The sequence below is a fragment of the Misgurnus anguillicaudatus genome, chromosome 21 (assembly GCF_027580225.2).
Source record: "Misgurnus anguillicaudatus chromosome 21, ASM2758022v2, whole genome shotgun sequence".
Classification (NCBI taxonomy): domain Eukaryota; kingdom Metazoa; phylum Chordata; class Actinopteri; order Cypriniformes; family Cobitidae; genus Misgurnus; species Misgurnus anguillicaudatus.
The window spans coordinates 10,979,280-11,051,368 of record NC_073357.2 but is presented as its reverse complement, the minus strand read 5'-3'; the positions used below and the strand labels follow the sequence as shown (position 1 = coordinate 11,051,368).

The window sequence follows — 72,089 nt, the reverse complement described above, 5'->3', positions numbered from 1 at the left end:
GATAAAGCACAGATGCTTGGAAAATGCAACTAAAATACTCAAGTAGTGTCCACCTCTGCCGAGCAGTGAAAAATGTGGTATTTGCATCCATTTGCCACAGTAGATGCCTCTACTTTTTGGTAGGTAATTTGCTGTATTTGTTGTATTTTGTCCAGCATCATGTCTTTTCAAAAGAAAATAACAAATGCATGCATGACCAAAAGTTGCATGTTTTATGTCAGTCTAGTTTTATTAATTCCTAGTCCTATCACATATTTACTGGTTGAGAAACACTGCCCTAGGCTATATATCCCTGGACTTTACTTTAAGTAGCTCACCTACTTTTAAGTTTGTTCTGAGGTTGCTACACATAATGTGTGTATTCTCTGTTCTGTGTCTTCTGAAGAGATATCAAAGCGAGTTATTACAAAAATACACATTTGTGCTTATTCCCTCACCCAATAAGAATCGATAAGGAATCGGATCGATACGCAACATCGATAATGGATTCAGAATCATTAAATTCTTATCAATTCCCATCCCTAGTGGGCTCATTTTACTCAGGCATCCAATCAGTCTCTTAGGATTCTTATTGAGGTATTAAGCCACGCCCCTAGCAACCACATATGAGCACCCTAGCAACATAATAAACAAAGGCTTTTATCTCTGGATCTGAACATCATAGAGACATGGGGGTTGGGTCTTTGGGTCATGTTAGCTTCATGCTAAGTCATACTAGCTTCATGCTAGTTTCATGCTAGCTTTATTTTAATTTCATAATAAATCTTGCTAACTTCATGTTAGCATCATGCTAGCTTCATGCTAATTCATGTTAGCATCATGCTAGCTTCATGCTAATTTGTATTAGCATCATGTTAACATCATGTTAGCTTCATGCTAATTCGTATTAGCATCATGCTAATTCATATTAGCATCATGCTAATTCGTGTTAGCATCATGCTAACTTCATGCTAATTCATGTTAGCATCATGTTAGCATGCTAATTCGTATTAGCATCATGCTAGCTTCATGCTAATTCATGTTAACATCATCCTAGCTTCATGTTAATTCATGTTAACATCATGCTAGCTTCATGCCAATTCATGTTAGCATCATGCTAGCTTCATGCTAATTCATGTTAACATCATGTTAACTTTATGTTAATTCATGTTAGCTTCATGATAACTTCATGCTAGCTTCTTGTTAATCATGCTAACATCATGTTAGCTTTATGCTAATCATGTTAACATCATGTTAGCTTCATGCTAATCATGCTAGCAACATGCTAACTTCATGCTAATATCATGCTAATCATGTTAACATCATGCTAGCTTTATGCTAATATCATGCTATCTTCTTGCTAATCATGCTAACATCATGTTAAATTTATGCTAATCATGTTAACATCATGCTAGCTTCATGCTAATCATGCTAGCATCATGCTAACTTCATTCTAATTTATGTTAGCATCATGCTAGCATCATGCCAATTCATGTTAACTTCATGCTAATTCATGTTAACTTCATGATAACTTCATGCTAGCTTCTTGTTAATCATGCTAACATCATGTTAGCTTTATGCTAATCATGTTAACATCATACTAGCTTCATGCTCATCATGCTAACTTCATTCTAATTTATGTTAGCATCATGCCAATTCATGTTAGCATCATGCTAGCTTCATGCTAATTCATGTTAACATCATGTTAACTTCATGCTAATTCATGTTAACTTCATGATAACTTCATGCTAACTTCTTGTTAATCATGCTAACATCATGTTAGCTTTATGCTAATCATGCTAGCATCATGCTAACTTCATTCTAATTTATGTTAGCATCATGCTAACTTCATGTTACATCTTGTTAGCTTCATGTTAAATCATGACTATGATAGGGCGGAACCAAAAGTGGCGGAGAAAGGTTCTGCCTGAAGATGGTTTCCGCCCGGGCCCGATTTTTAAAAACACCTTTTTACTTCCTAGTCTCCCTAGCAATGTAGATTAGGGGTAAACGAGCAACAGGTGCGGCAAATTAATGTGGCAGCTCCGATTGAAAGAGGAAATGAGGACGGGCAACATAAATAGAGCTGTAGCAACACACAAAGAAGAGTTGTTTTCGGGCACAAGCTCCTTTATGCCTAGGGCAGACCAAACCACACGCTCTGTCCTTGGAGGAGCCGGAGGGCGCCGTTGATCCGCGGACCGCTTATAGCGAAAGGAAAGAGTGCGGCAGCCAAAAGAGGCGAAAAGGACGGAGCTGTGGGAGTTAAAGAAGCACTACACCGGAAAGTGCTTCTCTGTTTTGCCTGTTGTGGTGCTTTGTTGTGCTGTGTTCGGCTGCGCTGTAGGCTGGTGTGTGACGAAACCATTCCCTTGGGGAAAAGAAGTGGAAGACTGCAAATTGTTCCAGCTAGGAGAAATTCATATTGAAGGTGACTGGGTGAAAAGGAGATTAATGCACTCCGCAACTGGGTTAAGGAGAATAAACAGTATGGATTCACTGATGTGCTGACATGTGAGTAACGTTGGAGTATCATACAAACATTGAGAAGGAGGAATTGTTTGAAGTGTGTTGTGAGTGTTATTATACAGCTTCGGCCTCACTGGTGAAAGAAGTGTGGGTGAGCTGATTGAGGCGTAGTGGGAACGGACAGGAGATCCATCGATAAACCCTAAACACCTTTTCCTTTGTGCTGTAAACCATGCCCGACGAGCCACACGAGAGACCTGGGACTGAGCAGGCCATGTCCTTAGTTCACGAAGTGTGTGTGAGATGCTGTGGGTGAGTCTTGACCTTTATTTTGTGTATGTACACTAAGGCTTGCAGTGCAGTGCTGTGCTTTTAGAGATAGAGGCTGCCCTTAGCCCAGAGACCCCGTGTGTGAAAGCGAGGGGAAACAACTATCAGGATCTTCAGTGTGACCACGTTAACCATCGCTGATCCTGAGAGAGGGCGGTGGTGAAGCACATTGTGCACCAGAGTGAGTAACCTACGAGTATTTACTGTTTGAGCCGAAGGCCATTGTTGTCTGCAGCTATTCATATTACCCACCTGTGTGCGGAGCCTCTTCAGAAAGTTCGCCCCTGCTCAGCATCCCTGGAACCAGATAGGAGAGGGAGAGCTAGGGAAGCGTTCGGCCCCGTATGCCCTGTCTGTTGTGGCCCTGTAAGTCCACCGCCCCCGGGAGAAGCGTTGGGTGGGGTATGATATCAACATATGTCAACGTAGTGTAACTTACCTCTGCTTTCAGCATGCCTGTGAAGAGAACGAAAAGCCCCAGTCTGTGTATCACTTGTGCCTATGAAGTGTAACTTACCTCTGCTTTCAGCATGACTATGAAGATAAACGTAAAGCCCCAGTCTGTATAGCATTTGTGCCTATGAAGTGTAACTTATCTCTGCATTCAGCACGCCTATGAAGAGAACGAAAAGCCCCAGTCTGTGTATCACTTGTGCCTATGAAGTGTAACTTATCTCTGCATTCAGCACGCCTGTGAAGAGAACGAAAAGCCCCAGTCTGTGTATCACTTGTGCCTATGAAGTGTAACTTACCTCTGCTTTCAGCATGACTATGAAGATAAACGTAAAGCCCCAGTCTGTATAGCATTTGTGCCTATGAAGTGTAACTTATCTCTGCATTCAGCACGCCTATGAAGAGAACGAAAAGCCCCAGTCTGTGTATCACTTGTGCCTATGAAGTGTAACTTATCTCTGCATTCAGCACGCCTATGAAGAGAACGAAAAGCCCCAGTCTGTGTATCACTTGTGCCTATGAAGTGTAACTTATCTCTGCATTCAGCACGCCTATGAAGAGAACGAAAAGCCCCAGTCTGTGTATCACTTGTGCCTATGAAGTGTAACTTACCTCTGCTTTCAGCACGCCTGTGAAGAGAAACGAAAAGCCCCAGTCCGTATATCATTTGTGCCTATGAAGTGTAACTTACCTCTGCTTTCAGCACGCCTGTGAAGAGAACGAAAAGCCCCAGTCTGTGTATCACTTGTATCTATGAAGTGTAACTTACCTCTGCTTTCAGCACGCCTGTGAAGAGAACGAAAAGCCCCAGTCTGTGTATCACTTGTGCCTATGAAGTGTAACTTACCTTTGTTGTTAGCACGCCTGTGAAGAGAAACGAAAGCCCCAGTCTGTGTATCGCTTATGCTTACGAAGTGTAACTTACCTTTACTGTCAGCACGCCTGCGAAGAGAAACGAAAACCCCCAGTCTGTGTATCACTTGTGCCTATGAAGTATAACTTATCGCTGCTTTCGGTACGCCTGTGAGGAGGAACGAAAAGCCCCAGTGTACGAAGAACTTACCCTTGTGGTGCCACTTACCTCTATCTTGCAGTACAACTCCGAAAAAGGACGAGAGGTCCTGGAACGCAGATCCTCGACCCCTGCTCCAACACGTTCCTGAAGAGAACCCTAAGGGCGAGAAGAGAAAACACCACTTCAGACATGACCTCCACGAACACAAGTGGCAAGTAGCCGGAAAACACTGAACCAAATACTCATTGCATTTCCTTTGTTCTGCCTCCAGGAGAAGCGGAGGGCGCCACGGATAGCAGAGAGCCCCTAGACGGGAGTCCCACCCTCTGCTCCACGTAGAGCTCAGTCCTGGGAGCAAGAAGAGAAAGAGTTGTTTTAATTTGCCTCTTCCCCTTTCCCCTCACTTTTAAATATTTAAATAAAGATTTATTTTAAACATAGTATACTCTGTTTGTCTGGTCATTGGGGTGGCTTTGGGAACCTCCTCGAGGTGGAAACTAGGAAGGGGCGTGACCCTTTAGCTATCTCAGGTCCGGTCCGACCTGTGTGACACTAGCTTCATGTTAAATCATGCTAACTTCAGGTAAAATCATGCTAGCTTCATGCTAAATCATGCTAGCTTATGTTTGTTTCATGCTAAATCATGCTAGCTGTTTTAAACTTTCAGGCCAGGCTTTCTCAAGCCAACTTGAAGTTTGTCTTCAAACTACTTTATCTAGTTTACTTTCGTATCCTTCATGGCAACTTTGAGTAATGCTGCACTGCGGGATTTGCTGTAAAATGATTCCATATTGTTTACATGCAAGGCAATTCCATACATTGCACTTTACATGTGACACCATTTTTATGAGCGCCGCGTTACACGGAGACGCGAGCTTGCGCACGTGGATGCCATATGCGATGTGTTTTTTAACTTTATACGCGCTTACAGAAACGTGTTTAAAACAGAATTTAGACGATAAGGGAATGGGCATCTGAAAACAGCTTTTTATATAACTAATCACTGCAGATTTTTATCTGAGATGTTCTGAATTTAGTTTATGTACATGATAGTTTAAATTAATGTACTATCAGTGATATTTACCCATCAGTTATATATGTAAGGGTATTTCTGTGGACAATTTATGCTAACAGCTGTTCTTAACTCTCTTAAAGGTCTGCATCCCTCTTATCAGTACAAAACTATGAAGTGGAAAAACACTTTTTGGACATAAAATGATATGATAATGTCGTGGAATTTTAGCCGCATCAAATAATACTCACTAAGAGTCAAAGTCAAGGATCTCACAGACACACTGTCGACAGAATTTTCTTTGTCTGAATTTTATATATTCTGCAGAATAGGCTCTCACCCCCATGGTGCTAGAAGTTTAAAAACCTAAGAGCCCCGATTACAAGTTTGAACACACCTTTATAGTAAGATGCTGAAACATGTGTAGTCATCAGTTTCTACGTCATTTAGAAGATAACCTTCAGTTTGTCAGTGATTAAGAACATAAACAGTTAAACACAAATCTAGTGAAATCATAAAACGTATGTCTTGTTCTCAGTACATGATGTTTAAGTCCTTGGACATTGCACTTTGCTCAAAAGACAGAAAGAGCATAATTCTGTACGTTAGCAGAAAAACATGATCTCCATATGAATCACAATTTATGAGCTTATGATTGTTATTAAAAAATGAAAAATAGTATGAATAATATGAAAATAAAAGCATAATAAAAGTCCTCCACTACACTCCTCCCTTTTTATGATTTATTCATAACTTCATTTACTGTCATCGTTACGTAGCTCTAGTTATTACCCTTAACCATAGTGTACATAGAGTTCTGTGCAGTTGTAAAAGCAAAAATGCACACACACATAGTATGATTATGAACCTCATTTTTGAAAGAAGAAAAATAGTTCGTTTTCTTGAAGAAATTGAGCACAGTTATAGTTGGGGTCGTGAGCCCTTGATGATTCCTGGATTGAGCACAGTTAGAGTTGGGGTCGTGAGCCCTGAGCACAGTTAGAGTTGGGGTCGTGAGCCCTGAGCACAGTTAGAGTTGGGGTCGTGAGCCCTTGTTGATTAATTTCCTTTGTAGGTTCGGGTTTGGTAGGACCACACGGTGCAGTCGTGCCAAGCTATCCTGCTTTCTTGTTTTGAATGAAATTATCTTAGTGTCTAAATTAATGTGGGGTCTCAAAGCTGGTGTTGTAATTACAGTTATTAAGCTGCAAGCGTCGTGTCGATTACCCACATTAAAGATGTCGTGTGCGTGTGTCCAAACCAAACCCAGAATACTGGAGTCGTCCTCCAATACCTTGTGAGCTGTTGCAGTTCTCTCGTGTCGTTCTTCGTATAACTTGCAGGATACAGGGGTCTGTGGCTCCCTCCAATGCGGAAAAGTGGTCCGTAGCAGTCGACTAGCCGTCCTCCCTTTGGTTTACACCTTTTAGTCCAGGACCAACCCTCTGGCAATGGGCAACGTGCACCCAGGTGGCACGCTCCGCGACCTTCACGGCGGTGTGAGTCGTCAGCAGAACCTGAAATGGATTTCCTCCTCAGGTTTTTCACCAACCCGAAATCTCCTGGTTTGATGTTGTGCAAAGGTCCCTCTGCGGGTCGTGGTAGTGCTGCTTTAACCTGTTTTGAGATATTTTGAAGGATAGAAGACATAGAAATACAATACTGCAACATGTCATTTTCATTTCGAAGGGTATCACCTGCCGCCCTGTGTGGTTCCCACCCCATATGTGGGGGTCTTCCAAAAAGTATTTCAAAAGGGTACAATTTAGTTCGGTCTCTGACCCTCATTCTCATGTACATGAGTACCAGTGGTAAGCATTGAACCCAATTCAATTTTGTTTCTTCACACATTTTGCTTAGTTTTGCCTTGATGGTGCCATTCTCTTTTTCCACTGCACCTCCACTTTGTGGGTGGTAGGCGCAGTGATTAGTCAAATTGATTTGCAAAAATTTACCCACATCTTTCACCACCTGAGCAGTGAAGTGTGCTCCATTATCACTGGAAATTTTGTTTGGGATTCCCCATCTGGGAATAATGTCTTTCAACAACATTTTTGTCACCCCAGCACTGTCTGCATGTTTGGTGGGCGTGGCTTCAGTCCACTTCGAAAAACATGTCTGTCATCACCAAACAATAACGTTTACCTTCTGCTGGTGTCAATTCAATGTAATCCATCATTACATGTGTGAATGGTCCCTCAGGAATAAGATGCCCCACAGGTGCGGTTTTTACCCCTCTTGCAACATTATTATCCAGACATATATGACAGTTTTCACAATGTCTCTGTGCTACAGGAGAAAAACCCTTTGTGAACCAATTTTGTCCCATGGCTGTCAGCATTCCTCCTTTGGACACATGGTCTAAGCCATGTGTCAACCTAGCAAAATGGGAATAAAAGTGTTTAGGTAAGCAAGTTTTTGGTTTGGACCCATCCAAATCCCTTCAGGAGTTTTGGTAGCTCCACACGATTTCCATAGAGCTATTTCTGTTGGGAGAGAAATGTTTGCATGCTTATTAGTGACTCCTGAGCTGTTTCAGCTTCCTTTTCCTGGGAAATCTGTGTAAGAGAAAAATCAACGTTAGTAGAAATGAGAGATGCTTGCTTTGCCGCTGCGTCCGCGCGTGCATTGCCTCTCGAGACCACGTCCTGTTCCTTGGTGTGTGCTTTGCATTTACACACAGCTATTTGGAAAAGGAGTAAAATTTCCTCTAAAAGAGAAACAAGCAGTCAATGTAAATGGTTATAGATTGATTAGTAGCAATTTTATAAGCTTGTGTTAGTGCATGCAATTCAGCCACCTGTGCAGATTTGTGAGGTGGTAAGCATCCGGATTCTACAACTTCAAAGTCAGACACAACTGCCCACCCCACCCTGTTTATACCTCTATCATCTCTGGAAGAGGACCCATCCACATAGTATGTGAGGGTGCAATTAGGTATGGGTGTGTCAGCCAGGTCAGGCCTTGGTGTACATACTTCCCGTGGGGCAGACAAACAACAATATGGTGTACCTTCATCAGGTGTAGGTAACAATGTCGCCGGGTTCAGAACTGTACATCTTTCAACTGTGACATTAGACATTTGTAACAATGCACAGGAATAACGCAGCCACCTTGCTGCAGACAAGTGAGATGTGCGCTGTTCAAGCAGTATATGAGACACATAGTGAGGAAACCAACAGACGCGGCTGTGCGTATCCCACAAACTCACTGCTGGCTTTACAGCTTTCTCTGCAGCTGCCACTGCCCTGAGACATCCCGGTAGGCCCCTGGCCACCGGATCAAGACGACCTGAAAAATATGCAACTGGTCTCAACTTGTCACCATGTTCCTGCAACAAAACAGATGTCATACAGCCATTTCTTTCATCCACAGTTTGAATAAAAGGCTTTTTTTTTTTCTTCTGGCAATCCTAAAGTGGGTGCCTGCTGTAATGTCTGTTTCAGTTCCATAAATGCCCTTTCAGCCTCCTCTGTCCATTGTACCTTTTCTGATGGTGCTAAAGGTTTTTCATAAATCATGTCATGCAATGGTTGTTGCATCTCAGAATAATTAGCAATAAAAGTCCTGCAATAAGATGTCATACCGAAAAATGACATTTACTTGTTTCTTTGTAATGGGTTTTGGTATGTTAGCTATCGCCTCTATTCTCTTTGGAGAGAGAGACTTACCCATTGGTGTAATTTCGTGTCCTAGAAAGGTTACTTTCTGGACAGAGCACTGTACCTTCTTGGGGTTGACCTTGTGGCCCTCCTCAGCTAGATGAGTGAGCAACCGTATGGTGTTGTCTGTGCACGACTGCTGAGTCGGTGCCGCCACCAAGAGGTCATCCACGTACTGCAATAAAGCAACATCATCATCCAACACAAGTGTCTGTAATGAACAATGCAAGGCGGAGTTATAAATCGTGGGGCTCTCGCTATACCCCTCAAATGTAAAAGCAAACGAGAACTGGCTATCAGGATGGACAGGAAACACTGAAAGATGCATTTGAAATATCCACTACAGAAAACCACTGGCCGTCAGCTGGTATCTGTGAGAGAATTGTGTAAGGGTTCGGCACGTTTGGTGCCCTTACCTGCACCGCAGCATTTACTGCTTGGAGGTCTTGAACAAACCTCCACTCTGTGGGCTGACCTGCATCTCTGACCTTTTGTACAGGAAAAATGGGTGTTCTCACAGGTGAGTTTGGGCAGGGAACAATTATCCCTTTCTCCAATAAGGCCTCAAATACTGGCCTTATTCCCTCAAGCGCCTCCCTTTTCAGAGGGTATTGAGGTTTGCATGGTCTGTAATCACTCTTTGGGGTGATAACTACTGGTTCACACCCTTTAATCAAACCCACATCATATTTATCTTTAGCCCACAGGTAGTCAGGTACTTTGTCAAGAACCTCTTGCGGTAAATCAATGCTAGCACACGTCATGTGTGCTGGCAAAATGTTTTGTAAATTTGAATCTGCAGAAACAGCTTTCTGTATTTATAACTCTCTCTCTCTCTCAGCAATGAAAAAAAGAAACACAACTTCTCCTGTGTGCTGTTATCTGCTCTGAGAACTGCACATTTTCTGACAACATTTCCCAATCAACAGCCTCGCTACAGGCCTTTGCAAATTCACCTGCTTTTTCCCATGGCTGACTGGTATTTTTTGCAATGGAAACATGGGGTACAGAATTTTCGGCATCAAAAATTTGTTCTTGTTTTTCTGTCAATTTAACGAGTGCCACACACCATGAGTCATTCCAGCATATATGGGTTAAAGTCAAACCTTCTGTTTTTACAGAGAACCATTTCTATGAGCTGTGCAATGCATGTTATCAGCTGGAATGACCTCGCTGGCTTGTGGCAATCTTATCTTCCCTTCAGCATGCAACTCTTCACTCTGAAAAGGCCCATTCATACACATTTAACATAGACACACACATAGACAACATTCTGGGATCCCAACAAGAAATACTCAGGCCTTGGTTGTTACATAAGATGCTAGCATTCATTTTACACATCAAATCCCTCCCCATGAGGTTTACCGGACACGCGTCAGATAAGAGGAACATATGCATAAACTCGTTACCGTCATGCATACAACAGAGTGGAGCAGTAAATTCTTCCCTCACTATATGCCCCGTAGCACTCATAGATGAGTTAAACTGCCCACTCAAGGTGACAAATGGGAATTCATCTTTGCGTATGACAGAGTCAGTTGCATCCAGAGTCTACCATAAACAACAATACCTGTCCCTCAACCATTATTTCTTATCAATATCAAGCAAAGCAAGTTCTTCATTGCACAGAGCGTGTCTTTCCCTATCATACACATCAGAAAAATCAGAATCAGCAAGCAGATAATATGGCATTTGAACCGCAGAAAATACAAGATTGGACTTACCCGCCTCTGTACGATGCTCCCCTTCCCCCTCCTGGCTTCAGTCGCCCCTTTCTTTACACAGTGGCAGGTTTCCCGCGCCCCCTTGGGATTCCGGTGTCCCTTGAGTTTTCAGGAAATGGAAACATTGGTTTTTCAAATGTCCTTTCTGTCCGCAATACCAGCAAACATTTTCTTTCAGATCTCCTCTCCTCTTCTCTCATTCTCTCTGCTGCCCGTTCTCTCGGGAGCGTTGTCCTTGCGAAGAGAAATTGCGTTGTTATGTTGTGGCTGTGCCCATTCTCCTATCTTGGCAAAAGCTGAAGATAGCTGTTTCTCTGGTGAACGGCTTCTCTGCTGTTTCCTTAGGCCTTGCCTCCCGTTCCGTCTTTATCTGAACATCATCTTTGTCCTCTTCAAAAGTGCTGTCAAGGATGTGGATGATCTCTGATTCTGGTCCACGTGGCAGTTCTTGCATCGGCGGTGGCGCAGAAGGTGGTGCTTGTCGTGCTGGCTGTTGTATCTGTGCGGCTTGTTGAGCTGGTCGTTGTATCTGTGCGATTTGTTGAGCAGGTGGTGGTGGAGGGCGACGTTGTGGAGGGGGTTGGAGGTCATCGTCCAGAAGCGGTACCCTTGTGAATTGGAAATGTACCCCAGGTGGGGTACGTGCAGGTGCATAGGGAGGAGGAAAGAAAAAAAACAGAAAGTTAGGTTCATCATGTAATGAATCTGATGTAGGAAAACATTTGCTTAATGTTTAGCTCTGACTTAGTCTGAGTCAGTTCGTCCTTGGTCTTTATCTTACTCTGTGCTCTCATTTCTCTGCCATCCGCAATGATTTTTCCCTTAATAAAGTGAGTGCTTTCTCACTTAGTTTTCCTTTAGGAGGAAAATCATACCTTTTCTCCCAGATTTTACGCTTTCCAACGCCCCCGTGCCCTTTGATTTGATCACTCGAGCATACACGCCATTTTCCAGATCCATTGACTTTGTACTCCCTTTCGAATTACCCTGACCCATGGTCACGAACGAAATAACGCTTACCGTATTATCTATTCAGATGCCACCACAACGGTTCTTTTCCAGATTCCGTCAGCTTTGACTTCAGAAATGGTTGAGACTCTCCCTTCCCTTAGGCCTGGGGTACGGAGCCCGAGACCTCTCGTCTCAGGGGTGATCAGTCAGTCTCTCCCAAACCTTCTGAAGTCTTCAGCTGTGGAATCCGCATCCTCGTCGCCATTATTGTCGTGGAATTTTAGCCGCATCAAATAATACTCACTAGGAGTCAAAGTCAAGGATCTCACAGACACACTGTCGACAGAATTTTCTTTGTCTGAATTTTATATATTCTGCAGAATAGGCTCTCACCCCCATGGTGCTAGAAGTTTAAAAACCTAAGAGCCCCGATTACAAGGTTGAACACACATTTATAGTAAGATGCTGAAACATGTGTAGTCATCAGTGTCTACGTCATTTAGAAGATAAGCTTCAATTTGTCAGTGATTAAGAACATAAACAGTTAAACACAAATCTAGTGAAATCATAAAACGTATGTCTTGTTCTCAGTACATGATGTTTAAGTCCTTGGACATTGCACTTTGCTCAAAAGACAGAAAGAGCATAATTCTGTACGTTAGCAGAAAACATGATCTCCATATGAATCACAATTTATGAGCTTATGATTGTAATTAAAAAATGAAAAATAGGATGAATAATATGAAAATAAAAGCATAATAAAAGTCCTCAACTACAATAACATAAGCCACAAGTTTACAGCTCTGTTGTTTATCAGTTTCTTATACAATTAAGTTTTTGAATAGAGTTTGTTTCCAAATAAACAGAAAATGACCTACTGACCTTTATTTTTATTTTTATTATATTGTTAACTTCTTAATAAACCTCAAACAAACATCTATACATTTGTCCTCACATTCTTTACTGTATTTCCCTCCTGCCTCATTATGCGAGCTTTTGTTTGCTAGCTGTCAATCAATTCTTCCCAGATACGGCCCCTCTAAACAAAAATTGTCTTACAATTTCTAAATCAATATATTGTTTTATGTGAATAAGTAGGCAGGATGATTTTTACATCATTTTAAGGAAAAAACTCTAGACTACTAGATTATGTTTAAAAAAGTCTTGTTAAAAAATACAAACATGTACATACATGTAGCTCATATATTATTTTAGCCCAGTTTGTGCTGAACACAGTTGTATGAGACACGTACAAGACCAAATGTAACAGCATGTCAGAACCTCTAACAGTGTCCCAAAATGGTCAGACCCCAGAGGGTTAAAAAAGTAATTAGTTATAATTACTAGATACTTCATACAAATAGTAACTGAGTTACATCATTAAAAACTAACTAATTACCAAGGAAAGTAACTATAGACCTTTTTCGAGTAGACGTCATAGTTACGTCACTGCAAGCTGCGTGCGCAATGTGGTGGCAGAAAAACAGTGGAAATGAATTATACACAAGTGAAACAAGCAAGATAACTCACTAGGAAATGGCTTCTTGTGCTTTTGAGTGTCAGAATAGGAATGCCAAAAAAGATGGCCTTCATTTTTATAGAATACTGTTGTCGATGATACCATTTGAATATAAACTTAGGTGTTTATGGTTGCAGTAAGCCCTTAAATGGACAGACTAGAGCAGGGGTCCCCAACCTTTTTTTCACCACGGACCGGTTTCAGCTTTAAAAAAATTTCGCGGACCGGGGGAGGATGGGGGGTCGCTGAGTTGCTGTTCAAACGTGCTGAAAATCCTCCTTTTCGAAATGTACGTTTTAAACGGAAATAAAGATAACAACCATGCATTAGGAAAATTAATAATTGCTTTACTTAGGCTATAGTATATTTTCTATAGACGTGTAAAACCATATTTTGGCGGATTGTTTTTTACTTTCATTGTTTTTACTAGTTTGCCTGCCCATTTAGTCTTAATAATTAATGGAACCTAAACGAACTTGGCTTGCTGTTCTCGAAGGCAGCTCGAATCTTGGTCGGGCTCGAGACCCAATTCCAAGTAACAGAAGGGAAGAAAAATGCAGTGAAGGAGGAGAGAAGCCAGAAGAATTTCGGCTGGGCGCAGAGGCACGAAGACTCACGTTTACCATGATTAATGATGATTGACAAGTTTAGGTTCCTTTCAAACCTACGTTTAAAGTGCTGTTAAAATATTATTAGCCTAATAGTTTATTTTGATCATGGTGCTACGATCGATGGATAATTCTGAAGTTGTTTTAAAGAAGAATAAAATTATTACTTTTCAGTCATTTGCGCTGTCACACAGTTGAACGTCTCCGCATATGTACATCATTGCGACGTACATTTGCAAATGATTCATAAAGTCATACCTCCGCAATTCTTTGATCGATTGTGTTTTAGAAGTACTGTATGCTCAAACTCTAATGACAGCAATGTGATCGCTGATGCGCTGGTAGAGAGAGAGAGAGGCGGAGAAAAAGAGAGAGAGCGCGGCTCTGTACAAAAGTGAAAATGATCGATGTTATTTGTAGTCGGCTCTTAAAGTACAAAATACCCGATTAAGCTATTACGTGGCTATTATACACATTTTTTTCGGGACGTTCTTGCGACCCGGTGGCAACTTGTCCACGACCCAGTACTGGGTCGCGACCCGGTGGTTGGGGACCTCTGGACTAGAGTGATTAAATCATCAGGAAATATATTAATAATTAGAATAGAGGGAACAGACTTCGACAGAATACCGGACAGCTTCTCTACTTATTTTCTGTGCGTTTCTTATAGCATTTTCATCACATTACATTTATAATTTATTGAGAAAAATTAAAGGATTAAAGATTTGAATAGGTTATACTGAATGTAAACATGTACAGTCTTGTTCAAAATAATAGCAGTACAATGTGACTAACCAGAATAATCAAGGTTTTTAGTATATTTTTTATTGCTACGTGGCAAACAAGTTACCGGTGGGTTCAGTAGATTCTCAGAAAACAAATGAGACCCAGCATTCATGATATGCACGCTCTTAAGGCTGTGCAATTGGGCAATTAGTTGAAGGGGGTGTGTTAAAAAAAATAGCAGTGTGGCAGTCAATCACTGAGGTCATCAATTTTGTGAAGAAACAGGTGTGAATCAGGTGGCCCCTATTTAAGGATGAAGCCAACACTTGTTGAACATGCATTTGAAAGCTGAGGGAAATGGGTCGTTCAAGACATTGTTCAGAAGAACAGCGTACTTTGATTAAAAAGTTGATTGGAGAGGGGAAAACCTATAAAGAGGTGCAAAAAATGATAGGCTGTTCAGCTAAAATTATCTCCAATGCCTTAAAATGGAGAGCAAAACCAGAGAGACGTGGAAAAAAACGAAAGACAGCCATCAAAATGGACAGAAGAATAACCAGAATGGCAAAGGCTCAGCCAATGATCACCTCCAGGATGATCAAAGACAGTCTGAAGTTACCTGTAAGTACTGTGACAGTTAGAAGACGTCTGTGTGAAGCTAATCTATTTTCAAGAAGATTATTTGTGCAGAAGAGGTTACAATTTGCCAAAGAACACATCAACTGGCCTAAAGAGAAATGGAGGGACATTTTGTGGACTGATGAGAGTAAAATTGTTCTTTTTGGGTCCAAGGGCCACAGGCAGTTTGTGAGACGACCCCCAAACTCTGAATTCAAGCCACAGTACACAGTGAAGACAGTGAAGCATGGAGGTGCAAGCATCATGATATGGGCATGTTTCTCCTACTATGGTGTTGGGCCTATTTATCGCATACCAGGGATCATGGATCAGTTTGCATATGTTAAAATACTTGAAGAGGTCATGTTGCCATATGCTGAAGAGGAGATGCCCTTGAAATGGTTGTTTCAACAAGACAATGACCCAAAACACACTAGTAAACGGGCAAAGTCTTGGTTCCAAACCAACAAAATTAATGTTATGAAGTGGCCAGCCCAATCTCCAGACCTTAATCCAATTGAGAACTTGTGGGGTGATATCAAAAATGCTGTTTCTGAAGCAAAACCAAGAAATGTGAATGAATTGTGGAATGTTGTTAAAGAATCATGGAGTGGAATAACAGCTGAGAGGTGCCACAAGTTGGTTGACTCCATGCCACACAGATGTCAAGCAGTTTTAAAAAACTGTGGTCATACAACTAAATATTAGTTTAGTGATTCACAGGATTGCTAAATCCCAGAAAAAAAAATGTTTGTACAAAATAGTTTTGAGTTTGTACAGTCAAAGGTAGACACTGCTGTTTTTTTTAACACACCCCTTTCAACTAATACCCCAATTGCACAGCCTTAAGAGCGTGCATATCATGAATGCTGGGTCTTGTTTGTTTTCTGAGAATCTACTGAACCTACTGGTAACTTGTTTGCCACGAAGCAATAAAAAATATACTAAAAACCTTGATTATTCTGGTTAGTCACATTGTACTGCTATTATTTTGAACAAGACTGTATGTAAACATAATAGTTTTATAATCGTTTTAGAACAAACACATAGGCTATAAATAGAAGGAAGAAATATTAGAAAACAGGAAATGATTAAACATTTAATAAATGGTATTATATAGAATACATGATCGTATTGCTTTTATATGTACTTTAGCGATTCATACTGTAAAAATAATTTATTTACCAATAAAGAACAATACATTACATACATACACATATATCAGTAGCCAAGTCATTTAAACTTTTGATTTATCTAAAATATCAATGTAATGTCATGAAAACGCTATAAAAAACATTACACTAAATGGAAACATAGGGGAAAAAGACTTTGACAGAACACCGGACCCATAACAATTACAGTAACGCTTAAACACTTCACAGCGCTACTGCAGAGCTTTCACTTTCTGCCACCAGTTGGGCTCCACCCACAAAAAAAGTCATCTCTGTTTGCAAACACGAAAATGGTCTATTGCGTTACTTAAAAAAGTTCAATATTTCAAATAACTTGGATGCCCCCAATATGGACACTAAAGAGAAACCACTAATTATGTGGCAGCAGGTGACAATGTAAGGTGCTTCATTAGATCAGAATTACTTGCCACAGATGTGGAAAACTCTTTTTTCATAGGCATAAGTTGCACATTACATTAACATTTTTGCCTTTCACCTCAACGATGGAAAAGTAGTGCTTTTTATACTTTGTTTATTACCTTTGAGTTTGTTTTACTTGCCATCGCTCTGTCGTTGCGAGTTTGTGCGCCTCCGATGGACTGCAGCGCAAGAACCGGGCTGCCTGTAAGTGCCTTGGATGGGGCAATGCATGCTTTCACATCAGTCTCCAAAAAGTCTCCAACCACGCCAAAAAAGGTTGCTAGATTTGTCCTAGCGACAGTGTCATCAATTTGGCAACATTGCCGGGAGTGACTGTGCCTGCTTATGTATAAACTCTGCCTCTGGTTGGCTTATGATGGAAATTAAGCCAATCATCATCAGCTATGTGGTTGTCCCACCCCCTCCACACACACACACGCAGAGAAAACATTGCCTGTCAGACTGAGAGAGAGCCCTGAGAGTCCAAACCATTTATGTTGTGCATTTTCTTTATAATATAGTAAAATGTTAATTTTCTAATATTTTTAAATACTGTTTAATTTCTTATTTGTGCTTTGTCAAAAAAAAGTGTTATATGCATTTAGGGCCTGTTTACACGAGAATGCTCAAGGATGAAAACGTAAAAATATTATATCGGATGTGCCTTTCGTTTACACGGCGACAGCGTTTTGGGGTCTTAAAAACACAAAAAAGTTAAACCACCCTTCAGATTGGAAATCTTAAAAACGATCTACTGTTGTGTTCTCATCTAAAGAGTAAAAACGCAAAAGTCTGCTCACGGTGGCTCTCGTCGCATACGCGTTTACATCACAGGCATGCGCCAGTTCAGGAAAATAACAAAAAACATGTCAGATTATTTCCATACGTCGGACCTTCAAGTTGCCATAGCAGCTCTGCTAAATATACAAGTCTTTCCAGCAGTTGTACGAATTATTCACAGCAAGTATTACTAATCAGAGAAGGCGCATTAATTGCGCATTAACTGTTGATGCGCAAATTCGTCTGAGGCAAACCAGACGGCTTTGGACGAGACCTGGGAGAACCAGGAAGAAGGTTGCACGCAGGCTCCCGGACTTTGTGTTGTTGTGTGTCAGTGCTTCACATTGCCACCTAGCCGCCTGGAGTGCATACTACATCGCATATCACACACTTTTGTGTCACCATATGCACGCAAATTCCTCCTTAAAATGCTCGTATAAACGCGGAATAAAAATTGATAACGCAACACCACTTTTGCGGTTTCTTTTCAGATCATTTCATGTAAACGTAGCCTCAGTTGCTTAAACACATTTATTGAAACTATGCCTCATATTCTCAAAACAGTAAACACAATTGCATAACATCTCACCCAATACTCAAAACATCATATTTTTTTGTCAAAATGAAGCTCTACACTCAAAACCATTCACTCTTACTGAAAAACCAACCTTTTCCTTTAAAAAACACACACAAGCTTTCAAAAACACACACACTACAACATAGTATTACACGCTGGTGCAATAAATTCAAAACAATATATCCAAAACTGGTAAGTTGCTTGTGGTTCTTCCGCTCAAAAATCTTTTCACATTACCAAAAAAGACACAATCAATGTATGCATTAGCACATTTTTATTCATTCATGTGCTACACAGCACAACTGTAAAACATTTTTAAAAAAATTATTCCGGCTCAACATCCCGTCTTTGTTCCGGGTCAGGTCAGAGAATCTCGTCCACATCACAGTCTATATTGGTCCTAGCCAAACAGTGAGGGTAAAATCCTCTTGCCTGATCCACCCCTGGTATTTATCTACTGATATGACGGTCTGTATGGAAGGCAATTTAATGCATTCCTTTATTCCAGTAGCATAGTCCAACAGTGTATGCACACTAAAGTTGCTGTACAGAGCAGTATAACTGTAAGTACATCTATCTGTTTTCCTCCCTGAAGGCTCTGAAGATGGAGGCAATAGTGAAGCGACTCAAATTAGGCTTTACGCGTTGCTCAGCCTCCCTCATGGACAAGGACATGGTCAACTAGAGTGGCTCGAATTTCATCTGAGACTGCTTGTCACCTTGCTCTTTGTCTCCCTCCTCCTCTTTCACCACGTCCTCCTCCTCTTCTTCCTCCTTCTTCATTGTGACCTCTCCATTCTCTTTCACCACGTCCTCCTCCTCTTCCTACTCTTTCACCAAGTCCTCTTCCCTCCTCCTGCACCACGTCCTCTTTCTTTCCCTCCTCCTCTTTCTCTCTCTCCCTCCTCCTCCCCCATGCCCTCTCCCTCCTCCTTCACCATGTCCTCCTCCTCTTCCTACTCCTTCCCCACATCCTCCTCCTCTTCCTATTTCTTCACCAAGTCCTCTCCCTCCTTCTTCACCATGTCCTCTTCCTCCTCCTTCACCACATCCTCTATCTTTCCCTCCTCCTCTGCCTCTTCCTCCTCCTTCACCTCAACCTATTCCTTAATTTCTCTGTATATCCATTGTTCCAAAGCCCAGCGAACTGATTCAGGCCCTTTCATCTATCTATTGAAGGATCTGACTGATGTGTGTTCTATTTTGTCTCTTAGTGTTTCCACCTTGGTAAATGTTTGCTAATTGAGCCTAAGCTGTGCTGACTTGAGTGAACAGTTTTGAATGTTAGTGCTTTCTATATGACCAGATGGTATATGCACTGAGAAATGTAGGGATTTGTGTGTAGAGTTTTGAAGTAAAAGTTCACCAAATCTGACTCATGTTTTAAAGCAGGGGATTAGTGTTTATTGTTCAGCAAAATGATTGTGCTTCTTGAAAAATGACATTATGGTTTTGAAATTTTAGTTCAAACGCCTGGTTGTAGTGTTTTAACAATCGAGAAAAACTGTAATATTAGTACATTTAAGAAGTTTTTACAAACATACCTTACAAAAAACACAACAGGTGTGCATCTCAAGACAAAACAATGTCAATAATATTTGTTATAATTAAAGAGAGAGGGTGTTTTTAAATTATTTTAGTTTGGGACTAGGATAAGCCCTGGCCTGGAAACCGCCCCTAAGGGGCCTCTATTACTTTGACTATTGTGTTGATTGTTACTAGTTTGTGCATGCTCTTGCAGTGCTTGATAATGGCTGAATCCGAAACCACATACTGCCATACTATATAGTAGGCAAAAAGCAGTAGGCGAACGAATAGTATGTCCGAAACCTCAGTATGCGTAAAAGGGTAGGAGAGAATTTGCGGGATTTTGGACTATTTCTCGCGAGATTCAGAGGCACGTGTACTTAAGTATCGTCCGAAACCGCATACTCACTGAAAATGTAGTAGGGGAAACATCACGTGAACAGAGTAGTACGTCCGAATCCTCAGTATCCATAAAATCAGTAGGCGAGAAATCCCCGGATGCCCTACTGAGTCCGCCCAGATTCTGAAGCGTGCATCGGATGGACACTTCTATCCCAGCTTACCCATGATGCCATGGGAAAGCAATTCAATCGACCGGAGACCAGCCAATCGGGTGATATCGATACGGCACACGGGGCTGTTGCTCCCTGACTTCACGCACAAAGTATTATCACAGCTGTGTTGAGATGACAGTAAATATGTGATGCTTTGTTAGAAAAAATACATTTTATTAAAGCTTTGTTTGATATGGGATTCACTTCTATACGTTTTCATTTATTGTGATGGTTTTATTAATTCATTTTTTATTCATGTTTCCTGTGGTTTTAAGTAAATACAATAAAAATTTATATAATCACATTGCCTGTATTGTCTAGTTTGTATTCAAGCACAGCTGTCATCTGACAATAGATATTAAATTACAATCTGCTTGTTTTATTTATTTTTGTCCACTACAAAATTATGTTATATATCTGTAACACTGACAGAGACCGTAGTAGAGTTGTGAAGTTACTGATTCAATCAGGTGTTAGTGCACCTGTCCCTCAAACACACGCATACGTTTTCATGTATTTTATTAGGTTTGTTCGGGTTTATGCACTGCTGTAAGAACCAACAGGTGGATGACATCAAAGTGCCGTGAGAGCGATTCCAGAAATCATACGGAGAAGTCTGATTTCGTGTTGCTCTCGCGGTATTGTGATGTCAATCACCTGTCGGTTCTTGTGGTTCCGCATGAACTCGAACAAGTCTACTACGTCATATGTCACATGATAACGTCAACATGGCGGATGCTGTCCATACTTAACGCGAATGTAGGTACTGTCTTGGCGCACGTTAAGTAGGTACCCAGTGAAATTCAGTACCTACACAGTAAGTATGCGATTTCGGATTCAGCCAATGCTTCTCCGACCAGGAACCCGCTCTCGAGGCTGCCCGACAAGGAACACACTCTTGAGGCTATCTGACCAGGAACATGCTCTCGAGGGTCTCCTACCAGGAACACAACCTCAAGGCTCTCCAGCCAGGAACACATGCTCTCTAGGCTCTCTGGAGACTCTCCCACCAGGAACACACTATCAAGGCTCTCCAATAAGGAACACACTCTTGAGACTACCCAACCAGGAACACACTCTTGAGGCTCTCTGACCACGAACACGCTCTTGAGGCTCTCTGACCATGGACACTATTTCGAGGCTCCCCGACCTTTAACACGCTCTCAAGGCTGTCCGACCAGGAACACACTCTCGAGACTCTCCCACTAGACACACACTCTCGAGACTCTCCGACCAGGAACACACTTTTAACATTTTCTGACCAGGAACACACTTTTGACACTCTCAGACCAGGAACACACTCTCGAGGCTCTCTGACCAGGAACATGCTCTCTATGCTCTCTGGAGACTCTCCAACCAGGAACACAATATCGAGGCTCCCCAACCACAAACACACACTTGAGGCTCTCCGACAAGGAACACGCTCAGGGCTCCCTGACCAGAAACACACTCTCAAGGTTCTCCGACCATGGACACACACTCTTGTGGCTCTCAGAGAACACACTCTCGAGGCTCTCCAACCAGGAACATGCTCTCTAGGCCCTCTAGAGCAGGGGTTGGCAAGTAACTTTGGCCGCGGGCCAATATTTTTTTTAGCCAGTAGATGGCGAGCCAACTGCTGTTGGCACACTTACGTGTCTTATTTTAAATTAGCCTAGTATAAGGTATCTGATCTTTTGTCAAGAAACATTGTCTTTATTTCCTATTTAAAAGACGAAAGACGGCATTAAAAATGGCTAAAAACATGGTTATGGGTCTGTGTATCATTCGTTCAATCGTTTTTTTCAAATTAAAAACAAAACTGAAAAAATTAACCAATTGTTCAAACTAATTGCTGAAAATCCTCCTTTGCCAAATTTATAACGTTTTAAACGGAGGCAAAGATCAAAGAACTATGCGTTAGGAAAATGTATAATGGCTTTATTTATTTATTTTTTTTTATTCACATTTGAATACATATTACACACACAATACAATCACACAAAAAAAAAACAGCGAAGACATCAAACCGACACACACACACACACACACACACACAAAAAAAAAGGGAAATGTATTCTGCCAAAATCTATGGGTTACCCATTACTCCATTTAAATGTATCATTTTATAGTCTCTATATAATTTAATACTAATGCCCATATAGAATGAAACTCTTGCAGTCTTGAATGCAGTTTACTTGTCATTTCTTCAATGGGCAAGAAATCTATTATCTGTTCCAACCATTGATCCAATCTAGGTCCTAACTGAGAAATCCATACAGTAAGTATACATTTTTTTGCAAAATAAGAAAACATTGTAAACACCTCTTTTCTTATGAAAGGACACTTATTTTCCAAATCATAATTCAGTAAATATAACATAGGGCATAGCTCAAAAATACAGTTATACATATCTTGAATTACTTTATGGATCTTCTTCCAAAAAGAGAAAACATTTTTACAATACCAGAACAAATGCATAAATGTTCCTAATTCAGTTCCACATTTTTTACACATAGGTGAATATGTGCCATTAAATTTATTAAGCTTCACTGGGGTTATATAATATTTATACAAAAATTTATAGTTAGTTTCTTTAACTTTAATTTTGACACTCAAGGGTAAGGTCAAATCATTACACAAAATTAACCACTCTTCTTCACTAAATTTCCTTTTAAACTCTAATTCCCAGTTTATTTTTAAAGAAGAAAAAGAATTCTGGGAACTATTTGACAGGATTTTATACAAATAAGATATCTTCCCCTTAACCGAAGTAGCAGAAGTAATAAATTGTTCCAATTCAGTAGGATATAATCTAAATTGTCCCTTTTTAAATAAAGATGTAATAATGTGACGAAACTTGCAAATATTTAAAAAACTCTGTTCTAGGGATTTTATATTCAACACAAATAGCAGTAAAAGGTTTAACAGACTCGGAATCATCATCAAACATGTGTGCAAAAATGTTTAACCCTTGAAGTGACCAATTTCGAAAATCAGTTTGAGAGAGTGCTAAAAAATCTGAATTAAAAGCAATAGGAGAGTTTTTACATATATGACCTTTTGTGTTCAAATACCTATTACAATCCTGCCAAACCTTCAATGTGGTTTGTAAGGGGGGGGGCCTTTACACTCATCAGAAACTTCAAGTTATTAACATAAAGTGTTGTTATAATCTCCAAAGGATAACATAATTGTGATTCCAAAGATACCCACAGGGAACTATTTTCCAATTTCCAGCTTACAATATTTCTAATTTGGCAAGCCCAATAATACCATTGAAAAGTTGGAAGTCCTAAGCCCCCTTTTTGACATGGTTTTGTTAAAGTAGATAACTTAATTCGCGGGGTCTTATTGTTCCATATAATCTTTGTTAAACATTGATTAATTAATTTAAAAAAAGAAGAAGAAATATGACATGGTAACATATTAAAGGCATAAATAAACTTAGGAAGTATACTCATTTTAATAACACTAATTTTCCCAGTAAGAGATAGTGGAAGAACAGACCCGGTCTGCAGTTTCTTTTTACAAGTCTCCAGTAAAGGAATATAATTATCTTTAAATAATTTATCCAAAACGGGTGTCACTTGTATTCCAAGATATTTAAAACCATTTACAGACCAAGAAATAGGGCATTCTTTCCTAACATTTTCTTCATTTTGAATATTAAGAGGGCAAGCAACAGATTTTTGTAAATTCACCTTATACCCTGAGATCTTAGAGAACTTTAAAATATCCGCCAAAACGTGACTCAATGTTAACAAAGGATCAGTGACAAACAGTAAAGTATCGTCTGCATACAGTGAAATTTTGTGTTGTTGTATACCAGTGGTCAATCCCTTTATCATAACATTATTTCGAATCAACTCAGCAAACGATTCTAAAGCAATAACAAATAATAATGGAGAAAGAGGACAGCCTTGTCTGGTGCCTCTTCCTAAATACAGTAGAGAAGATTCCACCTTATTAGTACAAACAGTTGCATTTGGCTTATCATATATTGCTTTAATCCATTGAATAAATTTATGACCTAATTTAAATTTATCTAATACTAAAAACAAAAAATCCCACTCTAACCGATCAAACGCCTTTTCGGCATCAAGAGATATTAATAGAGAGGGTGTTTTTTCCTGATTCAAATAATGAATAATATTAAACAGTCGTCTAGTATTGTCAGATGAATGACGGCCTTTAATAAACCCAGTTTGGTCCAACTTAATTAATTTAGGGAGAATTTCTTCTAATCTCTTCGCTAACAGTTTTGTGATAATTTTATAATCACAGTTTAGTAAACTTATAGGCCTATATGAGGCACAACTCAGAGGATCTTTACCTTCTTTCAAAATAACAGAGATTCTAGCTGTTTTCATAGATGCAGGAATAATGTTATAATTAGCGAAATCATTAATCATTAACATAAATACCACTTTAAGTTGTGGCCAAATTTTTTTATAAAACTCTCCCGAGAACCCATCTGGGCCTGGTGATTTATTTGCCGGCAGTGAATTAATTATAGACAGCACCTCTTCCTCTGTAAAGTTTTTATTAATGAGTTGTTGATCTGAGACTGTTGCCTGAGGTAAATCCAAGCGATCTAAAAAAGCTATTGCATCAGGAATTGAAATATTTTCTGATTTATATAAACTATTATAGAATTCAAAAAAATGTTTATTAATTTCTAATGAATCATATGTTACATCATTTTCAGTTTTTATGGCCATAATGGATCTCGTAGCCTGTTCCTTTTTCAAATAATATGACAACAGTTTACCTGGTTTGTTACCCCATTCATGTATTTTCTGTTTCAAATACATACTTTTTTGTTTAATATAGTTTAAATGGTCTAGATTAAAATTTGCCCTAGCTATAAGTAATTTATGCCAATTTTCTTCTGATTGATCTTGCTCATGTAGCGCTTCTCTGGATAACAATTCTTCCTTTAGACCTCTAGTAATTAATTGTCTTTCTCTATTTTTATAAGAGGAATAAGATATAATATGTCCTCTCAGAGTAGCTTTTTCCGCATCCCAGAGTACGGATGGGGCTATCTCAGATGATAAATTAAAGGTGTTAAATTCTTCTATCCACTCTCTCATTTTCTTACAAAATATTTCATCTTCTAATAACGAGTTGTTAAATTTCCACATTTTAGATTTATGAACTTCGTTTAAGATAATTTCTAAAGAAACCATTGCATGGTCTGATAATAGAAATTTCATGTATTTCACAAGATGAAACAAACTTCATATATTTTTTTGGAAGAAAGAAATAATCTAAACGAGAATAAGATTTATGCCTATTAGAAAAATAAGTATAATCCTTTTTTTTAGGGTTCAATTCTCTCCATACGTCTATTAACCCTGTTTCCACTCCCAAAGCATGTAATATTTTTGCAGATTTAAGGTTAAAACCTACAGAGTGGGAAGAAGATCTATCTAATTTGGATAAAGTTAAATTATAGTCACCTCCCATCAAACCAAATGCTGTACATTGCGTATTCAGGAGAGAAACCATATCAGAAATGAATATTGGCGTATCTATATTAGGTGCATATATATTAAGTAAAGTAATCTGTTTCCCCCCAATTTTCCCATTCACCAAAATATATCTACCCTCTATATCTGATATCTGATCTATTAATTCAAAAGAAATCTGTTTATGAATTAAAATTGCAACGCCTCCACTGTTTGATTTAAAAGACGAAAAGAAAATCTGACCAACCCTTTCTTCAATTTAAGATGTTCTTCAGGTAAAAGGTGAGTTTCTTGTAATAAAGCTATTCCCGCTTTCTCTCTTTTGAGAGCTGTGAGTATTCTTTTCCTTTTAATAGGATGACCTATACCCTTAACGTTCCATGTAATTAATTTTAATGATTTATCCATAATAATGTTTTAAAGAGAAAAAAAGAATAAACAAAGAAAATACAATTACAACCCTTCAAGCTTACATAGCAGGGGCCTATACCATGAAGCTGGTTTAGTTGGTTAGCCAGCTTTGTTTAGGATTAGTTTGTGCAAATCCTGGGTTTTGGGTACCATGAAAATAGCTTTTACCAACAAGGCCTGCACATTGGCTTGGTTTTGTCAACCTGAAACTAATCCTGTAACCCTGAGTTTGTTTAACCATTTTTATGGTACGGGCCCCAGGTAGAATCCATTAGACAAAAACAACAACAGCAACAACAACAACAAAAATAATATAAATAAATACATTTAACACAAACAACAACCACACACTCACACATATATATACTAAGAACAAAAAGAGTTCCATCTGCACCACCCATTGCCGGGTGATATCTTTTGGTGTCTGTTGTACGGTCTAAGAATTAGGATCAATGTAACCAAGTTTATAGTTTACATATCCTGAAGCAGCATATAGGGTGTCCCGCTCCCCCATTCATAGTTTTCTATAGTAACCAAACAGTTGTTTTCTAATATACCAAAATAAGCTTGTTCAGTCTCATAAACAGTATAGCCCTACTTATTTAAAACAATATAATCAACTATTAGTCACTTAACACAAACAATGGCGTACCCAATGCCACACATTAGCAAATATAAAGTACCAGAGCTTAAATGAAAGTCTTAAAGAACTTAAAGTCAGCCGAGTCACTCTTCAACACATTATACTTAGTCATACCTCTAATAAGCAGTTCAATGGTCAACGTGGATTCTCAAGAGCAGCTTTATATAATCCCTTTTCTTCCAGTTCTTTTATTGCTGTCGCTGGAGTTGAAAAAGTTATTGTTGTCCTGTCTTCGTTGAAAACCTTAAGTTTAGCAGGAGCCAGAATGTGCGTTTTGATGCCCTGGGCCTTTAACTGTGCTCTGATAGGCTTTTACAGAGATCTTTGTTGTCTCACATTGAAGGAAAAGTCGTGATCAAAATAAATCCGTGTACCGTTTAGCGTTACTTCCTTCCTGGTCCAAGCCGCTTGCAGGACTCGTCTTTTAACGCTATTGTTGAGAAAAGCAACAATAATCGGCCGAGCCGAGTCTTTACGTTCTTGATAGGTGCGATGAGCACGAATGATGTTCAATTCTCCAGGTATTCCGAGTTCTTTTCGCATCAGCTGGTCGAGAAATAATATAATGTCACTTCCTTCGCTCTTTTCAGCCACATTGTAAATGCACAGATTATTTTGTCTCGACTTATTCTCCATGTAATCCATCTGTTCAGCAAGTTTCTCAATTCGAGACTTCATCCATATCACAGTTTTCTGATTATTAGCCTCCGTATCATCCAAATCACTCACCCGGGCTTCCAGCTGATCAACGCGTGTGATTGTCGCGTCAAGCTTTTGGTTCAAATCAGCTGTTTGTTGCATAATCGTTTTTATGTCACGTTCCGTTTCTTGACGAAAATCTTTCAACTCATTCTTCAGCCCCTTAAACTCCTTTCTTAAAGAATCTTGTAGCTCTGCGAACATTTTGTGCATTTCGCTTAAGTCAACCATACTGTTTGCGTTTTCAACAACTTGTCTGTTTGCAGATTTCTTCTTTGACTGATATTTATTAAACTCCGTGTACATTCCTGATCGGAGATTCATATCTCACTGTTCACCGCCAAGCATATTTTTTCTTCTTTAGATATAAATAAACGAAATACAAGTTAATTTTGGGGGAGAAAAGAGGGAACACGATCAAGCTGCCGCCATGACACCGGAACTCACTTTCCTATAATGGCTTTATTTTAATAGACATGTAAAACCGTATTTTGGCGGATTAATTTCATTTTTTAACGAATTTACCTGCCCATTTAGTCTTAATAATTAACGGTAAATGAACTTGACTTGATGTTCTCGAAGGCAGGTCGAACCTTAGGTCGGGCTCGAGCCCCAAGTTCAAGTAACAGAACAGAAGAAATGAGTAGTGAAGGAGAAGATGAGAAGGAGGAGTTGCAGCTATGCGCGGAGGCACGCATTGCATGATTTACGAGGTAAATTTGCAAAGGATTCATGAAGTCATCATACCTCTGCAATTATTTGATCGATTGTGTTTTAGAAGTATGCTCAAACTCTAATGACAGTAATGATCGCGGATGTGCTGGTAGAGAAAAAAGAGAACGAGAAAGAGCGGCCCGTTAAGATTAAACTAGCTATTATACGCATTTTTTTATTGCGAGCCGGTGGCAACTTGTCCACGGCCCGGTGGTTGGGGACCTCTGGGCTGGAGGAAGAGTTTTGTGCAACATTTAGTGCAAATATTTTTTTATCAGGTAATACATATTATTTATCAGTGTGTTATACGCAAATAAATAATAATGAAAAAAGTTTGAAAGTCGGACTGTGAGCGAATGAGACTTACAGGAAAGCATGGTTGCTATTCAAACCCTTATTAAAACCCTTATTAAAATGTAATCTGTTAGTACCTGATCTGTTTAAATGTAGCCTATTTCATTGGTATATGTCTGCTAAGGTGTTCAATTAAAATTTGTCCGAACACGTTTTCATTCATTTTTTTATTTTTGATCTGAGTGCACATTCAGAAAGCGAGTCGTTTGATTTTAGTTCAGGAAATAAATAATAGAAAAACAACTCGTTTTTCTTTTTCTTTTTGGTTTTGATTTGAAAAAACGAATGAAGGAATGATACACGGGGCCATTTTTATCAACTGTTATTGTGAAATTAAAAATACGGACTTCAAACTAATCCGGCAGGCCAGAAAATATTGCTGGCGGGCCACCTTTGGCCCGCGGGCCGCCTGTTGCCGACCCCTGCTCTAGAGACTCTCCGACCAGTAACACACTATCGACGCTCCACCAAGGAACACGCTCTTGAGAATCTCCAACTAGGAACACACACTTGAGGCTCTCCAACTAGGAACACGCTCTCAAGGCTCTCCGACTAGGAACACACTCTCGAGGCCCTCCAACCAGGAACATGCTCTCTAGGCCCTCTAGAGACTCTCAGACCAGTAACACACTATCGAGGCTCCACCCAGGAACCAGGGGCGTGTCTAGAGGGGGGGCATGGGTGGCACCGGCCCCCTGGAATATGATTGCCCCCCCTGGTGCCCCCCCTCCAATCTCATTGGGCCAGCTAGATTAACTGTCAACCTGAAAATGCCCACCGCACCATTGGACCAGAGAGCTGTCAATCACTGTTTGATTTGAGACTTGCGCGAACACGAAGACGAAGCAAGCACAGTAGTTGCGTGTTTTTAAAACAGGAGGAAAGAGACACCACGACACCCACTGCACCATTGGACCAGTTGTCAATCACTGTTTGATTTGAGACTCGTGCGAATGCGAAGAAGGAGGCCGCCCCACCACAGACTCAACACTGGCACAAATCAACACAAATCAAATAGATTTTTCATGATTACCATTTACATTTTTTTTACTATTTAAAACGTCTTTGTTCGCTTTTGCTAGCGCTCAGCAGCGCCTCTCTCTCGCGTGCACGCTTTCTCACTGCTGCGTGCGGAACCTCAACAGTACATCTCTTATATGACACAGAGTGAAGGAGTTAAAAGTTGGCAGTGTTTTCTACCTGGGTTCCTCCGTTGTCTTTTCACGTAAAAGTTAACAGTCAACAGATGTTACTGACAGAGAAGACGGTTGATCGAGTATTATGACTTAACGAAAGTTTAGTGTTTTCCCACACACACACACACACACACACACACACACACACACACACACACACACACACACACACACACACACACACACACACACACACAAGTTCTCAGTGCACAAGCTCTCTCCCTCTCTATGGTGCGGTATGCGCATGCACGCGTAACAGTACTCTGATATTTTTTAAGTTGCGTAAGTTGCGCTGAATTGTCTGTGCTATACACGATCTACAATTAAATTACCACACTCAAAAGCACTCATAGACACAATCAGATGAGAAGAGCAACCCTGTATGAGACACACAGGTCATCCGAAATTACCTCGTATCAGCGCTTCGGTGTAAATTGTATCAGACAATGTCGCATTTAAATAAGGATTTTAGCAGTATAAAGTAGCAGCTGGTTGGATTAAACACGAGGTGTTATTGGGTCGTGTTTAGTCACTATTTTAAACTCTTTCTTTATGTCTGACAACAGAGCAGATAATATGTAAAAATAGCATTCAGTTGTGTTAAAATACAATATAATAAACAATGAAAGACAGATCAGATCAGAGTAGAAAAACAAATTTTTAAGTAGGCTAATATTTTCCCAAAATCCTGATATGTCAGAACGTTAACTAATACCAGCTACACGCAATTTAGATAGCCTACTTAAAGGAATAGTTCACTTAATTAAAATGGTTGTATACTAGTGATGCGCGGGTCGGCGTTTTTTCCAACCCGCGGGTCCCGCTTTTATGAAATATTTGGCCCGCCCCAACCCGCACCGCAACACTGTATCTATTTTTACAACCCGCCCCGCGACCATTAAAATAGACATACTAGGCATTTGTAATGTAAATAAAAAGAGGCTTTATTTCAGCCTAAGAGTGCTTGGAAACAGCCATTAGATTACATCGCCCTGTAAACTGGCAACAACGTACACCAATAAGCCATAGAAACCAGCATGGTCATATTAATATAGAGATAGGATAATAATAAACCAGGGGTGTCCAATACATCGATCGCAAAGGCAATGCCGGTAGATCGCACATAATAAGCTAACTGTGTATTCTCATGTTGCTCCATCTCCACGGGAAAATTGGCATTATGAGTAATTGTGAAACACTTAAGTCTTTTTGAGTTGCTGTGCCTTTCTTCTCATATGTGTTTTTATAAATCTTATACCTGCCCGCTGCAGATCAGTCGTGTAAACTTCCTAAATTTACAAGCATGCAATTGCATCGCTTTCATGCACGAGCTAAAGCATGCGAGAGCGAGCGAACGAGGGAGAGAGAGAGAGAGAGGCAGCGTTGTGCTGATATATGCTTCTGATACTATTGTAATTTTCTTTCAAGTTTGTTTCACTAAATCTCCGCTAAACAGTACTCGACATGTCCTCCAGGATTTTTTTTAACTCCTCAAGAAAATAGAGTAATGGTTACATCCCTAAATCCAATGTAGAGATATATGCAGTATAGTTCACGTATTTAAAGTGTTTTTAGCATGTAGAACTTGTCTGCTTTATCATTTTAAAAGTAGATCACCACACAAAAAAGCAGCATTTGTATTATCTATTCACAAATTCCCTACCTTAATTTCTCCTGCAGATCGTCTTTCATCTTTTAATTCTCCGTTTGTTTTGTTGTTGTGGCTGGCAGCCAGCGGGAGCTACTTGGCGCTTCCGTGACGTCAAAGGTTTGGGGATATCAAGTTACGTTGCGGAAGTTACGTTGCCACATAGGCCTACGTAATTTAACCTTATCAAAGAAAGTAATTAAATGTAAAAATATATATTCCCAAATATTTAATATATATGCTACAGGGAATTAGACGCAACATATCAGTTTTTTAATTTTGTTTTTAATGACCCGCCCCAACCCACCCCGCATTAAAGTTACAATTTCTTTACCCGCCCCAACCCGACCCGCGGGTTACCCGCGGGTTACGAGACAACCCGCGCATCACTATTGTATACCTAAACTTGTTTCAAACCTGTACGAGTTCTTTCTTCTGCTGAACACAAAAAAGAAATGAGTTAAAGGCGGAGTCCACGATGTTTGAAAAACGCTTTGGAAAATTAGACGGGCCGACTACCAAAACACACTTATAGCCAATCAAATCAAATCAAATGCCGCGTTGCGTATGTGTGGGGCGGGTCTATCAACAGAAGGTCCAGATTCTATTGCGGTAGGGGCGTGTTTGTTTAGGTGATTTCAAATATCAACATTGGCTTTCAAACATCATGGACTCCGCCTTTAAGAATGTCGGTAACCAAAACCAGTTAATGGACCCCATTGACTTTATATGTAGGAACAAAATAACGTGCAGTCAATGGGGTTCATCAACTTTCTGGCTACTAAGATTCTTCAAAATATTTTATTTTGTGTTTAGCAAAAGAAAAACTCATACAGGTTTGAAATAACTTTAGGATGAGCAAATTATGACAATTTATTTAAAGTGAACTATTCTGGAACAGAACTGTGTTGTCTAATCCATGCAAAATACAAAACATTAATACCATCTATTCTATATTAGAGCACGTGGCATTGCACAAGAACCATGCTTAATATTTTCTAAACCAGTATTTATTTTCATTTGAATTTTCTGATTGGCCCCTCCTGACTGGTTCTTGGTCCCCCCTGTGCCCCCCCCCCCCCCCCCCATTTATAAAATCCTGGAATCGCCCCTGCCAGGAACATGCTCTTGAGACTCTCCAACCAGGAACACACACTTGAGGCTCTCCAACTAGGAACACGCTCTCAAGGCTCTCCGACTAGGACAGTGCTTCTCAAATAGTGGGGCGGGACCCCCAGGGGGGGCTCGAAGCGACACCAGGGGAAAATACTTTTTCAGGAAGTGTTTTTTTTTGCACCGTCACTTAAAGACATTACAACCCAAACACGCTGATAAGTTGCTTGAGTTTTTTATTATTATTTATTGATTATATTTAATTAAATTTTTCAGTATCAAATGGTCAAAAATATACTGTAAATAAGGATTGATTTATTTTATTTCAGGCAAATTGATGCATTTTTAGTCTTTTCTGTTACAGACTAAAAAAAACAATGTTAATAAAGTTATTCTTTGTTGTAAGTTGATTGATATTTCTTTTTTTGTGTTTTCTTTAAAGGGGCCGTGAATTGGTCGATTTTATTGCTTTATGACGTTGATTGATGTCTACTTATGCATTTCGCGTTGTTTTTACATTCAAAAACATCAAAAGCAATAAGTAATACGCTATTTTGTAACATGGATTAGTGGCTGTCTTGAGAAATGGTTCGTTTGAAGGGGCGGGCCGCATTGAAGACCTGAACGTAAACACCCACTGCTATGATTGGACAGCTTCATTCCCCGTCATTACATGTAGGGAAATGTTTTAAAAACATTAATGTGATAAAAATAGCAGCCGAACACAAATATGTTTGAGACACAAAAGATTCTGGGTGCTAAACATGATACACATAAATGACAATACGTATATTAAAGTAGAAACAAAACTCGACGTGACTAAATTACCGTATAAAACACAGTAAGCGTGCATCCGAATCTAAACTGCGGCTAATAAATCCTTATCAATAACTTTGTATATTTCTATTGTGCTTGTGAGGTTGCTTTTACATTCACGTAATGTTAAATACCACAGTTATATGATAAAAAATAAGCTTTGTTGAGTGTTTGACCTTTCAAACGCAACTTGCCTAAATTACCGTATACAACACAGTAAACGGGCATCAGAATCTAAACTGCGGTTGATAAATCCTTCCTTATAACTAACTTTGTATATTTCTACCTTTAAATTACAGTCGTATTGTTAAGTGTTGTACCTTTATTAATCGTTTAATGTTTTTAGTAAATTAAAACAGTCAACAAACGTATTTAGACACGGATGTTTCAACAGGACACATCAAGCAATCTCTTTTAACAAAGCAATAGTGAAACGCAGTAACTTAAATAAAGTAAAATGTCTTACTGTGAATTATACTGCTGTGTCATTGTTGTCAGATCCAATATAAGTGGTGCTTCTGACTGAGTCTCTCTGCAAATCCAGCATCGACTTCTTTACAAATGAATCCATGTCCACAACGTTAACAAACGCTCCCCACACGAGCTGGAACTTCTTCAAAAGCAAACTTTATCCAAGCATATTGCTAATGTTGAGTTCCAAGCCTCCGAATTGAAGTATTTAGCTTCTGTGTTGTTCCCATGGTTGTTCCCACGCGGTTCTTTCACAACCGAAAAAGCGTTTCCATGGTATCATAACAGATCACCGCGTCAAAATAAAAGTCTCTCAGAAAAAATGTATTTAAAAAGTCATTTTGGTTAAATTTGTCAATCTTTAAAGACATGTTTACTTACTGAGACACACGTGTCACGCGAAGCTGTGGGCGGGGCTACAAAAGTAGACTTGTCCTTTTGGTTATGGGGAGGTGTTTCATCTCTACTTTGACGTCATAGATTTCCGAATTTTAGACTGGAGTTTTTAGCTGGCTTGGTGCCAAAGACGGTTATATTTCAGTAGCACGGACGTTTTCAGTTCTGAAACTTGCAGGATGTTCATTTAAGTATGATGACCTCTTATATAACAAATTATCAAGTTAAAATTGAGTTTTTGATTCACCGCTCCTTTAATGTTAATAAGGATACAATGTTTTGCAGATGTGTAATTTTATAGACAAATTATTAGAGCCCGACCGATATGCGTTTTTTCGGGCCGATGCAGATATTAGGGAGTAAAAAAAGACCGATAACGATATGTCGGCCGATAATCTTTAGGTGTATATTATAGACATATACTACAGTATATTATATTACAGTACTGTACATAGAATACACTATATACATTAACAGAATATACTGTATGAATAAATACAATGCAGTACAATGATTTCTCACAAATGTGGTGATCAAACACTTATATTAATGTGACAAAGATATGTACTATAGGCAAGAAGTTAACAATAAACTTTATTATTCAAAATGAGTCTGATATCAGTGCACTAAACTGTAAAGTTGGCTTATTATAAATAACTTTAAAACACAAACAGAACAAAATACATAAAACTTGCATCATTTGCAGTTTTGATGAGAATAACGTTATATTGGACTTGTTTTGAAAAGGGAAACTTATGAAGTCATTGGTTATTAGCTTAACAGTAAGTAGTTGTGTACTTCACAAATTAGTTAGCCACTCACCGTTAAGAAGACAATGCTTGACGGAGCACTTACTAATGTACGCTAATGTTTAATGTTGTGCACAACGTTTTTATAACACAAACCCACAGTGTTCGGCGCAAACTTTAGACTTTTATAAAACTAAAGCGTCTTCTCTCTGCCTCTTTTATTTAGCGAGAGTGTAAAGTTGCATGAGCTTATTAAATCAATTGCTCTGAAATAAGCATGTTAACTAACAACACAAGCAGCTGTAATCTCATATACTGCTATATAAATGCACGGCTGCGCATAGTTTAAACGTGTCATTTCTCCGTCTCGCGACATTTCTCCCGCTTGCGTTTTAACTCGCAAGTCGACAAAAGAGACGGATTAAAAACACCAAATGTAAGTGGGAATGCGACAGAAAATAATTGAGAAGCACTGGACTAGGAACACACTTGGCTCTCCGACCATGGACATGATTTTGAGGGTCTCCAACCAGGAACACGCTCTCGAGCCTCTCCCACCAGGAACATGCTTTCGAGGCTCTACGATTAGGAACACCCTCGAGGTTGTCCGAACAGGAACATGCTCTCGAAGCTGTCCTACCAGGAACATGCTCTCGAGGCTCTCTGACCAGGAACACGCTCTTGAGGCTTTTCGACCAGGAACATGCTCTCAAAGCTCTCTGATTAGGAACACACTCTTGAGGCTCTCCGACCAGGAACACATTCTTTCCAGAGAGAAGGCAAGTTTAACTTCTCTTAGGAGTCAGAAATTAATCAAACGTAACATTTGACTATTAAAAAGTAAATAACATTTAAGTAAATAACTATAATTGGGCATCTCAATAATAACAAAATAATAAAGTGCTAAACCATTTTTTCTGCCTTTCTTGTAATATAGTACATTTGAACATTCCTGGATAACAACAATAGCTGTATTTCAGCATTAGAAATACTGCTGTGAGAAAGCTTACACATATTGATGAATTTACAAAAATATAAAACATGGTTTTGGTAATCTCCAATAAGTTAGTTTAGGGATGCCTTGGCACAAAAGGTACACTGGTGGTGGTCTAATAAATTAGGTAAGCGCTATCTATACCATATAAATGTACTTTTAAAAATGTGTACTTTGTAAAAGTATTTAAACCTCGTTGACCTTAGATATTCATTATAAGCAAGCACAAGACTTTTCTAAACAAAACCTGGCATACTCTGTGAACAAAAGCTATGCAAATACACAGATGTTTGGTATATCAGTGAAACCATATACAGGCAGTATTCCTACTCTTCCAAACACGGCAAGTTGAGTTGATGCCAAAGAGCTCATCTGACCACAACATTTTCACTCAGTTCTCCTCTAAATCATTTATTGTTCATTGGCAAACTTCAAATGGGCCTTGTACATGTGCTTTCTTGAGCAGGGGGACCTTGCAGGATTTAAGTCATTCACAGTGTAGTGTGTTACCAATTGTTTTCTTGGTGACTTTGGTCCCAGCTGCCTTGAGATCATTGACAAAATCCTCATGTGTAGTTCTGGTCTGATTCCTCACCGTTGTCATAATCATTGAAACTCACAAAGTGAGATCTTGCTTGGAACTTGCATGGAAGATTGACAGTTGTTTTGTGCTTGTTCCATTTGCGAATAATCTCGTCAAAACATGTATGTAGCCCGTCATGTGTGTGGCTTGTCATGTCAAAATATCTGTTTACCATGTCATGTGAACCTACTGTATGTGTATCATGCGTCATGTCAAAAAACATGCCTGGTGCAGACGCATCAAAAGGGTTTATGCTAAAAGAGACGCCTACGAAGTGCCTACAAGATCCCAAGAGACAGTTTCTGAGAAATAGCCTCACAATCATTTTAGATCATTGACAAATTTGCATACCTAGATGGTGCATGCAAACCTTTATGCAAATTTAATATATATACAGCCAACGACGGCACCCACGACAAAACTGGGTTTTTACCGCTCATTTAAATGACGCGTTGATCGTTTTTGTCACCATGTGCTCATACGCAGCTCCGCGTCTCACTCAGAACCTCAAGAACGCTCATTCGCGCAGGATCCTAATCGTAGAGATGAGAGAGAGGTAAAAATGGTGCCCACGTTGGAAAAACTTAATAGAAGTTTAGAAACAAAGTATTAAAGTATGTATAGCCATGTCACTCATCTCATTACAATATGTTAATTGGATACAACTTATTGTATAGTTTAATAAAATAATGTATTTTGATTATACAAATCAATTACGACCTACCTATAGTGATTGTTTTACTAACTGCTGACCAGCTAAGGGAATCTCTATGGCTAATTTATAAGACATAGTCTATTGCTGAATCAGTATGTTGTTTTTCTTGTTAATGGAGTCTTTTGGGTAGCCTATCTTATGCCTAGAATTAGTCAAGGAGGTTGAGTCTAATAGCTTCCTTTAAAGTTTGATCAATTGTGTATAATGACATGTGCAACAAATTAATATAGGGTGTCAGGGCGTTTTCACATCTGTAATTCGGTTCATTTGGTCCGGACCAAAAGCAAAAAATGATACATTGTAACTTTTTTAGCAGATTTGGTTCCATTTCACACCACACTGATTGCTCTGATCCGCACCAATTGAAACGAACCAAAATTCTGTCATGTGATAAGATCAACATCACTCATTGGCCACATGTATTTGAACGTATTTCCTAAACGGCTTCACGATTGGTCAGAATATACGTGCGGCAAATTCCAACGGAACCCCCGGAAGTAAACAAAAGAAGGATAATACAGCAGACAGCATGGACAGACGGCTGCGCGCTGTAATTATGTCTCCGTGTTTGTTATACATAGTTTGTATACAGCACTCTAGACAAACTGTTCATTTTCAGAATGAATCGCGGATGTGGCTTGAAAACAACGGTTTAATGCACTACAAACGGCGAAGACAAAAAATTTTCGAGGCTCCGCCCCCACCTCCTTGCAACTCCAGGTATGTCCGCGATTTGTCATTGTGCTAATATTGCTAATAGAAACGGTCAACAAACACTTCCTCATCCGATAATGCACTGCGCAGTTGACTACGGCAGCTGGTTTAGTCCAAAATGCGCAGTACTTCTGCAGTTAGGTCGGTTCAATCTCGGATCGTGTTCTCACCACAAACGAACAGCTCTAGAGTTCGTTTGAAAGCGTACCGAGACCACCTCTGCAAGCTGGTCTCGGTCCGCTTGTTTGGTCCGCTTTTGGTGCGCACCAGAGTTCGATTGCTGCATTCTCACCTGCCCAAACGAACTGCACCAACTGAGCAATCGAACTCTGGTACGATTCAATCGAACTAAACAAGGCAGGTGTGAAAACCCCCTCAGACTCATAGGGCCCTATTTTAACGATCTAAGCGCATTGTCTAAAGCGCACAACGCAACGTCTTAATGGGCGTGTCCGAATCCACTTTTGCTAATTTAACGACGGGAAAAATGGTTTGTGCACCGAGCGCATGGTCGAAAGGGGTTGGACCTATTGTAATGGGAGTATTTTGGGCGTAACGTGCAGTAAACCAGTGAGAGTCACAGCTCTCATCCCCTTTAAAAGCAAGTTGCGCTGGCGCTATGTCTAATCCCTATTTAGATGACAGACTTTATAAACTGAAAAACTAAGCGGAGGAAGGAGATCCCCAGTTTAAGATTAATGTTAAATAATTGTGTTGTTTTTCACTTGTATTGAAATTGTTATTTTTTTATTAAAACCTTTAAAATCCTTTTCTTTAAAAAAAATTATTTTAGTCATGGAAGTAAAAAAGTAGGCTTGTAATTGCTTTAAATGTATGGCTATACAATATCATCAAAAAACAAGTATGTAAGATAAGGTTTGTACTGTAAAAATACTTTATTTGTAACAAACAGGAGATAAAGAATTTACAAACGGCTCTCCTCACGTTCAGCCAGGGGCGGATCTACCGGGGTGGCACGGGGTGGCAGTCGCCACCCTAAATAAAAGCATTGCCACCCCATATGCCACCCCAGCGCTGGTATCCTAATATATATAATATATACCCGAGTAGGCTCTTTTAACCAGAAAGGCAATGTAGATTTTCTCTGCGTTTGTTTAGGGGTGGGAGACACATATCTGACGATGATTGGTGTGTGTGTCTTAGAGGGGGTGGGACAACCACATAGCTGATTGTGATTGGCTTAATTTCCATCGTTAGCCAACCAGAGGCAGCAGAGTTCATATACAAGCACGAACAGTCAGTCAGAGCAGAAAGTCTTTTACAGTGTTAAAAAAGTCCGTGCAGTCTTGTCAACTTGGTCGCTATATTAAGAAACTTTTTAGACCCCTTTAGCGACTTTATTTAAAACGACTAGGACAAATCTAGCGATCTTTTCTGGCGTGGTTGGAAACTTTTGGAAACTGCCGTGAAAGCATGCATCACCCCATCCAAGGCACTCACATGCAGCCCGGTTCTCGCGCTGCAGTCCATCCGTGATCCGAGTCGTACAAACCCGCGACAACAGAGCGATGGAAAGTACAACGAGCTCAAAACAAAGGTAGCGGACGCAAGCACAAAGTATAAAAAGCACAAACGTTACTTTTCCATCGTTGAAGTGAAAGGCAAGAATGTTTATGAATGTGCAACTTATGCCCATCGATCTCTTCACGTCTGTAGCAAGTAATTCTGATCTAATAAAGCACCTCACATCATCACATGCTGGCAAAACATTAGTGGTTTCTCTTTAGTGTCTTTAAGTGATTAAGTTGAGCATCACATCAGCAAATCAGAGTACTGAATACGGTCATATTTTACAGATAAATGTTGCATCAGGATAAAAATACAAAAGTTAACTGTTGATTGTTTAATATTAATATATAAAAACAACTGAACTGCAGGTTTGTGTAAGCAGTAAATATCTTTTAAGCAGTTCTTTCTAGTTAGCCCGTCATGTCTTGTTAGCTAGTGCAGCAATCAAAATATTCCATACGTGCATATATGAAATCACTCGTTATGATATAGTCTTCATTAAGGAGACAAAACTATTCAGTGTTGTGTATGTTTAGAAAGCTTGAAAGACAAAACTTAATGATACTATGAAAAGAAGGCTGATATCCATTTTTTTAACCAAAAATAATAGAAAAATCAAATACTATGGGAGTGGAAGGTACAAATAAAACACAAAAATATGTTGTGGGGAAAGGAGTAGATGAAGTCATGAAATAATGAAACATATGGATGGCAAATAGCTAAAAGAAGTGAAAAGACAGAAATCCATCATGAAGTGAGTGAAAGGATTAAAGAAGAGGGTTATGAGAGAAAGACATGTGTGCCTTTTAAATATGTTTTACATTAATATAAACTAGGCAAACCTATTTTATTTTTATAACAGTCTTTATACCATTATGTTCAACCTTGCTCATCATGGTTACAGTCAGTGTTTTTAGATATTGGTAAGATGTGTGTATTAAGACAAAGGGTGCTACAGTAGAGATGCTAAAGGTAGCTGCTTGGGTACTTATAGGAACATTTGTTGTTGCCTGTTTTTATGTTATAAAAATTTGAGGTCCAGTGTATACACCGCATAAAGTATATACAGTATATAATTTTTTGTATCCATGCAAGGATGCTTACTTCATTGCCACCCCTCGTAGTTCTCATGCCACCCCCTTGCCACCCCATAAATAATTTTCTAGATCCGCCCCTGCGTTCAGCACTTTGGACAGCGTTTTTTATCAAAGAGTTTTTTTAAGCATTATACTTAAAAATGTTTCTCATCTCACTATATCCACAGGTACAGAGTCATCATATACAATAAATCCGTGAGGTAGCATTAAAAAAATCATTTAAAAACAGATGCATTTGTTTAAAGCAAAGCATTTATTTACTTACCAGGCTGCAGGTGAAGCAGCTCTTTGCGCCTTCTAACGTCTCATAATTAGTCCTCATTTATGTCCAAGAGACTCAATAATAATCTTTTACATTCAATCCTTTAATCTTTCAAATTTAAAAGCATTTTTGTGCGGCTGCGCATTCATGTACTTTGTGATAAGCAAACCCGTGTTGTCCTCCCATTTAGGTGCATATTACTAATGCCCTCTTTAAATAACATAAAACACATTGCGGCATTGACTTTAGACTAGGTTTTTGTTGGTCAATGGCGTAGTCTATTTTAATTGCCTCAAAATAGCAACGCGCCAACAATGTGCCTGAACACACCTCGTTTTCAGACCAGAACACCCATGGGCGCAAAAGGGGGTGCAAATGCATTTGCTATTTAAACAACGTGGCGCTAAACGGGAAAATAAGGGTGGAAACTAGCGAAAGACACTTGCATCGCGCATTGCGCTGCATTGCGCCGGGTGTAAGATAGAGCCCATAGATGTGCTTAACTTAAAGTTCTAAAGTTCAGATTTTAAAGTTTGGGTCAACTTGTGGCACAGCTTTAAAACTGAAACTTATAAAATCCTATCAGAGGTCCAAACTGTCATTGAAACACAACAGTGGCTTTGCTGTCATCAGGATTAAACATCCTTTTACTAGGATTAGGACATCCCTAGTAAATATAGGACATAACACATTCTGGGCTAAACTAAAATATTTTTAATCAGAAAATAGGTTGTTTTTAACCCAAAATATGAATAAATTTTAAATTAAATGTTGGGTGGATTTTACTTCCTAAATGGCCTAATATTTTTTGCCGTTATTTTTATTGCAAATGTTAAATAAATCACAAATATATGTTGATATACAAGTTTATACTTTATTTCTCCATAAATAATATTTTTCAGTACACATGCTTTAGAATAAAAATTCAATTGTATGTTATATCATCATTAAACATACTAAATATAAAGCAAAGTTAGAACACTTACGTTACTGAATAGAGTAATTGAATAGCTATTGATATTTCAAATTATTTTGTGTTTAATAAATTACAAATTTAGAGTATTGAATTTCATTAAAATGTTAAACAAGCTGTAATGTTTAAGTTAAATTCATTCAAGTTATCAATACACATTACTTTTTTTAAGTCAGCCTATTTCCCAAAGTTTAACATAAAAATGTAAATGTAATGCAATGGCCAAATCTGTCGAATTAGACAAGAGGCCAGAAAAAAGTGCCTTTCCATTAAAGATACTTAAATAACAATGTTTATGCCACCATCAGCAGTACAAACCTGCAAACTTCATTCAACACTAAATAAAGCAGATAAATAAGAAAACGTATTGTAATAAATCTAAAATAAAGAGAGTATGTCTTCAAAAAGATCAACATATCAATATAATTTTATAAGGCATTTTAGAGTTTGAACTCACACTGTAAAAGTTAAAACAACTTAGTTTTGCAAGTCAGTTCAACCTACTATTAAGTATCGGCTTGTAATAAGTTGACATAACTTATAAAAAATTAAAGGCGTCATATTATGAGATTTTTTTAAGATGCAAAATAAATATTTGGTGTCCCCAGAGTGCGTAAGTGAAGTTTTAGCTCAAAGTACCCCACAGATAATTTATTATAGCATGTTAAAATTGCCACTTTGTAGGCCTGAGCAAAACTGTGCAGTTTTTGGGATGCAAATGAGCAGATGAAGTGCAACCACTGATCACAATGATGGTAGTTTGTTGTAATTGAAACTTACTTGAGCTGTCAAGCATTTTTTCTTTCTCTCTTTCTCTATGCACTAAATGGCAGTGCTGTGGGATAGTGCAGATAAAGGGGGCGGTGTTATTATTGTTACCTACCACACAAAACAGGCAAAATCTTACCGACCTAATTTTTCACATGCTTGCAAAAAATGGCTTATACAAACAAAGTTACTAGGTTGATCGTTTTCACATTTTTATGTTGATAGAAGCACTAGGGCCCAATTATAGCACTTAAACATGGAAAAAGTCAGATTTTCACGCTATGACCCCTTTAGGTTAAACAATTTCAACTTGATTTTATAAGTTAAAGTAACATAGAAATGCTGTGTTTTTTACAGTACATGAATAACAGAAAAACATTACCGTATACATTGTCTATAACAATTTGTATGGATTGAAGACTTATTAGGAAATCTGCTATTTTTTTTACAAATATAAGAGAAGGTTGAGCTTATAAGGTTCTTAACATAACATAAAAGTGTCATGTATCAGAATATCTATTTCAAACAGTTTATTTAATTTTTAATACAGACAAAGTTTAATCTTTCCTCACAGTCTTTAGGTTGCCAAACCTTATTTTCTATATCCAAAGCTCCACACTTGAGATTTTTGGGGGGGCACTGGAGCTCCCCCTCCACAGACCAGGCTTTATATTCAACATCATCACCACTTACCCAGAACCAATCACCAGTTAAAAATCGTAGTCCAGTCCATACATAAGCTGTCTGTGGTGTTGTGATGTTTTTTATGACCTCTGCCATATTTCTCTTAGAGGCGATACTGACAAGATCAACATAGTTTTGTCTGCAGTAGTCCAGAGCCTCTTCCCATGTCTTATTCTCATGTACCACTATCGTTTCATAGTAGTCCATACAATAAAATGAATAAGTCCTATCGCACGGAATATTGCCCAGTCCAGAATTCCATTTTAAAACAGTGCATTTCTCCTGATTCAAATTGTTTGGTTCTCCAGGGTTCCACTGTCCAACTGGTTCTTTCTCACCTCCAGACCAAAACCATTCTGAGGAGTTTGCAGGATTTTGGTATGCTCCAACCCAAACTAGTAAACCAGAAATCTCAGGATTACTTGCAAGTGTCTTTATCTCTTGTGTGATAGTAGTGGACAAATCATCATAATACTTTCTGCAGTACGTTTGCGCATCATTCCAGTGCATTTGCTGTGTCACATAGAAGTGTCTTCTATAGAAACTGGAGCTCAGTCCACAGAGGCACAGAAACAGATATACACAAACAGTTGCCATCATTTCTCCTCACAAGATCTACACGGTACAACCTTTTTGAGCAGAAGTTAACAATAATGTCATCACACGCTCTCAAATGTTTTGTTATATAGGAACCAAAAAACAAACAAAACAGAAAATCTTTGACCAATCAGAAGATCAGGCTCAGTCTTTGTGAATGCAAATATTTAAAATTACCATACACCTTTCCTTGTCAAATCCGCCGATACAAAGTAAACAAGAGATGCTTACTAGTTAAATTTAGTGCAAAATGTAAACCTTGAATGTCCCAAAAGTAGAAAAAAAATTTGTTCACCTGTTACATATTGTTGTAGGAGGCCTTTAATGCAGAAATAGATGGGTTTAAAAAAAATTTTTTTTTGATGAACAACATTGGTCCTTTGGTTTTACTCAACAATTACGGAACATGAATTTTACATGCCAGAATGCATTCCTTCTTTGTGCTTTGCACCAGACATGCGAAAACATTTATAATCTTTATATTTAAGCGGGAAAAGAAATGCAATGCACAATGTACTCTCAATATAACAATAAATAGGCAATATACACGTGCTGGTCATATAATTAGAATACCATCAAAAAGTTGATTTATTTCACTAATTTCATTCAAAAAGTGAAACTTGTATATTATATTTATTCATTACACACAGACTGATATATTGCAAATATTTATTTATTTTAATTTTGATTATTATAACTGACAACTAAGGAAAATCCCATCTCAGAAAATATATATAATATATATTCAGTGTTTGTGTTGTAGGTCTCAGATGAGCGAACTGCTGGAAGAGGATGGGGTGGGGTTTTTCTTGTTTTTATTTTTTTTTAAATGTGTGTTTTCATTTCAAATAAAAATAAACTTATTGACCTCACACTGGCTATTCCACTCGTTGCGCTTTACATATCTATAGTTCTACATTGTGATTTTCTATCCTGTTTGAGCACTGGTTATCCAGATTTGGTGATCCTGAAAAGTTCCTATCCGGATCAGATTGCTCCAATCCGATGTTACTTTGAAAACTGGCTCAAAAGTAAGCTGGATTATGTGATCACTGATCACAAAAAAAAGCATTACTAAATCAGGATCAATTTTATCCGGATTAAACCTTTTGAAAAACCGGGCCCTGTCACATTCTAAGCAGCTAATTAACTCAAAACACCTGCAAAGGCCTTTAAATGGTCTCTCAGTCTAGTTCTGTAGGCTACACAATCATGGGAAAGACTGCTGACTTGACAGTTGTCCAAAAGACGACCATTTACACCTTGCACAAGGAGGGCAAGACACAAAGGGTCATTGCAAAAGAGGCTGGCTGTTCACAGAGCTCTGTGTCCAAGCACATTAACCCTCTGGGGTCTAAGGGGTTTTTAGGGCCCTCGGGAAGTTTTGACATGCACTGACATTTGTGCTTTTTTCAGTTGCTTAAAAACATATAAATGGCAAAATTCTCAAAACACTGCATTCAGCACAAACTGGGCTACAATATTATATGATCAACATGTATGTACATGTTTGTATTTTTGAGAGAAAAATGTTTATGCGTGGTTTTTGAAAAAGCTAAATTTTTAAGTCACTGATACAAGTCCACAATAGCTCCGGGATAGCTCCTGAATAATCAGTGATTGACAGCTGAGGAACAAAAGAGTTGCATAATGAGCCACATAATGAGCCTTGTGGGGATGTTCAACAGGAATGTAACTTTCTCTGTAGTAAAACCATGATAAGGTTTACTTGGGAATTTATAACAAAAAATTATATATTTAATGTGTGTATATATAGAAATATTTTCTATTAATTTCACAAGTATACCTTTAAAAACCATAGTAATCATAGTAAAGGTACTGTTTTGGCCATCGTAAAAATGAACACAGGTAGTGTTTGGTTGGCCAGCGAGAGTTTTACTTTTGTGCAGTAAACAGCTCAAAATAAAAACTGCCTATCGTTGTCTGGACACTTATTTGTGTTTTTGTAATGTTTGTTTACAGCCGCCGCCATTGCTACCTCACGTATTGATCATGAAAGCAGTGAGTGTGTGCACACGCGAGTGATCCTGTGTTTAATAAACTTGCTGTGCGGAGATATGCGCTTAGACGCAACTAAATAAGGATTGTATTGTTTGCAATCGCGTATTTTATAAGAATACCAAAAACCGCGTCAAGTTTCCTGACTCGTGTGTTTGTGTATGTGTGTTCCCCTTGCGTGAAATGTTTGACGGAAGAACAAAGAAAACACTCGCGTCTGGAGATACTGACACAGATACGCAAGTAAATAAGGATTTAGATGTAGTGTTTGGTGCATTCGGATGAAACAATAAGGAATATAGAGACTTGATTGTGGATTGCGTATCCATTGACTGCAGGAGGCACGAGTTAGGCATATGGATGTTTCTGCTCGTTCACTTCAATGGCGCGGGGGTGTGGCGATCTCATCTCATTAGAGATAATCAGGTTACAAGAGATAGAGGGTACTTCTCCTCCTCCTCATACAGTTTACACTGAATGACAATATATGTTTTCGATCTCACTTACATAATTTAAAAGCTGACATTCCAAGCATTTGGTAGACGTTTATCTTTTGTTTCTATTAGACCTGTTTGAGTCGCGACTCACTCGGATCTTTAACCCGGATCTTCAAATTAACTCATGAGTCGCGAGTCTCTAGTGTCATTTACCCGAATCAGTTGAGTCCTACTACAATTCAATGTAAACCATAAACAGCGCCACCACACACACAAACCTCTTTCAACATTATTGAAGAGACTTCGCTCGCACTACAGATCCACTCGTAACCGGCTGATCTGCGCGAGAACTGACCCGAGATTCTCACTCAGAGCCGGAAACATTGCAAACTCGAGAGACCCGCGGATCGACCCGAGATTCTCACTCAGAGCCGGAAACATTGCAAACTCGAGAGACCCGCGGATCCGCGTGAGCTGCGAACTGACCCGAGATTCTCACTCAGAGCCGGAAACATTGCAAACTCGAGAGATCTGCTCTGACTCGAGAATCTTTCAACTCGTAACCGGCTGACCCGTAACCGGCTGATCTGTAACCGGCTGATCTGTAACCGGCTGATCAGCGCGAACTGTTTCTCCGCCTCTGGGGGCTGCATAAGCAGGACACAGTCTTTTCTATATTATTATGCTATTATTAGGCCTATTTTTTTTAAATGGTCGACCATACACACACCAAACCTAAAACCTATAAGCATGTTATCTCAGAAGTGAAAGGCTTTTGTTGTGGATTTGCTTTTGAGGAGACTTCAGTCGCTCTATAGATCCACTCGAATCAGCCGGTTAGTGTGGATCTGTAGAGCGAGTCCCATGGTCTGCGAGTCTGCAATGTTTCCGGCTCTGAGAATCTCGAGTCGCGTGGATCAGCCGGTTACAAGTGGGTCTGTACTGAGTTTCCTTGGCGATTTAGCAATACTGACTCAAGTGATTCAAGTGACTCACACAACCCGGATCACTTTAGTGAGTGACTCACAATAACCCGGATCCTTAAAAGGAGTCGAGTTTGCCAGGCCTAGTTTCTATGACATGTATTCGTTAAGTTACAGTTTATTTATAAGGACTTCACTGAGGGAGAGAGAACAAAACCGCATCATGTTTATTTTCTTAATTTTGCGAAAAGCACAACATTCGTTTTTTATTGGGAGTGGACAGAAAAAAAATAGACACTTTAACGTTTTAAATGATGTATAAATCATATCTGTATGTCCAAAATCAGCAGAGTTATCTAAGTCTCTTTGCGCCGCAGCCGACCCCAGAGTGTTAAAAAAGAGGCGAAGGTAAGTAAAAGATGTGGTAGTGTACAAGCAATAGGGATAACCGCACCCTGGAGAGGATTGTGAAACAAAATCCATTCAAAAATGTAGGTGAGATTCAGAAAGAGTGGACTGCAGCTGGAGTCAGTGCTTCAAGAACCACTACTTACAGATGTATGCAAGACATGGGTTTCAGCTGTCGCATTCCTTGTGTTAAGCCACTCTTGAACAACAGACAGCGTCAGAAGCGTCTCAAAGTCAAAAAGGGCTGGACTGCTGCTGAGTGGTCCAAAGTTATGTTCTCTGATGAAAGTAAATTTTGCATTTCCTTTGGAAATCAGGGTCCCAGAGTCTGAAGGAAGAGAGGAGAGGCACACAAGTCCCAGTGTAAAGTTTCCAGAGTCAGTGATGGTTTAGGGTGCCATGTCATCTGCTGGTGTTGGTTCACTGTGTTTTCTAAGGTCCAAGGTCAACGCAGACGTATACCAGGAAGTTATAGAGCACTTCATGCTGCTGACCAACCTTATGGAAATGCAGATTTCATTTTCCAACAGGACTTGGCACCTGCACACAGTGCCAAAGCTACCAGTACCTGGTTTAAGGACCATGGTATCCCTGTTCTTAATTGGCCAGCAAACCCGCCTGCCTTTAACCCTATAGAAAATCTATGGGGTATTGTGAAGATGATGATGCGATATGCCAGACCAATGCAGAAGAGCTGAAGGCCACTGTCAGAGCAACATGGGCTGATCCACTCCATGCCACGCTGCATTGCTGCAGTAATTCAGGCAAAATGAGCCCCAACTAAGTATTGAGTGCTGTACATGCTCAAACTTTTCATGCTCATACAAAAAAATTTAACAAAAAAATCAATAGACCATATTACCTATAGACGTAAGTCATACATTCCACGTAATATTACAATCGGTACCCTGTAGTTATGACATATTTAGAGAATAAATCATTAATAATTTTCCATATATTATTACCCCCTTATTTCCCCAAACTTAAAATATTGTTCACTTATACCTTCAAGTACATACTGTAGAGGTACTCTGTTGTTACAAATAGGTACCCTGTAAATTCGGTTTAATTACAAGGTACTTTGCGGGTCGTAAAAGAAAGTGTTACCTGGACATCTTGTCGGAGGGCCATAGAGCTATTTTAACATAAAAACACAATATTTATGTAAATGTACTGCATTTAAATTCTATTATTAAACATAAAATAATACATTAAAATATACAGTGGGGCAAAAAAGTATTTAGTCAGCCACCAATTGTGCAAGTTCTCCCACTTAAAAAGATGAGAGGGGCCTGTAATTTTCATCATAGGTACACTTCCACTATGAGAGACAAAATGAGAAAAAAATCCAGATAATCACATTGTCTGATTTTTTAAGAATTTATTTGCAATTTATGATGGAAAATAAGTATTTGGTCAATAACAAAAAAGCAAGATTTCTGGCTCTCACAGACCTGTAACTTCTTCTTTAGAGGATCCTCTGTCCTCCACTTGTTACCTGTATTAATTGCACATGTTTAAACTTGTTAGCAGTATAAAAGACACCTGGCCACAACCTAAAACAGTCAGACTCCAAACTCAACTACGGCCAAGACCAAAGAGCTGTCAAAGGACACCAGAAACAAAATTGTAGACCTGCACCAGATTTGGAAGACTGAATCTGCAATAGGTAAGCAGCTTGGTGTGAAGAAATCCACTGTGAGAGCAATTATTAGAAAAGGGAAGACATACAAGAACACTGATAATCTCCCTCGATCTGAGGCTCCACGCAAGATCTCATCCCGTAGGGTAAAAATGATCACCAGAATGGTGAGCAAAAATCCCAGAACCACATGGGGGGACCTAGTGAATGACCTGCAGAGAGCCGGGACCAAAGTTACAAAGGCTACCATCAGTAACACACTACGCAGCCAGGGACTCAAATCCTGCAGTGCCAGACGTGTCCCCCTGCTTAAGCCAGTACATTTCCGGACCCGTCTGAAGTGTGCTAGAGAGCATTTGGATGATCCAGAAGAGGATTGGGAGAATGTCATATGGTCAGATGAAACCAAAACATAACTTTTTGGTAGAAACTCAACTTCTTGTGTTTGGAGAAGAAGAACACCATACCTACTGTGAACCATGGGGGTGGAAACATCATGCTTTGGGGCTGTTTTTCTGCAAAGGGAAAAGGACGACTGATCCACGTAAAGGAAAGAATGAATGGGGCCATGTATCGTGAGATTTTGACTGAAAACCTCCTTTCGTCAGCAAGGGCATTGAAGTTGAAACGTGGCTGGATCTTTCAGCATGACAGTGATCCCAAACATACCACCCGGGCAATGAAGGAGTGGTTTGGTAAGAAGCATTTCAAGGTCCTGGAGTGGCCTAGCCAGTCTCCAGATCTCAACCCAATAGAAAATCTTTGGAGGGAGTTGAAAATACGTGTTGCCCTGCGACAGCCCTAAAACATCACTGCTCTAGAGGAGATCTGCATGGAGGAATGGGCCAAACTACAAGCAACAGTGTGTAATAACTTTGTGGAGACTTACAGAAAACGTTTGATCTCTGCCATTGCCAACAAAGGGTATATAACAAAGTATTGACATGAACTTTTGTTATTGACCAAATACTTTTTTTCACCATAATTTACAAATAAATTCTTTAAAAAAATCAGACAATGTGATTTTCTGGATTTTTTTCCCTAATTTTGTCTCTCATAGTTGACATGTACCTTTGATAAAAATTACAGGACTCTCTCATCTTTTTAAGTGGGAGAACTTGCACAATTGGTGGCTGACTAAATACTTTTTTGCCCCACTGTATAAAGTGCTTTCAATCTATTTTATACTTTTATAAGAGTAAGTAAATCTTTTCTAAATCTTATCTTAAATTAATAAATATAATAATAATAAATACAATCTTTTTCTTTTAAAACCTTGCACTAAACTAACAAATTAAATTCCTGAATACATTTATGAACTATTATAGCCTATACATTTATGGCACCAAAAATGCATTTCTATTTAGATTTATTTTGGACCTGAATGTGTTAAATTTCTGTAAAAATTAATATTTCTGCTCCATGTGTAACTGCATAGCAAGCGACATAATGATATATTAGATATACTTTATTATTCACTCATATTGAGTGAGCTGCATACATAGACTATTGTAGGCTACTTTTATTTTTTGTACGTTTCACCTCATCTTTTCATAACCTGGGCACTTGGCTTTTTCCTCATCAGTAGTTTAATATGCGTTGCATTACATCTCCCGCTCGCACTGCTTATGAGGTGTCGCCAATAAAAGCTGTGACTTGAACTAACCAACCCCGCGCAGCTTTTCTCTGAGTAACAGTTGAGTAATTCTGAGTTACAGTACAGCTCTTCTCTGGACGAACACTCTAAAGTCCCGACCAGATTAACTGATCGCATGGTAACAATGATATGACTGAAGTGAGGTGCAGATGAGCAATAAAATCTGATCACGTATTCCGTTATCCTCGCTGTCTGAGTGAGAGCTGCTCGTGGTTGCGTAGCAACGGAGGACGGCCAGCCTCTCATGCGGTTAGAAATGAAAAAAGAATCGCATTGACTCACGTTTAACACGCGTTTTTTGGATGCGACATGTGAATGGCACCTTAAAGGTTTACATCAGTAATTAAACAAATATAAAACTATGTAAATGAAAATCTTTCTGCGGGTCTGATTATATTATATTTTTGACCTCAGACACGTTCCGCATAGAGGGGGAGGGAGGACCGCGGGCCGGGAGTTTGAGGCTATGTTTACATGTTTATCCTTTAAAACGTGTTACTTTTGCTACGTTTACGCCTTTCATTTACACTACACCACCGTTTTCGACCCTCATAAACGGATTCGTTCGCAAACGCTGCAGACCCTGTTTTAGTTTGAGAACTCAGACGTTGCTCTGAGTGTAAATAAACGTAGACGGAGTCTTATGTAAACGAACAGCTGATTTTAACGTGACAGCGCATCATTTTTAAAGTAAAAAAATATTTTTATTCAGATAAATGGAGGTTTGCAACTGAGGTTTTGCCAAAAATAGTAAACATCTACCAACCAGCTATTATAAACGCTATATCAGATTATTTTAACATGTATCCTTATAATGTTTGTTTTATATTTATGTTTGAGTATTGTTGGGTTTGAATATTGTTGTAATGTTGTTTATGTTTTGTTTAAGTTAGCTTATTACAAAAGATAGACTGTAGGCCAATATGAAGGGAGAATTGTAATGGCTCAGACATTATTTTTTAGTTTAATTTAGGTTTTGTTTGCTACTTTAAAAAGCAATCTTCAGTCAAAAACACCACATTAGTAACCAAGATGTTTTTCCACAAATCATGCAGTCCTAATAAATGATTCATTTTTATTTCAGAATTTCAGAAAAAAGTCTTGACTAAATTAATTGAGATTCACACGGAGGTCAGACGCCTTGGCAAAAGTGAGCCAGCCTTTTCAGCCACTCATATTAAGATGTTGGACTCCGTGGAGGATTTCCAGAGGGAGAAAAAAATGCCTCAGAGACAGTCAAGCTTTTGATACCTTGGTAGGATTTTCAAGAGATTATGTGGGTAATACACTGAACAAAATTATAAAAGCAACAATTTGGCTTTTGTCCTCATTTACCATGAGCTGAACTCAATGATCTAAGACTTTTTCTATGTACACAAAAGGTCTAATTCTCTCAAACATTATTCACAAATCTGTCTAAATCTGTGTTAAGCTGCATTCAGACTAGCAGCAATTTTCTCGCAGGTAACGCCTGTTTCTTTCAATGAGGTCACTAGGAGGCCTTTCTAAATCTGGTTGTGCATAAACTTTTCTCAACTTTGGGGCGCAACTGGACACCCCACATGCAGTCGCCAATGGTTACTGTGGCTCATGTTGCCGGAAGTCGCCAACCTTCCATTAAAATCTACTATTCTGAATGCAGCTTTAGTGAGCACTTCTCCTTTGTCGAGATAATCCATCCACCCCACAGGCGTGGCATTTTAAAGGGATAGATCACCCAAAAATGAAAATAATGTCATTAACTCATTCACCGCCATTGACGAGTTATCTCGTAATTTATGAGTTCATATTTAACTAATAAAAATGCCTTTCTGGACGAATTTCAAAGTGAAAGTGTAATACTGCTTTTATCCACCAGATGGCGCCAAAACGAATTTATCAAAAACGGATGTTAAAAAGATTTTAAGATTTATTTTAAATGCCTTTATGTTTGATAGTCATTCTGAGTCTGATCTCTAACATAAATTCCTTTAAAAAAAACTCAAAATGTTGTATTTTTGAAGAGAAATATCCATATTTCAGTGGTTAAATTAAGTGGAAAAAGTAAATATATAATGAAACGTTTTTTCCCCATTTTGTTTGTTTGTTTGTTTGTTTATTGTTTGTATGAAAGCAGAGGGTGTGTTCTTTAATTTGATATAATTTGTATGCTTATATATTTATAGAAAATAATTTTTCCTGCAAAGAATTTTGTGAAAATTTTGTGAAAATCACAAAAATGCAGGTGGGCAACTTTTCTCAAAAAGGCTGGCAGTGAATGAGGTAATGACTCACCTTCATGTCGTTCCAAACGTGTAAGACCTCTGTTCATCCTCATAACACAGTTTAAGATGTTTTATATTTAGTCCGAGAGCTTTCTGACCCTTCATTGAAAATCTTGTAACGGTATACTGTCCATGTCCAGAAAGGTAATAAAAACATCATCAAAGTAGTCCATGTTACATCAGTGGGTCAGTTAGAATGTGTTGAAGTATAGAAAATACATTTTGGTCCAAAAACAACAAAAAATATGACTTTATTCAGCATTGTCTTCTCTTTTGTTGTGAATCACATGCGCAAGACTAAAGTCACATGACTGCAGTGACGCAGAGTTCAGCTCATGAAAAAGAAAGGCAAAATCAAGAGTGCTGCATTTATAATTTTGTCTTTCAGAATATTCAATGTTTAATTGTTCAAAGATATGCATTAAAACAGTTTCAATCGGTTTCAGTCAGTTTAAACAATTCTAAATAAATGTGCTTCCTTCATTAAAGCATTCACACACAATAGAAAAAATAGACATTTTCGAAAATGTATTACAAATATATACAGTGAGGCAAAAAAGTATTTAGTCAGCCACCAATTGTGCAAGTTCTCCTACTGAAAGAGGCCTGTAATTTTCATCATAGGTACACTTCAACTATGAGAGACAAAATGAGAAAAAATCCTGAAAATCACATTGTCTGATTTTAAAGAATTTATTTGCAAATTATGGTGAAATCTTTTTAAGTGGGATAACTTGCTCAATTGGTGGCTGACTAAATACTTTTTTGCCCCACTGAACAGATGGTATTCAATGAGAATAATCCTTCAGCCGTACCTGCTGCGGTATTTCTTTAATGTGTGTTTGCTTCTCTTTGCAAAAATGCACTATATAATATTAGTCTTATAGCAATAAAAGTATTTACTTGTTCTCTGGGCTATTTCAGCAAAAAAAAAAAAAAAAAAATGATTGGACTTTAGGTGCAGCAACTTTCTCGAATTGGAGGAAAGGATGTAAAAGACTGTGTCTACAAAGTCCTTGACTGGTAGGTTATGACATTAATAGTACACTGATCAGGCTGATTTGAGGCTGATATGATCACTTATATTTTTAAACGGCCATTAAACTTTCATTTTGTCTTTTAGCTTGCCCTTACCACAATTTTAAAAGTTAAAGAGCCCATATGACGTTACTAAATAGAATATTTTTTTATATTTTGTCTAATGCAATGTGTTCACGTGGTTTATGGTTCAAAAACATATTATTGTCTACATAACCAAGGTTCTGTGGGGTCTTAAAAGTGGCGTAGCAGAAGCGTTGCTGAAGCAGCAGTGCTGTGATCGTTTCAGCATCTGCTCTATTTTTGCTGCGCTGCTCACGCTCATTTAAAGTGACAGTGCATTGTTTATGGTTTAAATGCTCGTGGATTGATGCGAAAAAGTGTAATTTTACCATAAAATCATGAATGTGATGCCAAGTTTATTTTAAACAGTCATGACTTTGAGCAATTTAAAGGGGACATTCCATGCAAATCAGACTTTTTCCATGTTTAAGTGCTATAATCGGGTCCCCAGTGCTTCTACCAACCCAGAAAACATGAAAAATAGCAACCCTGTAACTTTGTTTTGGTAAGGCTCTCTCTGCAAGCATGTGAATAAATAAGTCATTCGAATTCGCTCCCCCATGACGTGTTAACTCATTCACCGCCATTGACGAGTTATCTCGTCATTTATGAGTTCATATTTAACTAATAAAAATGCCTTTCTGGACGAATTTCAAAGTGAAAGTGTAATACCGCTTTTATCCACCAGATGGTGGATAAACGAATTGATCAAAAACGGATGTTAAAAAGATTTTAAGATTTATTTTAAATGCCTTTATGTTTGATAGTCATTCTGAGTCTGATCTCTAACATAAATTCCTTTAAAAAAAATGCAATTTTTTAAGCTTTTTGCTCAAAATGTTGTATTTTTTAAGAGAAATATCCATATTTCAGTGGTTAAATTAAGTGGAAAAAGTAAATATAGTAGTATTGTAGTTTTAATAATCTTTTTAAAAATTGAATTAACGTTCTAAAGGATTAACCTTTACCTAAGTGCAAGAGAGAGAGAGTGAGTGAGAGAGAGCGAGTGAGCGAACGAGAGAGAGAGAGCGAGAGAGAGCAATGCGACGGTTCGCTTTCAGGTATGTTGTTTAATGTTTCTCTGAAGTTTATATGTAAGCAATAAGGTACTTAATGTTTCTCTAGAGTTTCAAATAAATGATTTCAAAATTTGGATTTAAAGGGATACACACAAAAACGGTGCATTTTTGCTTAGACCCATAAAGTGCCTATTTTAACATGCCACAATAAATTACCTATATGGTATTTTGAGCTAAAACTTCACATAATGTACTCTGGGGACATCAAAGATTTATTTAATATCTTAAAAACGTCTTGTGGAATGTCCACTTTAAAAGAAAACAGTGAAATATTTAAAAACACACTATTTCCAGATGACTGCGCTGTCATTTACTCTCTGCCCAGCACTAAATGAATCCTCATCTATCTTAATAATTTTCAGATAAACAGATATCTTTACATCTATAAATTTTATGCTTATACTGTTGAAGGGAAACACAATGTACTGCATCATGATGTCAATCACTGAGCAGACCTGCCAACCTTTAGGCATTTTGCGTAACAGATACGCATTTAGACACCAAACTACGCTATGATTTGTCACTTCAAAATTGCAAAAAGCCTTGATGGCTTTGAGTTCAAATGTCTGTGCATTTGTGCACTAGGCAACTCGTCTATGGGTGTAACTGCATTGGGCAGCAACCTGTTGGGAAAAAAAAAGACGTTGAGCAATCATAGCGCTAGTTTTAAACTCTTCAAAGTGGAGAGCCGGGAGTCGTCAAAAAGTATAACGAAAATAACAAAATTGTTTTTCATTTCGGTCCATCTTCATAATGTGACTTGTTTTACAAGGGAGGATGGTTCTAAATACCGTTTTAAAGGGCCATTTCACCGATAGGAACATTAATCTTTATGGAAAGTGAGTCATATTTGTAGTCAAAATGTAACATAAATGTAGAATTTTGTGCCTATTTGACAGAGAAAAGACAAAATGTGACTTTAGAGCACATTTGTATGAAAAACTACAACTGCCACTATGCACCACAATGCACAGCTCTGCAAGCCACTCCCATTACTCGGAACACGGCTCAGACATGCTATTATGTACATAAATGCCACGTTAGTAAAACAAAGAAAATAGCCACCCCCACTGTGTCTGACTGACACCAATCATGATTTACTTTTAAACGTGATGTTACATTGTGGTACACACAATAACACTCTGGCCTGGTGTGTAGCAAAGTCTTATTCAAACAGTAACGTGCGGTTTCAGATCCACAGTACAAATGTCTTTCCAAGTACTTAAAAAAAGTGTATGCATTTTAAATGTTTATTTAGTTTTACCAATTTTCTTTTTGTCTCTTGTTTACTGTAATTACATTTGTGTTATTATTGGCCTCACTGCTCTCACAATATAGACATATAAAACACCGCTCAGATATGCTATTGTGTACATAAATGCCACGTTAGTATAACAAAGAAAATATAAACACTCACTTTAGTCAGACGTCCGTTTATCCCTGCATCCCCAACACAAACGCGTCCCCTGCATAATATCTCCACAGACGCGCTGCCTCAGCTCTTGGAGCTTGTGCTCGTAAACCGAAACACGTCTTTGAAATAAGCACGAAACATTCACAAAACAAACGTCCATATCCTTATCTGATCCAGAAATCTTAAACCGAAAGCAAACGGCGCGAGTCCGTCCAAGCTTATATACTCCGCAGCGCGTCTGCTCGTAAACCGAAACATGTCCGTGAAATAAACGTTCCAAACGCGCGCAAAGTTCCTCTCTTGCATCGAAACCTTCACCAAACAAACGTCCATATCCTTATCTGATGCAGAAATGTTATAAAGAAGCCACACAGCGAGAGAACAGGCAAGCTTCTCTACGCAGCAGAGGCCGATGGTTGCTGCTTCTTCACCGGGCTCCTCTACCCAGCCGACGCCCAGGCTCCGGCCTACTCCTCGGGCTTCTGTTCCTCCATCTGCCTCAGCTCTTTGCAGTATTGTGGCTCATAAAGGTGCAATGAACAGCGGATTAGAGCATCACGCTTGTAAAATCACCCTCTTCCATGTAATATTGATTAACTTCCACTGTTATTGTAACATGAATTCTGGCTCGCTCCACAACTTCTGTTTAGCTTAGCTTAGCATAAAGATGGCGGCTGGTCGTTTTTTTTTCGGTCTGTGTTCGTATATTTTCGTAAGTCCCACCCACTTATCTGTAATTGGTCTGAAGCGTGAGTGGGTCCCACCCATAGCCCCCACCTTGGAAAAATGAGGAATGAGTGTCTGTAGTCTTTCACACTCAATAGAGAGACAGGATTTCCTTCTTTCAATGACGCAAAATGACGATTTTTACATCATTGAAAGAAGGAAGTGCCTCACTGAAATCAGTATTTCTCCCCTCTCAGGGGAAACTGAGGGAATGGTGCACGACCATTCAAAAACATGACTGGGGTTCTAACGGTACAAAGCTTAATGCAAATGGGTGAAGTTTCCCTTTAAAGGTAAATGGGCAGGGTATGGGAATTGTGAATTGCATCCATTTTTAATAAGCCTGCCAACCAGGGACGTCTAGACCCCTTTTATTGTTGCATGTGCCCCAGTGTAAAACTGTTGTACCCAGTGTCCTATGATGTGCCTCAAGTTTTACGTTTTTACTTTATTTGGCAGTATATTAATTTACATTGCTAATCGCGGCAAAAACTGAGCTATATGAAAAGTAATTTACGCTTGTAAACGCATTGCAGTCCCACATTAACGGAAAAGACAAACTGCGAGCACGTAGAAATCGATGTCCGCGAGCGGAGCATCTTTGGCTGGGTTTACACTTTGCATTAACACGCGATCTCAACAACATGATCTCACAAAGTTCCGTGGCATAGTCACGGAATTTTGTGCTCATTTTTCCGTGACATTCTCACGGATCTCCGCATATTTCCGTGGCCCTGCCACGGACTTTCTTTTCCGTGGCATTCTCACGGATTGGTTACTCAACTGTTTTGTCCTATTTTCTTACCATTGTCGCTTCGGTTTAGGGTTTGTGAGATCAGGTTGGATCTCGGTGATCCGATCACGCAGATCGGATCATCTGTATATCAGGACACGGCGCGTTTACATTTGTCCACATCTGTATCCGGATGTGTGATCGGATACCGTGTGGGGAGACGCGCTGAATGAATAGCTGTCAATCAAAATGGCTACAGCTGTCTTTAGCCACATGATTTAGGGTTTTCGCGCTAACTCACATTTTAAGCGTTATATTTTTTATATTTTTTAGCTTTAAATGCCTTACCTTATCTGCAGCGTCCGCACTGTGGATGAATGTTTCAGCCGGTGTAACTTTACTTGAACTTGACTTTCACCCGCATGCTTTTCATTAAAGGAATTCTTCATCCAATTGAAATTTCATTATATTATAAAATTGTGTCACCTATGTAGTAGAACTGTGGAGTTATTTTAGAAATTGGTGCCTTCTAGGCCGAGAAAAGTCAGAAAATGTGTTTTTTTGCTCATGTGGATGAAAAACACCAAGTCCCAGAATGCATTGCTTCGCTGCTCTACGAGGCCACTCCCTAGTCACGCCTACCGGTTCGAGACGACAGGAGGGAGGGAGGGAGATTCAACTCGGCTAAATACAACTTTTACAGACACGTCTGCAACGATTTAGTTGATATATTATTATAAATACTACCTATTCCACATTGAAACGATGATATGTTGCGTTGTAACGGGATGTTCAACCAAAACCGGGAAAGGACAAGCAGTAAGTTTTCATCATTTGCCGCGGTGTAAACAATGGCTGCGGGCTATCAACCACGCAAAGTTCAGAGAAGACAACGATGCAGTAAAATTGAAAAACCTGAGGGTTTGCAGTCTCCATTTCAAGCTGGAAGATATCGAACCCAATGTACTCGGAATGAAGCGAAACACGCTAAAGGACACTGCGATTCCGTCTATATGTACCTTCACAGACACGACGAACAGCTGGGGCCATCTGGCATCAAATGCATTCGTCTACGTTAGAGGTAAGACTCTTGCTAATACTCGTTTCTGATCACACAGTAGCCTTTACATAGTGATACAGTTGTAAGCAGTAAAGTTAGCAAAGTAACGCTAGATAGACAATGACATATAAGTTGGCTGTTCTCAACATAAAACAACTGTTAGCTACCGAGCTACTTCTAGAGTTTTACTTTACCACGCAAGCCTGTTGCTGTAAAGTTATTCTAGATAACTACAGATACATTTGCAAATGTACATTATTAATTCAATAATATTTATGCTTGCTACACGTACCATATTCTTATTCAGACTTTATTAGGGGCCAAGCCCGCAGGGCGGCAGGCCACTATTGCGTTTGATGGTTTTCTTATTATTATTATTATTATTATTATTATTATTATTAGGGGTCAAGCACCGAAGGTGCTGTGACACCTATTGGAATTGTTAGTATTATTAGGGGTCAAGCACCGAAGGTGCTATGACACCTATTGGAATTGTTAGTATTATTATTATTATTATTCTGCTTCCTCTTCTTAGCCATTGGTGTCTATGGCAGCCCTATGAACCGTACATAGGAAAATGATGAAATTTGGCACAGTTGTAGAGGTGGTCCTGAAAAGTCAAGTGACCAAAAATGGGGTCTCTAGAAGTAACTCTATAGCGCCACCATCAGCTCAAAAATTCAATGTTCAAATGGTTATAACTGCTGATCCGCTTGATCTATGAAAATTCTACTTAGTACACGTGATTGCTCTCCTCATGCTTGTTGTTTTTAATACCTTACAGTAAAACTCCACCCATTACAGTAGCTGCCATTTTGAAATGTACAGTATTCCGTTTTTTCGCTACTCCTCCTTCAAATGTGGTTCAATTCTTATGAGATTTGGCACAGATGATCTTTGGAGTAAGCTGCATAGAAATGACCAAACAGAATTTTGATTTTTATCTTTGTTCAAAAATAATAAATGCGCAAACTTAACGAGGTTGACACAAAAATGGTTCTGAAGCTGTAGCTCAGTCATTCTTTGATCAATTGACATGAAATTTTGTACACTTCATGCGGACCATGAACATGGGGTCCATGCCAAATTTGGTGACAGCGCCACCTATGGGTCATGAGATAATAAAATAGGCTATTTTTGCCCATAACTTCTGAACTGTTTGTCAGAAAATTATGATCTTGATGTCTATGGATTGCTTACCTCATGCCGCATCTGTTGATGTGTATTATGCCGGGTTTGACCGAACCGCCTGTCCGCCATTTTGAAATTTCACATAATTTGTTATATTTTTTTAACTATTGGACATATCCGCGCAAAAAATAGAAAGGAGCTTCGACATGATGTCCTGAAGGTACCTGGGAAGTCAGAGTACAGCGCCACCTAGGGGTTATAAACTATAACAGTTCTTATGGAACTGCTTATTACTTTTGAATACTTTGTCTGATATTATATTTTTGCCATCTTTACTCTTGTTGCTCCGCACTGCAGTGGTTCTGCTCTGCATTTGCTTTGCTTCGGGTTCGGGCTCTGTATTGCGGGCTTTCTGCGCTTTGCGCATTTGCTGCGTCGTGCGGTTTTTGCTGTGCTTTGGGTGCTCATTGCGCTGAAGGTGCTTGACCCCGTATCGCTGCTTGCAGCTATATTTATTATTATTATTCTGCTTCCTCTTCTTAGCCATAGGCGTCTATGGCAGCCCTATGAACCGTACATAGGAAAATGATGAAATTTGGCACAGTTGTAGTGGTGGTCTTAAAAAGTCATGTGACCAAAAATGGGGTCTCTAGTACTAACTCTATAGCGCCACCAGCAGCTCAAAAATTCAATGTTCAAAGGGTTATAACTGGTGATCCGCTTGATCTATGGAAATTCTACTTAGTACACGTGATTGCTCTCATCACACTTATAGTTTTCAATACCGTACAGTAAAACTCCACCCATTACAGTAGCGGCCATTTTGAAATGTACAGTATTCCGTTTATTCGCTACTACTCCTTCAAATTTGGTTTAATTGTTATGAAATTTGGCACATGTGAACTTTGGAGTGAGCCGCACAGAAATGACCGAACAGAATTTTGATATTTATCTTTGATCAAAAGTAATAAATGCACAAACTTAACGAGGTTGACGCAAAAATTGTTCTGAAGCTGTAGCTCAGTCATTCTTTGATCAATTGAAATGAAATTTGGTACACTTCATGTGGACCATGAACTTGGGGTCCATGCCAAATTTGGTGACAGCGCCACCTATGGGTCATGAGATAATAAAATAGGCTTTTTTTGCTCATAACTTCTGAACTGTTTGTCAGAAAATTATGATCTTGATGTCTATGGATTGCTTACCTCATGCCACATCTGTCTATGTGTATTATGACGGGATTGACCGAACTGCCTGTCAGCCATTTTGAAATTTCACATAATTTGTTATATTTTTTTAACTATTGGACATATCCGCGCAAAAAATAGAAAGGAGCTTCGACATGATGTCCTGAAGGTACCTGGGAAGTCAGAGTACAGCACCACCTAGGGGTTAAAAACTATAACAGTTCTTATGGAACTGCTTATAACTTCTGAATACTTTGTCTAATATTATATTTTTGCCATCTTTACTGTTGTTGCTCCGCACTGCAGTGGTTCTGCTCTGCATTTGCTTTGCTTCGGGTTCGGGCTCTGTATTGCGCGCTTTCTGCGCTTTGCGCATTTGCTGCGTCGTGCGGTTTTTGCTGTGCTTTGGGTGCTCATTGCGCTGAAGGTGCTTGACCCCGTATCGCTGCTTGCAGCTATATTTATTATTATATTTCTTCTTCCCCAATGGGAGTCTATGGCAGCCCTATGAACCGTACATAGGAAAATGAAACAAATTTGGCACACTTGTAGTGGTGGTCCTAAATAGTCATGTGACCAACTATGGGGTCTCTAGCATTAACTCTATAGCGCCACAAACACTTCAAAAATTCAATATTCAAATGGTTATAACTGTAGAATCATTTGATCAACAAAAACTCTACCTACTACATCTGAATCCTCTCCTCACGCTCATTACAATGACCACCTTACATTAAGACTCCACCCATTACAGTAGCGGCCATTTTGAAAAGTACAGTATTTCGTTTTTTCGCTACTACTTTTGCAGCGTTCATTGCATTGTTACGCAATTTGGCACAGATAATCTTTGAACCGAGCTGCAGAGAAATGACCGAACAGAATTTTGATTTTTATCTTTGTTCAAAAGTAATAAATGCGTACATTTATCGATGTCGACCCAAAATTCCTTCTGAGTCATTATCTCGGCCATTCTTTGATCAATTGAAATGAAACTTGGTACCCTTCATTAGGACCATGAACGGTGGTACCATGCCAAATTTGAGGACAGCGCCACCTATGGGTCATGAGATATGAAAAATGGCTATTTTTGCCCATAACTATTGAAATGTTTGATAGAAAATTATGATCTTGGTGTCTATGGATTCTTTGGCTCATGACCAATCTGTCGATATATATTATGCCGGAAATGACCAAACCGCCTGTCCACTATTTTGAATTTTGCTTTAAATTGGGATAACTATTATTCTATATAATGTATCGGCACAAAAATCGGTAGGAAGCATCGGTATGATGTCCTGAAGGTACTTGGGAAATCTGAAGACAGCGCCACCTAGGGTTCATAAACTATATAAAACAGCCCATAACTTCTGAAAACTTTGTCTGATATTCATTTTCTTTGTGAATTTTTATTCACTGGTTTATGTCGATTGCAACGATATCTCATTTGTCAGTTTTCAACATTCTGTTCATATCTTACTTCATAGCATATGTGAAGTAGTTTTTTCGCTACTACTTTTGCAAATTAAGTCTATTTTATGCCAGGCTCTGCTCACATAAACTTTGGAGCAATCCGCACAGAAATGACCAAACACATTTTTTATATTCTCTGCCATTCCCGAGAAATACCTGTCCAAAGTTGACTGTCCCTGTGACATTGTCTCTTCGTCATATTAAATTATTATGACTATAATATTATAACATGTTGTGCATTCCTATACAACATGTTTTTCTTGACTTAAACTTTAACTCTTCTCACTTAAACTATCTGATTCTCATATAAATTGTAATTTTGTTATTTCTGCTCTGCAATGTCATGTCTGCACCTTCCTTCCTCCATTTGAATGCTTGCAGCTCTGAAAACCTTGGCTAGCTACACTGCCTGTGTAGCTCAGTTTACTAAATCGCATGCATCAAAACTCAGAGATTAAGGGTTCGAATCCCGTCTGATGCATGTGTTATGTTTTTCTATTAATATTTGTTGTTTTGAGTTTATTCTCACCTATTATTCTCAACCAGTCTGTTTTCCATGTTCTGCACGGCTTGCAATTTGGTGGCCAAGCATCATCACCAGTTCAAAAATGCAGTAGCGGCCATTTTGAAAAGTACAGTAATCAGTTTTTTTGCTACTACTTTTGCAGTGTTTGTTGAATTGTTACACAATTTGGCTCAGATTATCTTTGGACCGAGCCACATAGAAATGACCAAACAGAATTTTGATATTTATCTTTGTTCAAAAGAAATAATTGCGTACATTTATCGATGTCAACCCAAAATTCGTTCTGAGTCATTATCTCTGTCATTCTTTGATCAATTGAAATGAAACTTGGTACCCTTCATAAGGACCATGAACTGGGGTACCATGCCAAATCTGAGGACAGCGCCACCTATGGGTCATGAGATATGAAAAATTGCCATTTTTGCCCATAACTATTGAAATGTTTGATAGAAAATTATGATCTTAGTGTCTATGGATTCCTGGGCTCATGACCAATCTGTCGATATATATTATGCCGGAAATGACCAAACCGCCTGTCCACTATTTTGAATTTTGTTTTAAATTGGGATAACTATTATTCTATATAATGTATCGGCACAAAAATCGGTAGGAAGCATCCGGTATGATGTCCTGAAGGTACTTGGGAAATCTGAAGACAGCGCCACCTAGGGTTCATAAACTATATAAAACAGCCCATAACTTCTGAAAACTTTGTCTGATATTCATTTTCTTTGTGAATTTTTATTCACTGGTTTATGTCGATTGCAACGATATCTCATTTGTCAGTTTTCAACATTCTGTTCATATCTTATTTCATAGCATATGTGAAGTAGTTTTTTCGCTACTACTTTTGCAAATTAAGTCTATTTTATGTCAGGCTCTGCTCACATAAACTTTGGAGCAATCCGCACAGAAATGACCAAACACATTTTTTATATTCTCTGCCATTCCCGAGAAATACCTGTCCAAAGTTGACTGTCCCTGTGACATTGTCTCTTCGTCATATTAAATTATTATGACTGCATTATAACATGTTGTGCATTCCTATACAACATGTTTTTCTTGACTTAAACTTTAACTCTTCTCACTTAAACTATCTGATTCTCATATAAATTGTAATTTTGTTATTTCTGCTCTGCAATGTCATGTCTGCACCTTCCTTCCTCCATTTGATTGCTTGCAGCTCTGAAAACCTTGGCTAGCTACACTGCCTGTGTAGCTCAGTCTATTAAATCGCATGAATCAAAACTCAGAGGTTAAGGGTTCGAATCCCGTCTGATGCATGTGTTATGTTTTTCTATTATTATTTGTTTTGAGTTTATTCTCACCTTTTATTCTCAACCAGTCTGTTTTCCATGTTCTGCACGGCTTGCAATTTGGTGGCCAAGCATCATCACCGGTTCAAAAATGCAGTAGCGGCCATTTTGAAAAGTACAGTATTCAGTTTTTTTGCTACTACTTTTGCAGTGTTTGTTGAATTGTTACACAATTTGGCTCAGATTATCTTTGGACCGAGCCACATAGAAATGACCAAACAGAATTTTGAATTTTATCTTTGTTCAAAAGTAATACATTTGTCAATAGGAATAACTTTTAAACCATTTAATCAACTAAACTTCTATGGAGAATATTTGATGGGATAATCTATGCCTTCCCAGTAGCTCAACCAAATGCGTGATGGGCATGAAATCCAGAGGTTGCGGGTTCAAATCCAGCGTAGGGCAGCAATTAAAATGGTTCATACAAATGATATATCATGTAGAGTCAAATGTTTGAACAGGTTTGACTACCTACAGGGGATTTAAAAAAATATTCTGTTCTTGAGAAAAATCTCTCCAAACTTGAACATACACATTGTCACTACAGCAATCTAGCTTAAGCAGCTGTCTGTATGTATGTCTCCCCTGTAGCTCATCCAGATGAGTGACAGGCATGAAACCTGGAGATCATGGGTTCAAGTCCTGGCTAGGGCAGAAATTGAAGTCTCTTACTTTAGAGTCAAAAGCTTCAATTCATTATTTGTATTTTACTTTATTATTTTTACAGGTATTATTTCGTTTGTGCTCTTTTGGTTTAAGTCTCATGTGTAACATGTATGATGCTTTGGTGGTTCAATTGTTTTCTAGGTCAGCATTGGACTAATCGGTCCTTCTTTCAGCATGCAAATAAATATTATACTTCAAAATTTTTATTTTTTCATTATGTTCATTCTCATCTCTGAGTCCTGTGTGCTGATAGTTCCCATACATATCTGCTACATTGCATTCTTCAATTGCATGTCCTTTCAGCTTCGTTGCGTGTTGCAGGACCATTGTTGCTTGGCCCCGTATCGCTGTCTACAGCTATATTTGGTAAGGTGGTGTTGATAAATTCAAAAACTACATGCAAAGTCAAACTTCTGCTGTTATTTTGGTGAAAGTAATGCAAAAGTATTGTTCTGCATATACTCACAGGTTTCCGGAAGAAGATGCAGAAGAAGGGGAAAAAAGAACAATGAAATCCTCCTTGCATGGACCAGGTCAGTGTTGGTTTGTAATGTGGGAGACTTTACATTGGTTTGCAAGGTTCAAAGTTACTAATTGTATTATCTTTCATAGGTCTGACATAAATCATATGTGGTTTTCCTGTGCAACCAGTAAGGGGGACGTCGAGGTAAGACATTTGATTCTAATTTGTTTCTTTTTTTAGGAAAAAAGATTTTTCTAGACTTATTGATAATAATCATATTTTCATGCAGGTACTGAAATGCCGGTGGAAGTCCATTCTACACCATATATTAAACATAATATTATATTACTACTCTTATAATGTTAGTTCCTGCTCTACAATGGTACCACACTGCCCATAGCTGTACATATCTTATCTATATGGTTCTTGCTGAATATGAATATTTATTGTGTTTTTCCTTATAATATATTCTGTTTATACACTACATCAATATTATTTATACTGCTATTAGGTTACTGCTACTAAATCACACATATCTGTACATGTTGTTCATACATGCTTCATAATACAAATCCATATTTATTCTGCTCTTACAAGGTAACAGCTAATAAACTGCACACATTTATATTTTGTTTATATTACTGTAACCACCTTCTGTAAACAAACAGTATACTACTGTCTATACTGCACTATATTTTTTTGCAGTTCTGGTTGGAAACAAATTACACTTTGTTTTGTACTTGTACTCTGCATAATGACAGTAACGTTGATCTAATCTAATTTCCTACCCTTTACAGGAGAAGCATGGTTGAACCAAATGTTCTGCAAGAGATCCAAGCAGTGGGTCTTGAAGAAAAGCTTCATACCACACACCACACAGTTTGTAGACTAACTCATCCAGAAGGCCATTGACAAGACTCAATCCAAACATTGTGTTCAAAGTACCAACGTCCTCACTTGCCCTGCCACAGCCTGCGCTGCCACCCATCATTGCACCAGTACCTAAACCATCAAAGGAGGCTGCCACGACTTCTTTCAAAAGTCGCTTCTGAGACTGACACTTTCTAATAATAATAATAATCACCTCTTCCCTGAGTCCTATTGCTGTATCTAATCAGATTCTGCCGCCACTCTTTATATTTATATTATTATATACTGTGTGTATATATACACAATGTTTTTGTGTATATTTTTGCTTTGTTTTTATTTTGTGCAGGACATTTTTAGATGTAAATTATGTCATTGTTTATTTTAATGTGTTCTTTTCACTGGTGACACAATATTTTTTCCTTTAATAATAAAATAATAATAAAAAATTAATATCTTCATCTAACCCTGTCTTTTGTACACCAAATTTATACATTATAGACTTGTAGAGGTGCAATGATTACTTTTACTGTGATTTAGCTGTCATTACTTACTTTACAAAGTCATTTGGGTTAAAAATAAAGCCAAATATTATGCTTGTTACACAATTTAGACTTAATCTTAAAAAAAAAGGCAAGAATGCTTTCCTCAAATTGCAGTCACTCTAATGTAGCAGCAATAAGGACTATAACCCTAACCTAACCACAATCAATGTGAGTTTTAACTTTTTATTAAAAAACATAAACAATTCACACTTATAGCTCGTCCAGAGCTTCATTCGTTTATTTATAGTCGCTATAATGTCCGTGAGGAGCTGGATATCTACGTCTGATGTCCTGGACAACGAACACAGGCAGGTTAAACAAGTCGATGTCCTTTCCCCAGTCTTTCGCCTTGCAAAACTCATTCCAAGAAATGACGATAGGATGTAAGTCGATTGTCTAAAAACAGCAAGCACGACGTTAGCAATGCAAGCTATTTTCACATACAATAGGCTAACATAAGTGTAAATATAACAACCATAGCTCAGCTGACGGACATGAAAAACAAAATACTCACTTTATACTCATGCCTCCGTTTCTCCTTGCAGGGTTCAAGAAGAAAATGCCATCGCTGAAATTCGCGACAGCAATATGATTCTCTTTCGGTGTCCATAGGCGCACAGCGAGAGCGCTCACACCACCAGACCGGCACCACCTCGGCTACAGCAGCCGAATCAGATTCGAGCAACAGGTCATCCTGAGCAACAAAATCCCCTTCTGCCATCCGTTTTCAAAACTACACTCTGCCGTCGTGGTTTGTTTACTCTGCTATCTCCACAAAGCAAGATCCAGGCTAGCTTAGCTTAGCGAAGATTAAAGATGGCTGACTCTCGTTTTGATTCGGGCTTTTCCGAATGGACTCGCAGTCCAACCCCTATGGGCGGGGAAAAAACATGCGGAAGTAGCTCCTAATACTGGCTGTAGTCTTTGCCTCTGGCCAAAATCTCCTCCGATGACGCAAAAATCGTCATTTTGCGTCATCGGAGGACTTTTTTGCACAACCAGAATACAGATATCTCTCCTCTCACAGGGACATGAGGTAGGGAAACACGGTCATTCAGAAATACTGCCAGGTTTCTACTGATACAAAGCTGAATGCTAAATTGGTGAAGTATTCCTTTAACAACAAAATCCGTGTGAAACATTAGGATGACCGACTCCACTGTTTTATTCTTCCTTTATAACTGGCTTTTGGCTCTGGCTGAAGTTATATTTATATTTCTATTTTACAATAAACTGTTGTTAGTTATGTTTCCTGGTAATTTTAATATGATTTAATTAAAAGAGCTAACAATTTGCTATATTTCCTGTTCATAGTGCGTAAGAAGTAATGTAATTTACAAACACGTATAAGTAACTTTGCATAAAACCAACACTGAAAAAATGTATTTGGTTAATGTTATTATGCTTGTATGTATTTTAAGTTACTTTAAAACACATACGTGTTAAATGAGACAGAAACAGCCGATTGACCAGAAAGAAGCGCAACATTCACGTTGATATGTCACCATGGAAACTCAATAAATCGATATACAAAAGCATTTGAACACTGCTGACTGTATTTAAGTTATTTAGGCATATGTTTAATATGTTACAACTATTCATGGAGAGATTTCATATTTTATGGCAGAAATCAGGATCGGTATAATGTTTAAGATACTTTTAAGCGTAGCTACCATTGCTCCACAAATATGAATTTATGCGTCTTTCACCTGCGCTCCATGACCTAACGTCCTTTATTTTTGACAGCTGTCAGTGAGAGGAGATGAAAGTGGGCGGGGCTTTGTGTGACGTTGACCTGTGAATCTAGATACGATGACTGGATTGCGGTTACATTACACTGAGATCCGTTACATTACAATGCGTCCTCGACTACCTCTGCATCAGCACACACAGATCGGATAACATTCCAAACACAAACTTGTTTACACTTGTCTTTTCAATGTGTATGTGTGGACAACATCCGGATACAGGTCGCATGTTAATGCCAAGTGTAAACGCAGCCTTTGTTTACTTTTTGTGGCTCTCAGTCGCCATTCACTCAGAAGAGCATGTGACGGCACGCGAGAAAACATGACATAACAAAAGTTTCTAAATAATATCAATCTGATTCTTACTCGATTATTACTGGTTCTGTCAATGTACATCAGATTTTTTTGTGCAGAGCAAGGAAATAGAAGCAGAAAGTATAGACGATGAGGGAAGTAAAATAAACTATATGCTCAGCCAGTCAAAACCAAGGATAGAGGTTTGCCTTATTGCTGAGAAAATCAACACATGTTTGTGTACTGTTATGTATTTTCAGATATGAAATGACTGTTTAGTTCACTAGATCTACTTTAGGACACTACATAAACAGTTGAAATACAGCATCACTCCTGAAAAAACAGTGTACCAGCAAGACCAGCATATGATGTGTTTTGGTGCTGGTTTAGCTGGTGGTCATCAGCTGGTCGGTCTTGTAAAGTTTCATCGAAGCTCAGCACTGGATATAGCCGAATAAAAATAGCCTGGTGAGACAATATCTTTCCTTCATCGAGGTAAACGTTCCCCCTGACGCCAGACGTACGTCTAGGAGTGACAAAATTACAGTAGGACTGTGCAAACAAAGTATCTTTCTAGCATAGGTGTTATTTACGCTGGGGACATCCCACCACTTTTTTGAAAGCATTTGGTTAAAATGTTCTGAAAAATCAAGCGTTGCTTAAGACTGGTTTTGTGGTCCATGGTCACATATGTTGCGTTCTATGCTTATGCTGTGTTTTCTTTTACATATTAACTCATTCACCGCCAGCCTTTTTGAGAAAAGTTGCCCACCTGCATTTGTGATTTTAACAAAATTTTCACAAAATACCTTGCAGGAAGAATTATCTTCTATAAATATATAAACATACAAATTATATCAAATTAAAGATCACACCCTCTGCTTTCAAACAAACAATAAAGAAACAAACAAAAAAATGGGAAAAAACGTTTCATTATATATTTACTTTTTCTACTTAATTTAACCACTGAAATATGGATATTTCTCTTCAAAAATACAACATTTTGAGCAAAAAGCTTAAAAAATTGCGTTTTTGTAAAGGAATTTATGTTAGAGATCAGACTCAGAATGACTATCAAACATAAAGGCATTTAAAATAAATCATTAAATCTTTTTAACTTCCGTTTTTGATAAATTTGATTTGGCGCCATCTAGTGGATTTCACTTTGAAATTCGTCCAGAAAGGCATATTTATTAGTTAAATATGAACTCATAAATGACGAGATAACTCGTCAATGGCGGTGAATGAGTTAAGGGTGTCACGATTTCGATTTTAAATCGAAATCGATCGAAATTAAGTCACAACCTCGAACTTCGAATTAAAAAATGGGATTGTCGATGCTGCCACGCCCTCATGTCACGTCCGGTCGGCTTGCCAAGCGGGGGAAAATAAACCTCTCAGAAGTGCCTTTAAAAACACGATTTATATTTTAAACACGAGGGATGAATTGCTACAACTCCTTGAAATGCATATCATAAACAGGATTAATACCTAGGGATCTGCCTTCGGACAGAGTGCAGCTCTCTGCACGTGGACGAGAGAGACACCAAGATGCAGCGGGTTATATTTTAAACAAAAGGGATTTTTTTGCCTCAGCTCGCATGAAATACTATCCATAATTGAGACCTCTGGCCATTTGGAGTGCGCATGGACTACAATGAAGTACATATGGCCTTCAAAAGGACCAGCAAAATCCACACGAATCCTCTCCCAAGGATGAGCTGGCCAAACCCATGGGTGAAGTGGTGCAGGACAGGGGGCATTTTGGATCCGCTGACAAGACTGGCATGTTTTGGACTGAGATTCAATCTGTCCATCAATTCCCGGCTACCAGACATAGCTACGGGCCAGATGTTTCATCCTTACCACCCCAGGATGGCCCAAATGCAGATCAGCTAACACCCGGTTGCGAAGCTTGGTTGGTACCACGACACGACTTCCCCACATTAAACATCCTTAAACAACTGTGAGCTCATTGCGATGTGTCACAAAAGGTAGCAAGCCTTGAGGTACCTCTTTAAATTTTGGGAATCGTCCAGTTGAAACCATGTCCAGCACAGGTGACAAACTGGGATCCTTTAGGGTGTCACGTCTTATTTCAGCACTACTGACAGGCAGGGTGGCTATCTGGGCAGCATAGAACACATCCACCATGTCTGTTTTCTCAGTGTGTGTCACCGGTAAAGGCAGCCGCGACAGTCCGTCTGTGTTGGCATGTAAGGCTGCTTTCTTATTCTCAAGGACATAGTCATGGGTGGCTAATATCAGGGCCCATCGTTGCATTCTAGCTGCTGCCATGGATGGAATGCTCTTGTTGGGACTCAGAATAGCCGTTAGAGGTTGATGATCCGTAAAAAGGGTAAATCTCCTTCCGAATTCCAAAAATTATACTCAGAGCCTCACGCTCAATCTGAGCATAATTTTGTTCTGCTTTACTGAGAGTCCTGGATGCAAAAGCAATTGGCTTTTCCTCCCCATCAGGGCACACATGTGATATCACTGCCCCCACCCCATATGGGGAAGCATCACAGGCGAGACGAATGGGAAGTGCTGGGTCACAATGTGTGAGTACAGCTGGTGACGTAAGGATATCCTTCACTTCTTGAAATGATTGTTCACATGCCACGCTCCAGCACCATTTCTTTTCTTTACATAAAAGCACATTCAGGGGATTCAAAAGGGATGCCAGATTCGGAATGAAATGGCCATAGTAGTTGATAATCCCAAA

The 72,089-nt window shown here is 38.9% G+C and overlaps 1 protein-coding gene and 1 long non-coding RNA gene across 2 annotated transcripts; one reads left to right on the top strand and one right to left on the bottom strand.

Moving 5' to 3' along the window:
* Positions 1 to 41,703: 41,703 nt before the first annotated feature.
* On the bottom strand, positions 41,704 to 44,056 carry LOC141353282 (macrophage mannose receptor 1-like). Its single transcript, XM_073859745.1, has one exon. The coding sequence runs from the start codon at positions 43,680 to 43,682 to the stop codon at positions 42,933 to 42,935; it is 750 nt and encodes a 249-aa protein (XP_073715846.1). The 5' UTR covers positions 43,683 to 44,056; the 3' UTR covers positions 41,704 to 42,932.
* Positions 44,057 to 58,474: 14,418 nt separating this feature from the next.
* On the top strand, positions 58,475 to 67,175 carry LOC129448519 (uncharacterized). Its single transcript, XR_012360203.1, has 4 exons — positions 58,475 to 59,163; positions 65,913 to 65,977; positions 66,057 to 66,111; positions 66,705 to 67,175. It is a non-coding gene; the product is annotated as an uncharacterized lncRNA (long non-coding RNA).
* Positions 67,176 to 72,089: the final 4,914 nt, after the last annotated feature.

Excerpts from the sequence above, each read along its gene's own strand:
- LOC141353282 (XM_073859745.1), bottom strand. The coding sequence starts at position 43,682 with ATGATGGCAACTGTTTGTGTATATCTGTTTCTGTGCCTCTGTGGACTG.